Source organism: Ambystoma mexicanum, chromosome 12 (assembly GCF_040938575.1).
Source record: "Ambystoma mexicanum isolate Mex_15411 chromosome 12, UKY_AmexF1_1, whole genome shotgun sequence".
NCBI lineage: Eukaryota > Metazoa > Chordata > Amphibia > Caudata > Ambystomatidae > Ambystoma > Ambystoma mexicanum.
In genome coordinates, this window is record NC_090936.1 from 542,993,299 (window position 1) to 543,065,387 (window position 72,089).

The following is a 72,089-nucleotide window of genomic DNA, read 5'->3' on the forward strand; positions in this document are numbered from 1 at the left end:
ACTCTGCAAATTCAAACAAATCACCTGACCCTGGTTGAAATGCACTGGCTCCCTCTGCATGTCCGTATAATTTTCAAATCCTGCTACATCATGTACAAGGCGGTCACTCTGAAGTCACCAATCTACCTCACTGTGATACTCAGCATCTCGGTGGCCTAACATCTACGATAAGTAAAGACATGTGCAGACTTCATCTCCGCCGGTGCAGGAAGGAAAAAAAACAGATGACAGGCCTTCTATGTCCCAAGAGTCTGGAACCTCTTCCCCATCAATGTCCCACTCACCCCCTCACGTCTACAGTTCAGGAAGGATCTCAAGACCCTTCTCTTCAAGGAATGGCTCCTCCCTAACACCTAGGTCCATACACTGTCCACTCCTCACCTTACCTGATACTGGGTGATTTGACCCCCATTTTTTCCTCCCTGGGTTAATTGCAATTGCATTGCTGACCATTGCCCTCCCTCCCCTATTGTTAGATCCCCACTCCGTTGTTTCTATGCTCCCTAACCTTATCTTTCCCCCTATGATTGTAAAGTGCTCTGCTGCTTCCAGAAGCTAGTTCTGCACTTAATAAATACTCTGATAATAAGAATAAGAATAAGAATAATAAAATGTTTTCTTTAAGAGCTAGCTTTCCTTTTCATAAAACATCAATATATATTGTACAAAATTGGTGTGTGGCTGATATGTTCCCTTCTTTAGTACTCTATGCTGGATAGATTTTCAGAATGCATTAAAATGTGTGTTCTTTCATTGTCCCAATACCGAAAAAAAGTAACATTCACATTCTTGATTCTCACTTTCAATATTTGAGGGCAATTGCCATAAAACACAGTTTCTCACTTTGTCTTTTCTAAACAAACTGGGTCAAATAATTGTCAACATGTTTAAGACTGAAGGAAATGGGCTCCAATACAAATCAAAATAAACCGAATAGAAATTCCGTTGTAGAAAAATGTGCATGACAAAACGCCAAGATACACCTAATTGTGTGTTGTTTTCTGAATTGGTCCATGTATTTTGACAATGCCAATCTGTATATGCTTGCTTTATATCTAGTAGAAATGTTTGCCCTTGGTAGAATTGTGTTCGATATATAGTTTGTGATCTATGTGGATATGCTTCTTTGGTAATGTAAATACAATTATTACGGACTCAAGACACTTTGTTGTCTCACCCAACAGCTTCACGAAGCAAATTGTGAATATATCCACATTTGCAATGTGTCTTTGCAGATAAAGGTAAACACGGCTATTGGTCCAACTCAAATGATTAGTGCCCCAAATATCGAGATGAATATCCACATTGTAATCCATCTGGTGAATCCTAACTTTTGAAATAATTCTCTTCACACACTTTACACACTGGCAACCCAATATCTATTGCCATTGTATTATCCTCATTTCAAAGCTATATGAATGTTTAAGTGAATATAAACTAGTTCTGACCACACACTGTGCCCCCTTGGCTCTGCTAGAAGTAACAGTAATAGTCTGTCCTATGCATATTTAAAAAGAAAACAAAGATCTTTGCTATAATTACCATGAACACAATGCATTTTAAATTATTTTAAAACTGTTGCTTCTATTGAATCGCATGAAATAAAACTGCATGACCCCTTCTCAGCTAACGTGCAAACTATTCCATATACTTGATGAGCAAAAATATGTAGCTGTGCTTTCTGTTGTATCATGCATTCATTCATGTATAAAACCATATACACTTTTAAACTTTTTTTGTAATTTACCAGACCATGTACTTATTAGTTCCTTGTATGATATATGATTGCACACGTGTCATGTTGTATTCATTAAGAGTATTGTTAAAATCTCCAGCTCATTATGACTTTTGCACTCTGTGTCTGCCCTCATGGGTTTATAAACCAGAGAGACTCGGTCCCTAAGGTCATTGCATATGCTATAAACTCGATTGCCAGCACCACACATGCACCTTCAGAGCTATGCACAAAAAGGGAGCCTTGGTCTTCCATCATGCTGATCGTGGAGGCCTTATTGGAAACTGGGATTCCTCTTTTTTTTCCTAAACACTTTAGCTCAATAGGTGAGATGCGTGCGTTATTTCAGTTATGTGAGTAGGCTGTTAGAAGGCCAGATAACACTGGTAATCTACAGTTTTGATTTTAAATGTTTCATTTATAATTTGATAGAGAAAAAAGGAAACATTCTGAGTAACTGTCTGATTTTGCAGATTACATGATAGCAGGAGGTTTCTTTATTGGGAAGCAAAATCAATGTGCATAGTTTCAAGATCAGATAAAAAGTGCCCATTTGTTTTGCTTATGCCGTGTGGATTTCTGTAGACACCACTACACACCACACCTTGAGATAAGTTCTCAGACTCAGAGAGGCAATGACTCTCACACACACAACCCATAATAAGAATATGATCGGCTCTTTACAGGCCGTTTATTACATAGTTATCTTATAAAACATGAATATCCACACTATAAATGCATACAGTTAATATATATATATATATATATATAGGTTGAAAAGCATAGAGTAAACACGTCACCGTTAGTATCAATGAGGAAGGGAGGAAGGGAGCTTCATCTCAGCCACCACAACACTAATCAGTCCTGAGGCAAGTAGGCAGAGAGAACACACACTAACGGAGTCTGGAGCGTAGCGTCCTCCCTCTCATCGAGAATTCTTCCCCTGGGGTTTCCAATCGTCCTTAGTACCTGGATGCCCTCTCTCTTATGGGAAGACAGATCCCTGACTCCCTTCGATTGCTAACCATCACCGGCCGAAGGACGGACACCAAGCATGGGGGCAGAGAGTGGAAAAATCCAGTTAATAGTGGAAAAACGCAGATCGCCTCTTCCGTGCTCGTTCCCAGCGCCCCTTATCACTTGACCTGCATAACTACAACTCCCTTCTCGGCGCGTCCTTAGTCATACAATACACCAATTATCCTCTCTAGTGTGATTCTCAGCTTCCCAATATAAACATTACAACCATGGCAGAAGTCGGATCTGCTAACTAAATTAGAAGAAGCATAGACCTCCATTGTGCACACGATAATGAATGTGTAACATGGCTGCGCAGCGGCGACGTGTTTTTTCTAAGCTCCTTTTCGCACACGCATAACACTCCACCCTTTGGACATTCATTCACCATAACCCAATACATATACATTCTGCTGAAACATGCAGAATACATTTCGGAATACAAGAAATACAACAACAACCGATAACTAAAATCATCAAAATAACAAAAGTCCACACAAAAATATATCGCAACGAAACAGGAATCCAGGAAAATAATTGATCCCACCAGTTCCTGTCCTAGTCTTGCGTAACTTGAGAAACTGATTCCTGCAAACTACCAATATGCTTTTCTATGGATCGGGAGCGATTTTCTAAATTAAAGCAACACATACCTTACATGGCATCACAACCCAGGATACCTTTTAAAAACAGATAGTTAAAAGCAGCCCTATTTTGTTGAATCACTTTTCTCAAGTTTCTATTATACAACAAAAGGTTCAGATCAAGCCTGAGAAGTTTCATTCAGACCCTTCACCACCATGCAAACTAATTTAATCAAAGATGTATAGCTGCCGGCAGCTATCCCAAATATTCCCACCGAAGCAAAAGCCAACAGACAACAATTGAACATTAGGATTACAATTGGGAGACAAGCCAATATGATGAACGGCCCGCGTAGAGCTGAGAATAGCAGGTTGCAAAGGAAACATCATTACCCTTAAATGCCAGGCTATTATGGAAGTCTATGCAAAAAGGACGAGCATACTTGTCCTTGGCACTTATGAGTCAAAGCATAGGGACCACCTGAAATATTAGCTGGAATTTAAGAATAGGTATTGTTACCACAGGAAAAGAACCATCCAACAGGGAGCTTAACATGCCGAATATGGCTTGCTGACAAAACAGTAAAATTACTAAACATGTGCTTAGATACATCAATGCATACAGATGCCAAACCAATACACACACGTTTTTCAAATTCAGTACTCTTTTTCCCATTTGTCAGTTCTAACGGTTTACATTTTCTGATGAGCTGAGGATCACATGTCATCATATGGCATACCTCAGCAGGGGCAATATTGTATGTAACAACACAAGTCATTTTTCTCGGCTTGTGATCAGTGTCAGCACAAAATTGGCAATATTCATAAACAGACAAGTGACTTTGGACATCTGAATCCTTGACAAGAGAGTCGTTTTCCAGCACTACAAAAATGTGCCATAACACAGGGACCAGTGTAGGCACTGCCACAAGGCATGTTGAAATCAAGTTAGTTGCATCGTGCATATCCGTCAGACAAAGGTGTGAGGTATTAAGAACCTGACGAGCCAGGAATATCCACATATTCTCGGGTTGATGCACAATTGAAGTGTAGCTATGCTGAATAAAAGACATGCAATCCACGGAAGGTGGCAAAGTATTGTGCTCGCAGTGTTTCCTCCAAGAATCATGATACCCTACATTGAAATAGGCTACAGAAGGTCTGACGACAATCACGTCATCGTTTGTCGTCCAGATGGTTAAATTCAGCAGCATCAAGGAAACTTGCCACCATTTCTGGCATGTCCCTGGATGCTCCCGAAAGCACTCCACACATCTCTGCACATGCGAGCACCACGATCAGCGTCTAAAAACAAAATATCAGAAAAAGAACAACATATCAGCGTAGTACATCACTCAGGCAAATAACATTTGTCAGCTGGGACATGGCTCCATTTCCGTTTTCCTGCTTCCATTATTAAAACAACATGGTCCTCCCCTGTTGCAATTACATCTCCTGGAACTGGGGACCCACTAGGTTTCCCGACCCAGACCATTGCCTTGGGGACCATAGTGTCAGAAGAGCCAAAGCCCTTATACCCACATGTTGTTATCACAGTGGGAGGCTCCCCTTTTTTCACCATGGACATTTTTACAGATACAATGATTAACTCCGCCACTCTGTCACCTTTATGAATCGGGAGCATACTCTCTCCGCTGTTGATTAAAATCACTTTTATTTCTCCCTGATAATCAGCATCTACAATTCCTGCCAAAATTTGGATTCCCTTTAGGGCTAATCCCGATCTAGGAGCAGTGAGTCTCCAATTCTCGTGTCAATCATACCAATCCCCCTTGGCTCTAATCTCATTTCTTCCCGAGCATGCAAATACATACCTGAAGACTCTGGGGTGGACCAATAAGGAGCGAGTGCTGCATGTGTCATTTCCCAACATGTTAAGGTTTCTGCCACTCTATTTGGTTTCATCTGCAAAACTGGTGTTAACATTGGCATCAATAGGGTTTCTCCACTTGCAACGGGGTGATTATCCGAAACCAAAACAGCATACAAAAGTTGTTCATGCCATCTTTTCAAGCTGCCTTCCCTAGTCTTTCACAACTGTTTCTTCAACAAACCATTCATTCTCTTAGTTAAACCTAAAGCCTCAGGATGGTATGGGATGTGAATAATCCATTCAATCCCCTTCTCTTCACATAATCTTGAATGCGTTTTCCCTTAAAATGTGACCCATTGTCACTTTGAATCTGTAATGGTATTCCATAATACAATGCCACCTGGTCTAAACATTTTATTGTATTGAATTGTGTAGCTCTCTTACATGGCATCACCATTAAATATCCAGAATATGTGTCCACAATAGTACATGCATATTGACATCCACTGCTAATGGCCATAGGACCATAATAATCAATTTGCCAAATGTTTCCTGCTCATTTTCCTCTCTTCAAGGTAGCTTGAATCATATGTGGGATAGATTGCTGTTTCTAGTGTTGGCACACTGGACATTGCAAAATTACAGTTTCACTACCCCCATGGGCAGGCTAATTCCTTGATCTAGTGCCCACCTCATGGTAGCCTTTAGTCCAAAATGCCCACTTTTCTGGTGTGCCCACTTAGCAAGCCCTTCCAAATCGTCTTCCTCATTCCTTGCATCTATGGCTGCAATCGTGGCATGGTTGTCTGCAACAGAATTAAACCAATGTTCTAATCAATTGGTTGTGCAATGGGCATCAACATGTTACACAGTCACAGTACTAAGCATCAGCATCTCAGCAATGTTTTGTCACAACTCTTTCCCACACACATCCTTAGCATGAATCTTCCATCCGTTCTTTTGCCATGTCGGCAATCAAACAGCCAGTCCATTTGCAACTGACCAAGAGTCGGTGTATAATTAACAACAACCAGGCATCTCCTGCTTGAATGCCTGATATGCTGCATATAGTTTAGCAACTTGACCACTCTTACCTTTCCCTGATGTAGTCAAGACTTTTTTTATTTTAGGATTATAGGCAACTGCCTTCCAATGCTGCTCACCTCCTACATATTTGGCCACCCCATCAATGAACCAAGCATGTTTAGTTTGTTCACTCGTCAAATCTCCATATGGCACTCCCCATTGCACAGGGGACTCCTTTGCCTCTTCTTCCCTTGAGTGTTTCATCTAAACTAACGGGACCCTGCTACCTGCTCATGCAATTATGCCACTCCCCCTTTTCCTGGTTTGGCACGATCCTGTATGTACCAATTCCATTTAATAATGCTATCTTCCTGGGCATGTCCAATTCGGTGTGTCTTGGGAGAACTTAATACACATTGCATGATGGGAATCTCTGGTCGGATCAACACATCACAATCTATTGTCATCTGTTCCGTATCGACAAGAGCCCAATAACATGTCAGTAACTGTCTTTTGAAAGGAGAATATCAGTCACCCACCTCAGGTAATTTACTACTCCAAAAACCCAACAGAACATGCTTTTGGTCCTGTTTTTGCCACAAAACCCAGTTTGCTAAATTTTCATCCACTGACACATCATTTAACTCCACTTCCCCTGGCCCCAGCAGCCATAAATCTAATACTCTTTGAATAGTATCCTTTGCTAATTGAAATGCTCTCTCTTGTTCCTCTCTCCACACAAAATTACATTTTTTTCGAGTCACTTTGTAGAGAGGTGCCAGAATGTGCCCCAGATATGGAATAAGCTGCCGCCAGAACCCAAACAAACCTATACATTGCTGGGTTGATTTCTTGTAGAGAACTCAAGAATCTTTTGTTTGGCTTTCGGCACCCTCTCCCGGTGTCCATTATGACATTGAATCCCTAGAAAAATCACTCTCTCAGTCGGACCTTGGGTTTTTGCTTCATTGATTTCCCAACCTTCTATTTTTCAGTCCTTCAATAATGAGTTCTAGGTGCGTCCACACGCTTTGCTTATCTTTCCCTTGTGTCAAAATATCATCAACGTAATGTGAAATTTGCACATCAGGTTTACACAGGATCTTATATAAATGTTCTGCCACCAGCCAGTGACAAATGGTAGGGCTATGCATATATGCCGTTACACTCATACACCAACACACACATACACCCACCGTTGGGTGTGGTAATTGTCCCTGCACCCCTTATCACTGCACCTGCATAACTTCAACTCCCTTCTCGGTGTGTCCTTGGTCATACAATGCACCGACTAGCCTCTGTAGTGTGATTTTCAGCTTCCAAACATAAACATTATTATTTTTTTTTTTAATGGTAATATTCAGTTTATACACACTTTTGTTACAAAAAGCGAGCCTTTCTCATATAGCAAAGCAGAAACATAAACAGGAACAGAAAAGAAAGGAAAAACCTACTAATCGGTAATTAGTATCATGTCCATAAAATCAACAACTGCACATGATAATTTGATGTTATGCCCTGACAACCCCTGGGTCCACCAATCTTTCATATTCCCATTCAATGGGGCAGAGAACCCCAAACAAAAAGTGATCTCTGATTAGTGATAACCAAACATTCTGTTATCAAGTGCATTAGTGTTTCTATTTCTGCCTTGCAATGTCTACATAGATTGTTCTTTGTGTCTTTGTCTTTCCTTAGCCACAGCATCTCCTTTGTCTTTAACGTGTTGAGCCGAAGTTTTAGGAACTGATCTCGATGATACCGAGACGGACATTGTTGCAGGTATTTCGTTTGTTTGTCGAGACCATTTTCCGCGACTCCAACCTTTAGTGCAGATCATAATTTTGCTCTTTTCTCTGTGTTTTGAATCCAGAACCAGTGTTGTAACTTTATTTTAACCAGCCGCGGATGCGTTATGAATGATTTTTTTTTTTGTCTGCTGAACTCAGAATATCATCTGATTTAGTTGTCCAGCATTTCAGCAGACCGTTGTCTTTGGTAGTCGCTCTTGGAACTAATATTTTATAGGATGGCGAAGGAGAACTTAACATCATTTTCCTCAAGACTGCACAAGATTTCCAAACTATTGTGCTATATAAGGAGTTCAATGTGAGTTCATCTCGCAAGAGTGTCATTGAGACATATCTCGGCAGCCTAAGCACTCTTTGCCAAAATTGGCCTTCAAGGATTTGCCAGATTTTTTGATCCAGGTTCCATTCTGTTTCTCCTCCAAAAGTCATTGCAGGAATTATTTTTTTTGTGTAGAACATCAGGATCGGCCAAAATGAGAATTTTCCATACTCTTTATGTAATTTTGTACCTTGTATTGCATCGGTGGTCGTTTGGCTTGTTAGGTCTTGTTGCCAGGGCCATTCGCGGATCGATGTATTCAATATCACTCAGAGATAGCGAATGGCTGTTGTCATTTCAATAAGTTCTCCTGCTACCATCCATTTAAAGTTACTGTTTTTTGCTCCTTCTTGCGGGCCCATTTTCATTATTTTAGTTTTTTTAGTATTTATAGCCAAGTCATTTTCAATTAGATACTCATGTAGTTTGGATAATATTGATGCAGCCCTATTTGAGTGCTGTCTATCAGCACCAAATCGTCGGCGTACGCTACACAGCTGATTTGATATCCATTTACGTTTGGTGGAAAACAGTTTACTTCCTCAAGGCCCAGTGGCAGGTCGGAAATGATTAGCTTAAACAATTGTGCAGCCAACGGGCATCCTTGTTTTACCCCTCCGGCCTCGTAATGGGTATGATTGTAGGCTATGTGGAGAAACCACGCGGGAATCTCTCAAGCATATAATGACTGAATGCACAAGCCTGAACCCAATTAGAAATCAATGTATGAAAGCCTATTGCAACAGTTTTAACTGTGATGATCCCAAACTCCTGTGGAAAATATTTATGGATGGTAATGATGTGAATTTTATCTTTTATATGGTCAGATTTTATAGAAAATGTATTGAAATATTTGAAATTCATGAACCATGAAGAATATGTCTCTTGGCCTTGTATCTAGTTTATTATCAGTACTATCTGAAACCTGACTGTGCATGTCCACTGTAAAATGTTATTCCTCTTATGAATTTTACACTTTTAATTGGATTAATTGTGTTAATGTGCATTTGTGTTTTTGTTTATCTTGTTTTTTTGTTGTATATACAAATCCATTTAGCTGTTTGTATATTAATAAATTGAATTGAATTTACCCCTTTGAACGTTTGTTAATTCACCTGAATTATTTAAGCGAATGCGAATGGTGGTTTCAGCATATAGAGCTTTCACAGGATTGAGTACCTCTGGCGGACACTTCCATCTTATCAGTTTCCGCCAGCTAAGCCCACGGTTTACACTGTCGAAGGCTTGTCACAAGTCCACAAATGCGAGGAACAGCTTCTTTTTTACTTTCAAGGTTTCTAGTATCAATAGATTCAGGAGCACCAGTTTCACCTCTGTGCCTACACCCTTTGTGAAGCCAGTTTGTCGACAGTCTCTGATGTTGGCTTTGCAGGTCCAGTCTGCTAGTTTTTTTTGCAAAAAAGAGTCAAACATTTTTCCAATTGTATCTAATAAGGTTATCGGGCGGTAGTTTGCGGGCTCAGCCTGGTTTCCTTTTTTGTGTATCGGTACCACCACCGCCGTCTGCCATGATAAAGGGATTGTCTTTATGGTGGAAATATTTATAAATAGGGCCTCGATGAACCTTGCCCAGTTTTCCTTATTATTTTTTAGCTTCACAATTGTGATGACGTCAGGGTCGGCAGTTCTGGAGTTTTTCAGAAGTTGAATTGCAGATTTTATGTCAGTGTTTGATTCACACACGTTGCAGGGATTTTCGTTTTCAATATATCTGGGTAGAGGTGTGACTGTTGTACTTTTAAACACCTTGTTGAAATGTTTTTCCCATGCAGCAGCTGATACTTCATTTGACAGAGCTTGGTTACACTTTGTGCTGCCGTTGTTTAGGATCACCCAGATTTCCCGCGATTTGTTTTTCAACATCAGTTCCATCATTGTTTCAGCACGTTCCTGATCTCGAATTATTGCAAAGATTTCACCCAATTTCGGTATCTCTGACACAGTTTTTTAATGGCTACATCCTTTTGCCTGCCTTAGGTTTTCTTTAACTTTTTATATCTCTGTGCATGGTTTTTTTTTCTCGAGATTTATAGCATGACTATAAGAATGTTTGTTCATATGGCCTGCAATTCCTTTCGAGTTGATTTTTATGCAAAATTGCTTCAGTAACGGGGCATCATTTATTTCTTTGTCTGTAGCTGTTACTTGCAGCTTAGCTCTTAGGTCATCTATCTGATGACCATTGATTTGCAGTCTGTTTCCTCCTGCATTTGTAAGCAATGGTTTGTCATAAATCTGGAACAAGTGGGTACTATCTAGAGACCATGTGAGTTTCAACCCATTATGGTCACTCATTGTAGTTGACAACACACTCAAATCTTCAATGTCATCGAATACATTTTCCGAGACCCAAATATAGTCAAGGATCTTTTGGCTTTGATTTCAATCCTAGGTGGCTTTTGCTGGTTGGTCACCATTTACCTTTCTGTTAACCATTTCACAGTTTCAGCTTTTGAGAGCGGACTTCCACCTCTGCCCTTTGTATGAAAGGTTTTCAAATGGAATTGGGATGTTAGTATGGGACTTTTTTTCTTTCATAAACCGCAAGTAATTTAGGTCTCCACATATTATTATTTTCAAGTTTTTTAAGACCCCAATTCTTTCGTCAATTACTGAAATCACAGAATTTAAATACTTCCTTGCACTGATCATTGCTGGGTTCCAGTAGGTGTTAAACAAAGGTAGATGTGTTGGATCGACTTTTTTTGCGTTTCTCCACTCTATGATCGTGCCTTGCAGAAATATGTTTGGATTAAAAGAGTCTATTACTGACATATTTTGTGAAATTTTCACCATTGTTAAAAGACCAGAGAATGCACCTCCCATTTTGTTTTTCCCTGCAGGATTTAAATGGATGGTATATCCGTCTCTTGAAGGTGCATCTCTAAGCTACGTTTCTTGCAAAAAAATTGCAAAATTGTCATCTAAATTGAAAGGGAAGTCATTAAACAGGTGCAGGAAGCCTCTCTTGTTCCACTACAATAGGTTTCCGGAAATGTTGTCTTTTTTTCGTCATAGCTAATGGAAGTGCTGTACATTTGAGGCACATTTTCTACGGTCACTTGATCTACAAAGTGGTGAGACTTCTTTGCTTGTTTTTTTTCCTTTGCTTGACATCTGCTTCCTCAATTCTTCTCTTCTTTGTTTGTTTTTTGTTGTCGATGTTGTGTGGACGTTTAAGTTTTTCTCGTCCTGTGTGTCATCATAAGGTTCGAGAAAGAGGTCAAATCCGAAAAAGAGCAAGTTGTCTTTGGCGTCCAGTGCAGATTTCTGCACTACTTGTGACTTGATATGAAGTAACACTTGGTCTGATGTTTTTTCGGACACATATTCTACTATTTCGATATCATCAGAGGTAACAGTACGTAGAGACGGAATGCACTGGAATAATTTCATCACATTTCCTCAATTTAAGTTTACTTCATTGTCGTCCACGTGAATATTTTGTAGTCTTAGCTTCCACCTGTTTGTTTCCTTTCCCAGATGTCTTTTGGGTGATGTTTTTATGAGATCTTTTGTTTGTTTTAGCACTTGGTTTGAGGTCAGTTTCAGATTTAATTTACAGACCACATCAGGCTTGTAGTCTCCTTTTTGGTCCTCTTTTTCAGGCAATTCTTTTAGGGTCGGTTCTGAGCTTTTTCTATTTGCTTTACTGATCTTTTTGTTTCCTGGTGTATTTGGCTTTAAATCTGACATGGGTGAGCGGTCTGTAGTATATGAGGCCTCTGCAGTGTCAGCGGCTTTGCCTACTGTGTATGTTGATAAATCACATAAATCAATTGAAGAAGTCGAGGAAGAAGACGTATAATGTGCAGAGTCTGTTCTCTGCTGTTTATTTGCGTTTATTTCTTGCACTGCTTTTTTTGCTCCTGAAACTTTGTTAGTTTTATTTGCCGTGTTGTTCCCTGGCACCATTTTTTTGTGGCGTTTGTGTGTTTAAATAAACCAGTCTTCGGTGGTGTAGCTAGGTTTCTTATAAATGTTCTTGAGTTTTGACGACTAACTTTTTTTTATTAAATGGGAGATGGGCTGATGTTTTGGACCCTTTTGGACGGCCTTTGGAGTTGCCATCTTTGCATTTAGCTCTCCTGTTTTGGCTGTTCCTGCAAAAATTCCAAAAGAAGATTTTTTTTTTCTTTTTCTGTGACGTTGTCAACTTTACTTATGTTTATTTCGTTTTTCTTATGATCGACTTGAATTCCATCACTGACGTCCAAGGCTGCTTCTTTTATCGGGCCAGCAAGAGGCACTTGGTAATTTGTTACAGCCCACGGTTGTACCATGACATCTTTTGGCATTTCTGCTCTCTGGTTGGTCTTTAACTCGCAATTTATCTGGGGAACAGGCCTTGTGACGTTTGTTGCAGATGCATGTCAGTCATTTGTAACTAAAATTGTTGGGTATAGGCCTGTTTGTGGCCTTTTTTCCAAAGAGTCCATTGGGTTAATTTGTGTCAAGTGTAGTAACGTGTTATTTTGTTCTGTGGCTGATGGCATTTTACAAGGGCATTGGATAGAGGCTGCTGCCATTGCATCGTTTTGCCGCATCCATTTGACTGATTCTAGTAGAGCCTCCATTAGATCATCTTTTACTGATTGATCTTGGGGGTCATTACGAGTATGGAGGTAGCCATGGTGCTATTAGCGCCATGGCTACCCCCTTACCGCATATCAGGACCAGGTTCCCTGAATGGGAAAATACTGAGCAATTCCAACCTTGGAGCATCCAGTATTTCCCCATTCAGGGAACCCATACCCATTCCCATTCGAGTCCCCATAGGGCTCAATGGGAATGGGAATAGCGGGACCGTTATTAGCTCACTGGTCCTTTAGTGGCTCCCACTAAGGGCGCCTGGTAAAACCAGCCGCCCTTAGTGGGACCCGCTAAAGGACCTCGTAATGCAGCGGTAAGGGGCTAACGGCACCAGCATCCTTACCAGTGCCTTTAACCCCTTACCGCCAACCTCGGAATGAGGTCCGAGGTCAGATTGTCAATGCTGCCATAGCCTTGTTTGTTCTGCTTCGCTGTTTGTCCTTTTTTCTAAAGGTATTACCCAAATTGACCTTTTACAATTGACCTTTTGCACAATCGACCTAATTATAGTGGTCCTAATTGACCTTCTGCACAATTGACCTATATATTATTTTTGTTATTTTATATATGTATTGGGTTGATTTCAGATTATAAACAATATAAGGGGATTGGGTGGGGGGTTGCAGTGGTTTTTGGATTGGGTGGGGGATTTTGTGGGGGTTTCCCCCACATATATTTCCTAATTGACCTTCTACATTAGGTCAATTCTCCTGAGGTCAATTCTCCCAAGTTCAATTGTGAAAAGTTCAATTAGTATGCAACCTATACTAAAGTATCACAGAAAGCTTCTAAGTTTCCTAGCTTGGTCATTACATTGTTTAGTAGTGTTGTTTGATCCTTTATTATGTTGTGGAACAACTCATATAATTTGATGAAAGGAATAAGAGCCATTGAAGAAGTCGCCAGAACGTTGTTATGAATTTGGATGGCAGCAGCCACTGATAGGTTGGACTTTTTTCACCGTTAGAGAGCATGTGGCTGCTCTTGAACTCTCGTTTTCCCCTGATTCACCAGATGGTGCTCTTTCGTTTTTTGCGTCTTCAGTAGAGTCGGATTTATCCATATTGGTAATCGACAGTTATGGAAGAAAGTGTTATGGAAGTGTCCAGTGAGTTTCGTAATTGAAAAAACGGAAGAGGTTTCTGGAAGCTCGCTGAGAGTGGGGTACTCGCTTTTGCCTGCAACGTTTTTAGAGGTTGCGGCATCAGAGCTCCGATTTTCCCATCGTTTTTCATTTGAATGACGTTTTTTGTTTGTATTTTCAAAAAGCTAGCGCTGAGTTTATCTTTAACTGTGTTATAGTCCACTTTGAGCCGTTCGGTCAAACGCGCCTCACAAGCTGCTAAGTCAAATATGGATTTTGGAGAGCTCCTAGTCGAGGAGCACAATCGCGAACCCCAATTGGTACAATGATCGTCCCAGCCAAAATTGTTTTTGGAGCTATTGCAAGCTTCTGTGTAGATTTTGAGCCGACCAGTTTTATAGCGCCTTGGGCAGCAGCAATTTTGCTCACAGCGGGCGATCAGACATACATTTTGTATCTTCCTTGGTAAGTTTGGCAGCGATTTTGTCAAGATCTATGTTTGGACAGCATTGTCCGTTTGTTCGCGCTGCCTCCTTTTTTGACACGAGATGTCCCTCGTCGCCTGTTATTCTTTCGGGCTCCAACTCTGTCTTTGTGGCCTCGAATGCCGAACTGTGTTCCTTTGGTTCACACCTTGGCGAGATAGCTTCCAAAAGTTCGGTGTCGGTCACATCAAAGAGGGGCATAAACAGCGCTGTGTTTATTTCAACTGAGCCCACGTTTGTAGTGGGATCATCTAATTTTACGTCTCGTATCATGTGATGACCAACTGTTGGCACAGATATGGTGAGAAGCTTTATTTTGGGAGATGTTTCCTCCAAGGCTGTAACACTTTGGCGCTATTTAAGAGGCCCGCTGCCGCTGAGGCTGCTGCGGCAAACGTAGACAAAGAAGGTATCGGCACTGATTTGTCAGATAACAAGTCAATTTCAGAAACATTTTCGATGACATTATTGACTTTTAAGTCCGAAGTCGCATTTCTTACCTTCAGCTGGGAGGCGGCAGGTTTTGACAGGGTCCATGGGTTAAGTAACCGCCGTTGCTGCAGAGTTTTTCCTTGAGTGAGGGGACCAGCGTCACATGCCATTTTCTCATGGCGCCTCACGCGACCCACGGCGGACGGCGCTCCGCGCGTTCACCTAGTTTATATAGGTGGAGTTATAAGCTGAGCTAATTAAAGCAACCGCAGGCCAGCAGAGCTCGGTAATCCACAAGTTCCAAATGTTCCAAACAAACAAATGAATCCAGGTCGCTGCAGCTCCTTTGAACAAAGACTGTGGCAGACTGTTAACTCTGCTTGCAACTCCGTAAACATTACAACCATGGCAGAGGTGTATTTTTGCCGTGCAAAGTCTGGGCAATACAAAATGACTTTGCACAGATTTTTCACAGCAAAAATAAAAGTTGCTCAGTTCCATGAATCAGGGTTTGTGTCAGCAGTGCAAAGTCATTTTTCAGCAGTGCAAATTCACTTTGAACCAAGCAAATATTCCATGAATTGGGCCCACTTTGTTATTAAATAATGGGAAAGTGATTTGACAGTCCAGAAACCAAACCAGAAAAGCTGAAGACAAGGAAATAGAATGAGCAGGTGTAAAAGGGTGTGATACAGTTAAATCCCCCAGCCACCTTTGGCTTGCCACACCGCTCTTGCTGCCTAGTGGCTTTACTATGATGCCCAGGGCCTGCAATGGGTTGATGAGTATATTCTGCCCTAAAGCCATTATGTTAGCAAGCCATTTTGGATAACCCCCTAACTACCCACCTGAGGCATCACCAACTATTCTACTCCACCAGGCACTTTGCTTCCCTATGTATATCAGCCATAGTCAGCATTTACCACACTTGTACAAGGTAGCCAACCTGCAACCAGCCTCATTGTGTAAGTTAACCACACTATGCATTGTGCCAATTGTGTTGGCCACCCACAGTTTGCATTCGAGCATGTAGGGATGGGATAGCATTGTGAATTGATTAACATGCGCCACATCCACACAGAATTGTGGAGATAATCTTGCATCAACTCTAGATAGAATTGAGAAGATTAGCATGCCTCACATCTACATGGAGTTGTGAAGATTAGCATGTGTCACATTTAGATAAAATTGTGGAGATTAGCATGTGCCACATCTAGATAGAATTGTGAAGATAATCTTGTGTCACCGCTAGATAGGATTGTGAAGATTAACATTTGTCACACCTAGATAGAACTGTTAGGCAGAATTATGTGGAGTACCCTTTGGGAACACCACACACAATTAAGACTGCAAGTAACAGTACAGATTCACCTTTGGTACAAGACTGTACTACACAGTAAAAGTGGTAGCGATGGCTCAGCAGCCAGACTTATCTCAAGAATAAAGTGAGCAGTGCCAATAGTTACACAAAGGACAGCAGTTACTACGGTTCAAACAAACACGGACTCAAGGCTTCTGAGTAAACGAATATACATTTATTTACACACCAGTTGTAAAACAATTCACCAAAGTAAAGCAGTAGAAAAATCACACTCTTAATACACTACACCACACCCAATAGATTCTGGACAAGTTAAGCTCAAGATGAAGTGTGAGCAAAATGGCACTCCAGCAATTTAAAAGGGAGGGAAATACAAGGTTGCACAAAGTTGAGCAGCACCAACAAGTAAGTAAGCAGGGCAATCTAGAAAAAGTAACTACAGTGAGGAAATCAAATCAAGTGGCCTGGGCCAAAGTCAATGGACCAAAGTCTTTGCAGAGGATCACACAGTTCAGGGTAGTTTGCGGTTAAGTCTTTGCCAATAGTTCAGAATGACGTTGGTCGGACGCAAAGTTACTTTAAAGAAAAGAGAAGGACAAGCACTCGGATTGGTGAAAGGTTTCAGAAACTTTCACCGCGGTCGGACGGAACAAACAACCGGATTTGAACAGTTCCTTAAATGTAGAAGAAGGATGTAGCTGAGGCAGATGTTCCTGGTAGGTCCTGCAGGCTCATGGTTCCTGAAGCGACTGTCAGACTGACACAAAATAGGAAGACTGGGGGGTCCTGCTCTGCCCAGGGAAGAAACCATCAGCAGAGCAAAGCAACAAATAAAAGGTGCACTCCTTAAAACCCAAGTAGGGTCCGGTTCTCCTGGTTATCCGGTTCACTGTAGCTGTGCACAGCAAATTCGACCAGAGGAGGGAGGACTGGCTTGCAGTTTGGCGAACTGGTTGGTCCCACCAGCTGAAGGGGAGAAGATTCCTTGCAGATCTTCCCTGTCATCAAATGTTTGGAGATTCAGACCCACAGCAGGGCTTCCCCAGGAATTCCGGTTGAGGTAGAGGTCCTCTTCTGTCAGCTTCTCTTCGGTTCTCTCGGTCCAGTGGCGACTCTGCCATTTCAGTCCCAGATACCTGCTTTTTATTCAGTTTTCCCCCATTCACACAGCCTGGCTGCCAATCACACAGCAGGGTTTCTGTCCCGGCGGGACAGTCACCACAGCCAATCATACAGAATGCGACATCGATCTCCAAGGAGACCCTGTGCAGGGAGTCTCAAACCCCTCCCTCACATCCTGTCCCCCTCAGACATTCAGGTGCCTAAGGAGGGCTTCTGTGCAGAAGCCCGCCAAAGGATGGTGAACAAAGGAACCAAACCTGGTTTGGCGTGCAGAGTAAAACACGAGAAAGACCTTTACAACAAAAAAATGGCAAATAGACCCAGCTGGAACCAAATAAAAGTAAATGGGGTCCAGCGGGTTTAAGTTTGAGAGTACTAACTTAGCCTAAAACAGTACCAAGGCTATTTAAATAGACTACAGTAGGAAAAATAGGGTAGATACCACTGCCACTACCCAAATCTTAAAGAAAGGGGAACGAAATAACGTTCCATGAGAAACAGACAAAAAGGGATAACTAGTAACCCTTTCCAGAACTCTATGTAAGATAGTTTGTACTGAGTCGGTAAGTTTAAAAAGACTAATAAAGTCAATGGCAACTTTACATGTTCTGGGAGACAGTAGTCAGTGCCAGAAAATGGAGTTTAAAGTGGAAGTCTGAAAAAGACAACCCTGTGTCACTGCACTAAAGGTGCTGTGTAACACACAGCAGAAAGATGATGCCTATGGAATAGGTGAGGCTCCACAGTCTATGTACACAAAAATGTTAAACACACACAGCAAAAACACATGTAACAGTGGGGAAAAAAGGCTCACACTCTTACCAGGTGAAAAAAAAAATCCTAGGAATCCAGCAAAGCTGCTGAGGGACTCAGAAGGTAAAGGAAATTAGCCATTCTGGAGAATTCTCCCTAACAAGAACTGTGGAGATTAGCATGTGCCATATCTAGATAGTGATGCCATAAACCAACCCTACTAAAAATATCATCCCTCTGCATACACCTCTCATACTCAAATCAAACACAACCATACCTCTAAGCACAACAAACTGCACACACTTCACTACACCACAACAATAAAACAAACCACACATAGTTTTGCACATCAGCCATGACGGCAACCAACCGAAAAGCACACTTAAGCTCTGCAAACAGTGTTAACCAAACTGATGCTGCCAACAGTACATCACAGCTCTCTTGGTCTTCTACCGCTCATTCATACTAACTCATCCCACCCTCTTTCCCTTTCAGATCTGCTAGAGCACCCGGTGACCACTCCGGTGATAGTGCGCTGTATTGATATCCTTTAACCTTAACATTAACATTTGGGAGCAGGAAAGCAGAACAATACAATATAATCAGATTACTTTTCTCAAGGCACACCTAGGGTCTTCCATGAACTATAACAACATCTCATCAAATCTATTCAAGTTGTTTTATATATTTTTTTTAAACTTTTCATCTCTAGATTTTCGAGGTTCTCTAAGTCAGTGTGCCAGGTATCACACAGGAACAACTTCAGTGCCTTCCAACATGACCTCACTCATAGCACACTTAATGGATCTTAACACCCAAAATATCTGTGATAATCAAAGTCCTGTTAGAAAAGTGACATCCTAGCAAAATGGATAAAGAAGTCTGAGGCCTAACATCTCCATCCATGGAAAGATTGACTCTATCAATCAGCTCATTCCTGAAGTGCCTATATTTTAGAGTAGGACGACAACAAAAGGGTCTTTCTTGTCCTCTTTTGTTTACAGCTTCAGGGGACTTCTCAATTTATTACAACCAGGGCGGTATGATTTGCACAGATAGCACTAAATTGCATTCACTTTGTTTTTGCTCAATCCAGTTAGTTGTGACACCTCTAGTACAGTGTTTAATCTCATGAAAGATAGTGGGCCTTGTAAAATCTTCAAGACAAGGCTCCAGGTCATCCTCCTAGTTTAGCCCACAATATTTATAAAGAAGGGCAAGGGAAGTGATGTTGCTCCAGAGCATAGGGCATAATGATACAGAGTGGCTGGTTGTCATTTTTATATTGATGTAAGCAGAAAGAGATAGTAATTTGGTGAAAATGGAGGATGATGCACTGTGTCAGAAATCAACATGTATGTGAAAGAGCTGTTCAGCAGAGTCTTTCAGTGGGTGTAGATGAGGTACATACGGAACCGAGAGACAGGTGGTTTAGATATCATGGTGTTCCTGTTTTATACAGCTAATCATTGCAAAGGGAAATACAGATTTAAATAAGCCCCTGGTTGTGGGGAAAAAGAGATGGCAGGATGACAGTGAGATAAATAAATGAAATATGATGGGTGTAATCTATGAGACATAATTGTCATCTGTTTATGCAGAAGCACAGTGAATGTGTACTAGGGACTAAGAGTTTGAACAAACGTGTGTGGGGGCTTGGGTAAATTACAGTAAATCATGGTAGATAAATTAAGAAGAATCTAAAATGTGGCTTCAAAATTAACTAATTAAAAGGGCATGATGCCCAGGGAAGAATGAGGCGTAAGTATGTACTGTAATGTAATGTCATTTGCCATTTGTATAGCACCTATATCCCATAGGTATGGCCTCATAGCACGGTAGGTGAATGCCCTTTGTGGACGTAGTCCAAGGTTTGAAAAATTGATCAGAGGAGTTTAGAATGTGTGTGTGCATTTTTGGCTAAAGTGAAGTTGGGTAGGGGTGGCCATCTCACTACTAGCTACCCATATCAATCTGGCAAGTGGATGGGTGCTTTGACGTTGACAGGAGATTATGCGAGAGAAGAAGAACACAGTATATGTCCAGCTAGATCTAATTATTTGCCATGGGGGATAGCTGTAGTCTGATAGCAATGTTGTTGTGTGATATGTCATTGGTGGTGTATGGTTGCAGATGCACGCGGGTGGGTGGCGGGAGGGTGGCCTTGAATTTGGCTATCTTCCATCCATAAGCATGTAAGTGTGATACTTACCTGTGTGTTCTGGCTGGATTCTTCGTTTCACATGTTTGGCACGGGCTCTCTCCTGTGTTCTGCTGGGGATTGTTAGAATATTCTTACCGCCATTCTGTGATTTAATGGACTTTTTTATGCTGCCCCAGGCTACCTGAAGTGGTTGATTATCTCAAACGAATTTGGCGATGTTCAGAATCAACTGAAAAGTGGGCGTTTTGGTAGAATTAAGCTTTGCCCTAATTAATGTGGGTTCCAGCAATGGCAATTAGTTGGGTTGAGCAAAAACTGTATTAGAGGGGCAAGCATAGTTACATTTCGGGATCCATATTGTAGGCAGCAGCAGAGACAGCAGGGTGATAAAAGATAAAGGAACATGTTTTAGTTGAGAGAGAGGTACAATATTTAAACAGGATTTGGCTGAGGTAAGAGTGGAAAATTAAAATTGGGTTCATTTGATCAAGTTCTCAGTCTCTGTAGCAAAAGGGGAGAGATGCGGATTGCATTTACGAATGGCCCAGAAAAAAAAATACATAGTAAGCAGGAGCACTATTATCCAGAATAAATAACATACAGGGTAGAGGATCAGAATTTTAAGGTTCCTTGTCTAGAGCACCACCAATATCCAGTGAGCCTGAAAATAAAAATGAATAAAGATGATGCTGAGCTAAATTAAGTATTTGAGCCACCTCTTTCCAATGGAAAACAAGGTTTCTTACATGCAAAATGGTGTCAGATGTTCCCGTAGAACCGAACTGACATGGTAATTTAGCAGAAAACTACAGAGTTCCATACATAGGTTACAAAGTCATCCCACCACCCTCATTGGCTATACCCATAGAACATGCAAATCCCCCCTGTAGTCCCGGGACTGATTGGCCACACATTATCTAAACCCATTTCCCTAAACATGTGGCCCACTACATCGTCACTATTAAATCCAGGTACATTTATAGACACATTAATAAATCGTGACCATGACGTGATGTGCATCCCTCTGATCCAGACACGTTCAAAGTAAACTAGTGGGTCCAACTCTGCTTTGATAAGACAATAGGCCTTCTCATTATACCCGATGACACGGCACACAAAGTTTGCACCCCTGACCTTGTACTAAATTTATTGGCATCAATCACCTCTGCTTCTCCTATCCCATATCATGGAACGTTCCAGAAACAGCTCCCTCGTATCTCCTTCAAACCCCCCGGTGACAAGCACTGACGTGAACAGGACACCAGTCTTGACTCTGAATTTCAGGGTTTTATTTGTTTTGGTTTTGTGTCTATGTGTAATTCAAATGGGATGAACACCCCTGGGGTGAGGGCAGCAGTGCTCTAAATCTTTGCCGTGCCTATTGGCGTCACACAACCCATGCCAAAACCTACCGGCCCTCCATACAACTAACATTGAACTCCCATCACCTTCCATTCTTGTAGCTGGATACAATTAGCATTTATCTGTGTACCATGGGCACCTCTGACCTCAGCTTCTCTGCTGAGGATCAGAAAAGGGATTTGGCTTGGGACGCAGTTAAACAGAGCCGCAACTCCACAACAAGGCATGCGTTCTATTCTGTTCATTGTGTACTAGGCCTTAAAATCCAATATGGCGGCACTTCTGGCTGTTAACATGCTGTCTTTGCTTCTACAACAGTACTTTTTTGACTCCATCTTCCACATATTTCAACTTTTTCCTCTTACCTCACTAAAGAACATAACATTGAGTCGACTCACCTGCTCTTATTGGCCATCTTGGGCTTTCCTGTGGTCAGCGAGTGAAGGTACTCCATCTGCTTCCCTCTTACGACCGCTTTCTCTTTGCTCTCCCTTCTATTGCGGGTCCACTTGACAGGTGTGCTTCGCTCCAGGCTCTGGTAAGTGAAGCACTGCTTTCTGTCATCTGTGAATGCCTAGTAGTCTCTCGCTGGCTCATGGCATTCCTGCAGTGTGTCCTGCTCGTGCAGCTGCTTGTTTCTTCTTGGTCGGTGAGCTGCCTGATCCACCAAGCCTGTCTGAGCTTTTTGGTTTCTCGAGCCTCGCAGGGAGGTGCAGCTCTCTCTCACCAATAGCAGCTGCTTTCAACTGACGGCTTCCACTCTTTAAATTTCCCAGGCACAGTTGAAAGCGAGAAACAACTAGAACACTCGCTTGGCTTGTGGACTCTTTCACTCTGCATTGCTCGATCCCTCTTCCTCGTCCCAATATTTTGGTAATTCTGGGAAAAGAATTTAAATGTTGATGATTGGTTTGAAAAACTTGGATAAGCATTTCGATGGTTTTAAATGGCAAATCAGTCCTGGATGATTAATGAGTGGAAAAGGAGAAGGCAGTTTCATAAGTTTCACAAGACAGACCAAATTGGATGGTTGGCCTACGGGTCTGGGGAAAAGGTTTTCCCTATTCTTCATAGGAGGAGGAGGAGAGGTATGACAATAGGCCATGAGGGTTATCTTGAAGGACAAAAGGGGGATACCGTGTCTCAACCGATTAAGCCATGACATCTCCCCGGAGGTTGTCTCACCCCTTGTAATCCTCCCTCATATAGCCACTCAAGGGTCATGGTCAGGATCTGGTAGCCGCTGCCGTCTCTTGGCCACAGGGAGGAGGACACTGCCGGGAAATCAGTGATGAATATATCAGATTCATCACATTACATTTTAAAGACGTACACTTTGAACTGAACATAGCTGCAGAGAGTATTTCCTGTCAACCCCTATCTTCAGACCCAGCGTGTCCTTTTTCATCATTAAGACTGCATATTCTGTGTCTTCTCTTACAGGGGAGGGTGATTTATGTTTTGGTTGAGTGCTTGTATTTTTAGTTTCATGAAAGACTCCTACTTTTTTAGAATCTTGGTTGGACATAGTGTTATTTTGGTGCTACATTACTGTTGTTGTTTTGACGTGTCTTTGCTAGCTGAAACCCCTCCTGAAGAGCACATCCTGCACTCTGCCCACATTACCATAGCTGGCAAAGGTGGTCTACATCTTGCTTGCTCCTGTTTCACCTCTATGCCTGGGATCAAAAATGGAAGGCTCAGCAAGGACAGATTAAAAATGCACATGGCCCTGTAAGGAAGAACAGCTTGATGTGGAGTTGGCACATAGCAAGGTGAGGTGGAGCTGGAAGTAAAAAGAGATTGAGAAAAGGGACACTGCATGTATGGAGGTATTACTGAGAGAGTTGCACTAGTGAGAAACCAAAAGACAGGACGAGGAGGTGATAGGGAGAGACACAAAGAGATGAGTGTCTGGAGGCAGTGGAGCCCAGTGATTGGCATGAATCCATGAGGTTGGAATCTAATTCTGGCAGTAGTTTGTAGAAGTAGTAGGAGACATAGACCAAGAAGGAGGACATGACAGGAGATGAAAGGGAGGTGAGTCGAGGAACAAGCTTGATGTGGAGTGGCAGTGAAGACTGAACGACGTGCACTAGAGAGTCAGCGACCCAAGACCTATGGAGGGAAGTTATGAAAGCACTGAGGAAACTCATGGACAGTCTAACTTGGCCTCCAGTCTTCCTATGCCCCCTGACAATGGGATCTGATCACACCTTGGCAAAGAACCATCCTGAAACATTTAGATTGGTATGACCCTTACAGGTCTGTAAGCACACCCTTTTGTCTGGCCTTTAAGTGTCAATCAATGCCACATGACACATATCAATTTCATTGCTAGTGGTATTAATATCAATTAACATTGCCAAATATATTTATGAATCATACCTTTCTCCACCATGGTTACATTGTGACTTTGAAGATGAAGACACTTACGTTAGAGATGAATGAACTATGCCACCATGTTTCTGAACAAATCAGGTGTTCCTCTGCCACATTTACTAAAAATCACAATAACCTTAAATCCATAAGCAATGGCGTTTATGTCACCTATAGGCAGCAAAAAGACCAAAGTCAATGTGAAAAGTGATCCCTTTCTGATATCTGATTCTATTTTTGATTGCTCAATTAAATTATATTTCCAGATAACATTCAAATATCCTGAATTAAATGAATGCTGTTGTGTATTTTTTGTGCCCCCCAAGCTCATTTGCACTCTGCAGAAATGAAAGAAGACAATCAGACCTCTGTGACAGAATTCTTCCTCCTTGGCCTTACGGATGATGCAAGACTGAAGATCCCACTCTTTTTGCTCTTTCTTTTGATGTTTATTGTCACTCTGGTGGGCAACCTTGGAATCATGACACTGATCAAGATCTCTTCTCGTCTTCAAACGCCAATGTACTTCCTCCTAAGTAATTTGTCCTTTGTTGACCTGTGCTATTCTTCCAATATCATGAAAACACTTCTTGCTAATTTCCTATTCGAAAGAATGTCAGTTTCGCTTGCAGAGTGTGAAATACAGCTCTTTTTATTTTTTTGCATGGGAAGTCTGGATGTTTTTCTCCTGGTGGCCATGGCTTATGACCGGTACATTGCTATCTGCAATCCTCTGCTTTATACAGTCATTATGACTAAACAATGTTGCATTTCCCTTGTACTTGGAGCATATTTAATTGCACTATTAAATGGTATGACACACACCATATTTACCTTCAGGTTGTCTTTCTGTGGCCCAAACAAAATCACACATTTCTACTGTGACATTCTTCCACTTCTAAGCCTCTCCTGTTCTGATACCTCCGTTAATCAGGCACTTCTGTTTTTCTTGGCTGGTAGCCTCTTGGTAGCATCCCTTGTTATGATTCTCATCTCATATACCTACATTATTTCAACCATCCTGATGATCCGTTCCACCGATGGGAGACAGAGGGCCTTCTCTACCTGTTCTTCACACTTCTCCTGTGTCATATTGTTTTATGGGACAAGCATATTTATGTACCTTCGGCCTAGCTCCAACTCATCCTTGCCCCAAGACAGAGTGGCTTCAGTGTTTTACACTGTTGTAATTCCAATGTTAAATCCTATTATCTACAGCTTGAGGAACAAGGAGGTCAAACTAGCACTGAAGAAAACCATAGGATGGCCATTTTGCAAATAACAGATACGTTGAACTCTAGTGGCAAACCAGCTGTCCTTCAACTACACATTCCTAATGCTGACCTCTGCAAAGGACAAAGCAAATTTGGGATTCTGTGCATATTAAATTTTCCGTTTGGGTCTAAAATTTGTACTGTTCAAAAGCAACATTGCATTGCATTTTGTAGTACATTTTTAAATAGAGGACTTTGTCAACATCCTCGTCAACTTCCAACTGGGCACCACAAACCATACAGCTCAATGTAGATCAACCACTCCACAAAATGCTAATGTTGTAATAAATGTTCTTTATGAAGAAGTTAAAAGCACCTTGGTGTTTTTTCCGTGAAATAGTAACTTCCCTAAATAAATGGGAAGAGTTTAGGATGACATAAAAGAGTTGACTGCTAACTGGTTTCCCACCTGGCTGCATGCTATTGGTAAGTGAGAAATGTGTATATTCTGAGAGATGGGTGGGCCAGTTTGATATGTTGCATAGAGCTTTAATTCCATTTCAACATAAGAAAATAGTTAAGGTGCTAAAATGCTTCATATGGACTACTAATAATAATACATTCTGCTGTGTCTCCTCAAATATTATTCCATCACCATTCAGATTTACAGATACACTCTTCTGCCTTGATTGCTTTTCATGTACCTGATCCTTTATTTTTAAAAAAATATATTGTGTGCAAAGCATGAGTTTGTGAATAACATTGGAAACCACAACCTCAATCATATTTGCACAGTGTGGTGAATAGTAACCACAGAACCCAGTAAAGAGAATACCAGAAGACGTGACACTAATCTTCTTGCTTAAATCTGTTCCTGAATCATGGAAGCAATACATATCATCAATACCACCGCATTAAGGAACAGATTTAAGCAAGATTATTAGTGTGAAGGTTGTGGAAATCGTGAAAGTTACACATAAACAGGACTTGGTGAAAATGACTGTTTATGAATTTTTGGGCCTAGTTTTCCAAATTTCTAGCACATTTTGGTATGGTTTGGCATTTAATGGGTATATTACATAGGTCCTGAGTAAGATCCAAGAACCAACTACCTCCTAGGTGAATTAAGGTGCACTCAGTGATGGCTCATAGATCTACCATAACAAGCTAGTATTAGGCAGCAGATGAGTAGTACAATTGTACTTTATTTTTTTCTTGGTTTGGAATTGCCAATATTAAATCCATTTTGTGATTTAATTCTGTGTTTTTCTCTTCAAACCCCTTTTCTATGTCCACATACAATGATGTAGGTGTTGGGCATAGAATATTCGGATAAAACTATAACACCTTCCACTCCAGCCACCCCTTCATGGAAGTCAGGCCCAATTCAGTTCTTAGGGCGACAATGCGGAGCAAAGTTGGAATGTTTACTATGTTTTTCGATATTACATATTCTATTTTGTCCCAATCAAATCTTTTTGAGATATAGAAAATGTCCTGCCCATTAAAACACTGCAGGAATCACTTTGCTCAATTAGGGGATTTCAAATAAAGCAACAGAATCTTGCATTAATCTGCTTCATCTGGGAACCCAGCTGATTTGTCTTATCTTTTAACCTTGATATGTTATCGTACATTTGTATAGAGCCAGTTGAGAGAGTAGTGTAGCATATTGTGTTTGGGTGCATTCGGTATGTGGGCAGCCAGAGTGGTTTTCGCGGGTTAGCTGCATTCTAATGCTAAGTGTGGTGCGGTGGATGTGAGAGATCAGTGTAATGCGCGCAGCAAGGAGGGTGCTCTCTAAGTCTGCATTCTGGCTGCTGTGGGACATGTGTTCGAGATTATCTGCGCTGCTAGGCTGATTTGTTTGTGGGGTATAGCTGTGTTCTATCAGGCTGTTGAGGTATTCTATGAGAGATGTTGTGATGTGTGCAACTAGGCAGAAGTGATTGAGGGGTATAGCTGAGTTCTATTCTTTGTTGGTGTAAAGTGTAGAGTGAGCATATTGGTAGGAATCAGTGTCTGTGGTTGACAGTGAGTGGCCCCTTTACTTGGGGTGTTTTCGAAGCTCAGTGCACCGGCCGTGTCTGCCCTTGTGGTTTGTGGTAGTGGATTTTAGAGAGGAAAACTGGTCGATAGGGTAAAAGTGTTATCTCGGTCGGGCCATCCTTTTCCAGATGCACTGTAGTCAGATTCGGAAGGCCCATTTTCCAGTTCTGTGGGGGAATTTTAAGCTGGGTTGCTGGCTGATTCTTGGGTTATTGTATTTTTCTCTGGAGAGTTTAGCCAAGCATAGTTACTTTTGTGCCACTGGTGCACGGTTGTAGGTTTTTATTCCTAGGTAGGCAGGGTTGCATCTATTCACCATATAAAGTCTTCTCTTGGTGGTATGTCGGGCCGGCTTTGTGCGCTGCTCAGTTGGTGATGCACAGGATTTTGAAAGTGGCTCTTTGTCCAATGGGTAGCCAGTGAAGGGTGCAGAGAGCAGGCAAGATGTGGTATCTTCATCCCAGAGCAAGGAGGAGTTGAGCAGCTGCATTTTTGACTCTTTGGAATTTTTTAAGTTGGTATGCTGGACCACCCATCTACATGGAGTTTGCATAGTCTAGTCTGGACATGACAATTGACATAATAGAAGTAAATCTGTTGGGGAATGAAAGTAAAGAGAAGATGACTCTCAGCAGCCTATGTTGGTAGTGACAGGATTTTGATACATTATTGATCAGGTGGGACAGGGTTAGACCCGAGTCGAATGTTCTGCCAAAGTCTTTGACTATGTTTGAGGTGGTCGGTGGAGTGCAGAGGGAGGAAGGCCATGGGAGTGGTTGCGGGAGTAGAGCTGTGTTGCCACATACCATGATCTCTGTTTTCCCTGGGTTTAGAATGAGGTGGTTTCTGGTCATCCATTGTCCCATATCACTGAGGCAATCTGCTAGGTTAGGAGGATGATCAGAGCTTGTCTTGGGGATTTTCAGGATAACATGGGTGACATCAGCACAATTGTAGCAGGTGAGGTTGTGTGAGCAGATGTCCCCGGCAGTGGGGACATGTAGAGGTTGGAAAAGAACAAGGAGAGGCAAGCACCCTAGGGTACTCTGGTGTTCACTGGGCGAGCTGAGGAGGTAAACGGGGGCAGGATACTGATTTGTTTCCTGTTCTCAAGGAACGAGGCAATCCATTTCAGTGCCATGCCTTGGATTCCAATGGAGTGGATCCAGTCGAGGAGGATTGAGTGGTTGATAGTGTCAAAGGCAGCTGAGAGATCAAGGAGGGCCAGAGTGGCGTATAATCCAGCAAGTATAACAGTATAAGACAGAGTCACATCCAGACTAAATCTGTATGGTCTTTTGTTATTAGATGTGAAGAGTATAACATTGACTTTGCTAGAGTTAACTTGTACTTCATTAATTTGAGCATAACTCTCCATAATACCTATTAGCTATTGCAGTCCATTTGTTTGTGGTCTAAAAGGATCACATTGTCAGCGTATGTCCATAATATGGAAAGATTCAGTATTTTCGGCAATGCGAAGGCTACTGCAGATAGCGCGTCCCCCAAATCCCCCAGGTAAAGACATCCTTTAGTCTCTGTACCTTTTTATCATTAGTTTCTTCTCTAAATACACAGCCCAACAATTCCCATGCTCTCTGTTCCTCTACACATTTGAAATATGAAAAATATCAAAACAAGTTCCCTCTTTCCTCAGGATTTCCAAATTTTGTGAACCACTTATCCATCCATTCTTGTTGTAGTAGTTTTTGTTCTTACGTTATTTGCACTATTTCTTTTTGAGGAGACCAAGGGTCGTCAGAGTGGAAGAACAGGTGTACCACTTGTTTGAGGAGGACAATGTGGTGCAGGTTATGGAGGAGTCAGGTGGGGTTATGTGGGGTTGTGGTTGCAAGCACGGGGTTAATAGGAACAGCAGTAAACATAGGGGGTATGTACAGTAGGTATAGTCAATGCCATTGTGGAATGGCCTGGTTCAGGAGGGAGATGCAGATAAACTGAATTTGGTGTTGACAGAGGCAAAGGCAGAGTCAGCGAGGTAAGGGCATGACAGAAGAGGAGGATGCAAATCCACTAAAAAGATATTGCAAGTGCATAGTGAGGTGGTTGCAGTGCCCCTCATGAATGAAGAGACATATGTTGTGGCAGGGAGACTGCAAGAGGGCTTGCACGTTTGTAGCTACTATGCCAGTACCTGTACCAAACAGAAGATGTACAAGAGTAAATGTTATGCATGATTTGGGTGCAGCTGAGAAAGTGAGAATTCCCATGTGAAGCTGTGTTCTCTGCACAGGTGTCAGTGCCACAGCTAGATGTGGTGCATGTGGAGGAACAATATGAGACTCAGCCAGTGCTTCCTCTTGCAAAAAGGGGTGAGGCAGAACCAGGAATCAATAAGAAAATTCCAGGAGGTATTTGTATTTTGTATTTATTGATATTAATGAATACAATTGATACAAAGTTAGCAAAATTACATGTGGAATAAAGAGAGAATCAGTACAATAAATCCAATTGTTAGGAAGAGCACAGAGGAAATAGAATTCAAGACAGGTAAAAAAAAGTTGGGTAAAAAGTTAGAAGAATTAATGGATAAAGGGAGAGAGTTACAATGCTTGGCACTTTAGAGAGAGAAAGAGTGAAAATGAGAAGAAGCAAAGAGAGGTCTAGAAGCTTAGAGGAACTGAGAGTGAAGATATTGAGAAGGAGAATAACAAATGATGTGTGTAGAGAGATAACAAAGAGTGAGACCATGGATATACTTTTAGACAATGCAGAGGAAATGAAAGAGAAAATGCCAGCATTTTATTACCGGACCGGCTGACACGGAATGAGGCCCAAGGCCAGAAAAAAGAGAACTTTCGTTTAAGTAGGATTAAGATGGAGGACGCAAGAATGCATCCAGGATTGGATAGTAAAACAACAGGTAGATTTGTTGGAATGAAGAGTGTGAGTGAAAGAAAAGAAAGAGAAATGATCTGTGAGTCTGCACAAAAATGGCAAGAGAGATTTAAGGAAGTGATGAGAGTGGAAAGAGGGATAGTATATCATGTAAATAGAAGAAGCTCAAGTAACGAACCCTGGGGTACACCATAGCAGAAGAGATATGCTTAGCCCAGGAGACATAATAATTCATTTACAGAAACAGAGAGATAAAGGGAAGCAAGAGAATAGAGAAAATTAGGGTGATCAACAATGTCAAAAGCTGCAGATATGTCCAGGAGAATAAGTGTAGAAGAATGTTTATCATGTCAAGCAGAGAGTGTAGAAAGGAGGCGAATTGAGAGTAGGCAGACCATTCAAGTAGTTTAGAGAGGAAGGGAAGAAGAGAAATAGGTTGACAATTGTCATGCTGTGTAGGATGCAGTGTAGGAGAAGGTAGAGAGAAGGGGAGAAGAACAAAGCGATGAATGAGAATGGGATGGGGAGGGGGAAGAGAAGGTATGGATAAATGAGGATTCTAATGTGGGAGTTCAGAATACAGCCTAACCTACCACAAACTCCAAATGAAAATGGGTGTGCCATTGCTGCTTTGAACAGTCAACAGAAATGATTGTCCAAGGAGAGGCATGCACTTTGAGGACAGCCTTTGGAAGAAGGACGTTAAGAGGTGACATAGAAGATGCAATTGAACATTGGTCATCACAACCATGCACATCTTTAGTTGCCAGTGACATTAAACATTACAAACTGCATGTTTTGCACAAAAGCATGGATCTCACCACTGATTTCACCAACAACGCATCCTCCAGTGGTGCCAATGAGGTGTGTGCTAAACATTCTTGGATGCAGAAACTCATTGAAAAGTGCCCTTAGAACTCCAGTGCCAGTGCCAACAGTGACTTTGAGCATCAGTAGATTTGTGTTGGTAGCACATCTTTCTGTGGATATTGAGGTGGTGCCTGAACAGAGGTACATTTTGCAAGATTACTTGATGTGTCCTGCATGCACTTAATACATTTGATGTCCACTGCAGGAACAGTTCTGCCCTGTGGCAAAGTCCCAGGAGTAATTTCCTTTTTGGCAAACTGTAAACCTTGAAGCTGTAGCACAGCTCTGTGCTGAATATTTGCAAATTGCAGAGTAGTTCCAAGTTCTGGTGAAGCCTTACAAAGTGCAGCAGATCTGATTTTAAATAATTAACCATTCCAACACTAATTCTGCTCTGTTGTGAATCCTAAAAAAAATGAAGAAATAGAAAATCCTATAGCAACGCCTTACCAAATGCAGGGGTAATTCTGCCCTGTTGCAAAGCCTCAGAAATCTAAGGATTAGTTCAGCCATTTGGAAAAGGGCATATCGGCCCGGGGCAATCATCTGACAACAGCGTGATAGTAAGCCAGCCACTTAGGTGTGTCTGCAACTGCTGGCTGGTATCTGGAATACCAATTGGTATCTGGAAACAATGACATTCGCAGAATGGTAAGATGTAGCTGTGTAGAAAACATAACAGAAATGTGTCCCAATAGACGTTTTCTATTCTAATGTATCCATTTACCCAATAATTCTGCACCGTGTGAAAACTAATGATGTACACAAACCAGAAACAATGGAAACACAGAGGAAACATTGTTGAAAGTTGGAGTCTACGATGTGCTTGAGAGGTTAGTGCAGTGGAGTATGTTTAGCTTACAATAGGATGGGGATGCAGAAGGTGATGGAAGAATTAGAACAACACATAGACAGCATTTTACCAGAATATTAGCAACAAAATTGGCGTTGGTGTAACATAGGGAACCCAGACGTGGACTCCATGATGGACTGCCCATGTGCCCTGGACAAAGACAAATACATACAGGTTGTGTTTGCGTGTCGTCAAAATATGCCCCAACTTACAACCCATTACAATGTAATCCAGCAATTACGATCAGAAAATGAAACCTTGACTCACTCGCCTACAGTAAAACGTACATTGTATTTGGTATTTCCATACTCTTGGCGTAACACAGAGTGTCCGCTCAGATCAACGGTTTTCATAAAATGAAATTACATATTCCTTTCTCCAGTTTTCAAATGGTGAACGTTATCATTGTTGTGGGTATTACAAACCTCCCATCATTCATTCCAAAGCAAATACTCCCTTTCTTCCAAGGACGATCAACAATTGAACCTTCATAGGAGCTTGCATGCTAAGTTTCCTTTTGGTGAAGGAAAGCCACAAATCCAAAACATATTGTGCGGGATGCGTCAGTGTAAACAGGCCACATGCAACATCAAACGCAGTTACCTTCACTCCCATGGGAGCGATTAGCTCAGCCGACTAACGTGGAATTTTAAATACTTTTGAAAAACAAAGGAATTGTTTGCTGGCATCCAATAATGCAGCAGAGCGTAACCGTGAATACTATTTTACTCTTCTACATTGATAGTGATTTAGTTATTTTATGACAACAGTTCCAGTTTGTGTCCTCCCCATTGTCACATCTGTGTGCAGCCTTTTTTCATGGAGGAATGTTCTCTGCGGATACCGTGAGGCACTGACAAGTCATAAATCCACGTGCCCTTCCATCTCCAGTAAACTTCCAGTGCACTAACAAATGTTGGAGGAGAGACAGTATATCCCGCCCCCCTGCACCATTCTTGTACCGTTCAAATGATGTATAAGCTAAGGTGGTAGACATCTCCACCCCTCCTATACCTATCAGCACCACCCATGTTTCATATAAGTGTATTAACACTGGGCTAATGTGAATACTTTGAACTCCATTTGTGCCCTTCCTAATGCCTTCTTTTTCCTCTGCCCCTATGGCGAACTGTTCTTTTATGTACTTCTGTGTTTTCTGGCTTCCTCTCTTCTGGTGTCCTGTTCTCACAGAAATGCAGCTATTCATTTTTGCAAGTAGCGAGTATCGAGCCTGACATACTGTGCTCATCCAAGAATGTGACACCAAGGCCTGCTTCAACCTTAGTGCCCCATCCATCTCTGCTGACTTACTCATCCCATCTCCAACCCATCCCTGCCAGGCCGCGGTCCCCTGAACCCATGATCCCTATTCCCTTTGAATGCATCTGGTCACCAGACCCTACCCCCGCACCACATCAAATTCACCTACCATATACCTAATCTAGAGTGGCCATATATTTTGGTAACACTTACCCCTGTCCCCACTGTGTTTGAAATTGTAAGACGCCAAAGGCCGCAAATCAAAAATCAGCCCTTCTTATAAGGCATCCGAAAGCAAAGACCCCTAACATATGCCCCCATAAAAATATAGGTCGGAATGCATCTTTTTCACACCAATAGCACCCTTTCATGCGGTGTTTTGCTTACAGGCATGCCGATTTTGTTATTTTGCATAGGTCTCATTCATTGGTGGGAGTCATATTTGTTCTATCTATTTGGGAACGTGCATGCTAAGGCAACTGCAGACCCCACGTTTGCTTTCATGTTGATATCCATCTGACCTTCCAGTGCCCTGATCAGTGAAGGTGCCACAAGAGCTGGCCTAAAGCGGGAAGCAGGAATACACAGAGTTACACTGTATGGCATCCCCCAACAGGTATTTTAAGCACATATTGTGGAACACCTCCAAATCACCGGTGTGACAGAATTCTGTGTGTCCCTTCAGGTCTCCTGAAAGAGTTTTATCAAACACAATCTTCTCAAGAGCTTTGTGTGGAGGTGAAGATGGAACCAACCACTTCTTCTTGCGTTCTTGTTCTTCTGATAAAGGTTCATGTGCACATTGATGAAAATATTGGTTTTCTGTCCACGAATGAACGTTGGGACAGTGGTGCATCAATGAGCGCCATATTTCTAGTAGAATTTCCAGAGACCCATCACAAGTTTTGGAGCTCCACCAAAGATGGTTGCTGAAAGACTGGGACCACTATAAAATATTTTCAGAACCCTTTTTTTTTACCTGCAGCTGTGATTTTTTTATTGATTGATTTGGCGACATGGCATACATCAAATTGATGGTGAATGTTTGGAAACTGCTCTCGCATGGCCTTGGCTATCGAAACATGTCTGTCAGTGGCTATCAGGTCTATTTGCATTCCCCTCAATTGAAGATGTTCGACGGATTTTATGAAACCATGTTTCTCCATGGCCACTGAAGATTTAGATTGGGTCACCTGGACGATCTCCGAACTCACAATTCTTTTAGTTTCCATGTCCTGAAAGTGGTATGTGCAGTACTTAGCAAAACATCTGGGGCTGTCACACTGTCCATCTCCAGCTAGCCTGAACCGTTTACCAGAGAATGTCTTTTCGATTGACATTTGTTCAATTTTCCAGGCTTGACTAATAACGAGCAATAAACATTCTCTTTGATATTTGTAGTAATGCGTTTTAGCAAGGAACTGGAGTCCAACAAATTGACAGAAACTGGACAACTTACTAAAAGTAGAGCCACTGAAAAGTAAAGCTGCTGCACTCAGAAGATTTCCAGCTACCATTTTGCCCAGCATCAGTTGAACGGACCATGAAAATGTACCATGGAGCTGCACAGGTGGATTGGATTTTCAGGTTAGTGACTTGTGATACACGAGTTACATTCACCAATGGCTCCCCGCATACTTTCCCCCTCACTGGATGGAAACATTTCAGCATCAGTATAATCTCTACCAGGCAGCTGTCAAATACAATGTACTTGTGCTCCTTTATTAGACTATCTTCCTGCATGAATGTGGATTGTGTCTCAACTGTGGTGGACATATCGGCCAAACTAGACACACTGAAGTTGAGATCTTTGGCAAGTTCCTCTGTTAATTTCGTTGAGGCTTCAGTCTCTGTTATTTCAGCTTACGTTATTTGCACACGAATTGGAGAAACCATCAATGTTGATTATTTATTGGGTGGCCCTTTTATTTGTGGGTGTAGATTGTGTGAAGTGGTCAGTGAGTAATTCAAAAGCATCTTCCTTATATTCAGTTTCATCTACATCTTGTCGAGTTCTCACATTGTAGCAATGGTCCAACAACACTTTGCTTGCTTTGCCGGTCAAATTCAATTCATTTTCTGGCCACTGGGCATAAGCATCTCGAGTCTGCTTATTGACTGGACCACGCTGTGCATAAAATAATAGTTGCTCTATGGTGAAATCTGTTTGGCAAGCAGCATCTTTGGTTTCATTTCCTGTCTGTGTCTTTATGCTTCTTTTCCTTCTGGGCCTCGAGGGGATGGGTTGTAAAAACATGTTCAATGTAAATCCAACATACAGTATAAAGCACTTTAGATAAAAATCATGTTATGAAGACAACACCAGCCCAAAACACTTTTGTTAAACAAAATTGTTTGTTAGTTACCCTTGTTTTCTTGATTTTTCTGTGAAACCGTGTTCTTCACTGTAATGTCCGCACCAGCAAGCTGGTCCACCACCACTGATCCATGTGCCTCCTCTTCTAATTCCCAACCTTGTATACATTCCTTGAATAGAATATTCATTAAAAAAACAAAAGTAAATGATATTTGAAATGAAAGTCTTTCATCGCACACATCAGTTACATACAAACCCTCGCAAACAATGTACGTCATTTAATCAAAATAGACATTTTGAACTTCACCTGATTGATGGCAAGTGTACTCGATCAGAGAACACCATGCAAAATATACTGATTGTTATGTTGCCCTCAAACATTTTGAAATGTGTTCTGCATCAGGGTAGAAATTGTAACGTTAGAAATGACATTATAAAAGATTGAAACACTGCACGTTTATATGAATGTCACTGTCTAATAGTATGCTATGTAGTATTTACTTTCTTTCATTCAAGGGAACTGTCAGTACGCATACATCATACCCTGAACCAGCTCCAACGGATGATGTAATTGTAGTCGAAGTACCAGCCTCCCTGTGTAACAAAGTACTTGTTTTAGTATGGATGAATACAGCGAAATGGAACAGAGACAATAGGATGCAGACAATTGTACATATAAAGAGAAACCCATAAATGACACATAGTGTAAACAACCAACAGGATACATAAACAATTTCATATTATTTTGAATTCCAAGCATAATACATTCTCGTAATTGAAAAGTGAAATAAAATTACCTGATAGGCGCTCAAAGTTGTTGTTCACTCCGGAAAAGAAATGGATGCAGAGTCTTGCTCCATCATTTTCAGTGCATTGTCACAAAGTGGTAAAAGAGAAAATTTGATTTGCATTAGATATGTGGGATGATCCAACTCTCGATAATTTGAACTTCTCTAAGTCTGTAGGGTTCACCATTGGTATACTGGACATGTCGGTGTTGTCGTCACTTGCGAGGGTCTGTTCTTCCATCAGTATGCTCTCCTAAAAAAATGGACATGTCAAGCAACCGATTAGGAAAATATTATGCTTCTTCTGAAGGGCACCAGGGACAGATGTGTAGTAAAATGTGGTATAGTTAAAAAGTAATTCAATCTGGTAAATATGCAAACTTTAGTAAGACACATTTACACCAAAAGCACCAATCCATTCATGTAGTTGCCTGTTCAGTACCCCACCGCCTACAGCTAATTCATCATCCGGGACTCACCTGAGGCAGCGTGTGTATCAATAGAGTTAGATTTGCATTTGGAAGCAATTTACGAGACGTTCTGAGTCAAAGCTTTTTTGTGTACTGCGATTGATCGTACATATCAGTGGTAAAGTGCAGGCTGTAGATGCGGAATCGATTGGCCCTCAAGTCTCCCAAGACAACCTGGGCTCTACTTTCAAGTTCATCCACCGCAAATCCACAATATCGAACCCATTCTCTCATTAATTCAGTATTCCTCGGGAATGCATGCATTGTTGTGCCCTTATATCCAAAGAACACAAAAGTAAAACACACATCAAAATACATGAAAGAGTGGGAAAAAAGGCTCACACTCTTTCCAGGTAAAAATTAAAATCCTAGAAATCAAGCAAAGTTTCTGGGGGTCTCAAAGGGTAAGTGAAATTAGCACATTCTTGAGAATTCTCCCTAATAGATTCACAAACCCAGGCTGGTGCCAAAAGCTCACAGATGCTTGGTTCTAAACTGAAAAGCCTGGTCAAAGCTGTTGAGCCACAAATACAAGAACAATGTACTTTGAATAGGCTCTGTCCCGAAGGACTACTTTTGGGAGCATTATGACTTTTAAGGCCACCATCTCTGTCTCTAAGACGTTCTTGTACATCAACATGGTGCCAATAAAGTGCCTGAACACCAGAGCTCATCTACCCAGTGTGCTATTCTATAACAGGTTGTATTTTATGTGTTCCTTTAAATAGGCTGTTTTTTGCTAGTGTGTTTTGTGAGTTGCCTGTATTTATATTGTATAATTTAAAATATATATGTTTATAGAACATTGGTTGGACATTCATTTATTTTGAAATAATTGTTCTAATTTTGTGTGGACGCCAACGGTTATCAGCTAATGTTATCCGATCACAACCCTCCTCCAGAGTAGAGCCTTGCCTCCGTCCATATTACCACAAAAGCAAAGGAAGTATACCTGTTGGGCTGCCTCTGTTTTCTGTACATGACAGAGGTCCCTGCTGGTTTAGTAGTGATCACTATAAAGGAACATTATCGAGGAAACCCTGATTTTGACTTTTTAACATCAAGGCAGACTTATAGTCACTGAAATCAAGTAGCCTCCCTTCTTTTTAATCTGGTATGCCTGGCTGCAATGGGCGATGAGTGGGTGATCTCCAAGTAGCACCTGCTTTTAGTAAAGATTTTAAACTAGTGATATATATGATACCTTCCTGGAGGTAACAAAATGGCAAATCTTTGGGTTAGAGAGTAATCATTGCCCAGTTTGCCTCCCACTAGAAGCCAAAACCTTTTCTGCATTCAACACTGTAGTGAAGAATTATTTTGCCACGGATATTAGGCATATCATATTGGCAGATGTTGATAAAACCTAATGTCCCCCAGATCTACTCAGTATTCCTTTTACGCATTGAGGATTCCCAGCTCTTGTTTGGGCTTCATTCTGAGTTTGGCAGTGGGGGCAAAAAGTGATAATTTCCTCCATTTTTCCCTCAGTGCCAAATCACAGGTTTTGGCAGAATAACCGCCTGGAGATTTACTGAGTGGTAATTCCACCAATTTTAAATCCTCCACTTTCCTCAAAAATCATCAGAAATACTACTCAGTAATTCTGCCAAAAAACCCCTAAGGCATCCTGCGGACTCCATAAATGGGGACTAACACCAGCCAACCCTCACTTGTAATCCTGTGGTAAACTTGTGGGACCATGTGGCAGTAATGGCAATCAATTTGGTGGTATTTCAGTGGATTTACCACCAAAATAATGCCAAACTCGGAATAAGGCCAAATGTGACTACCTTATAAATCTTTTACCAAATCTTTGTAAAAACCCTCTCCCAATTCTCACTGCATCCACCAGATTGATTAAAGTACTGGTGAGGATGTGGATATACAATAGTGAACAGCAAAAGCAACACTTGTGATTAGGATGAAAACTACTTAAGCGTGTGAGTGAACCTAATCCATACTAAAAGAAGATTGCAGAGATTGATAAACAGGCCTTTTTTTTAAAGTGTCAATGAATAAAGACCACCATAGCATTTGGCATCTCATATAATCTCTATTATCTGTTAGCCCTGTAACCAATAATGAAATGGTATTATGTGGCTAAGTGCATCTCTTGAGTGGGAGGAGTCTAGTGTAGAATTTGGAACTTGAAGGGCTGCGTGTTCCTGGGATGACTATTGGACACACAAAATGGGAGCCCTTATTTGAAGGATGCCTCTGTACTGCTCTCCTGTACAATCTTCCTAACATGCCCTGTAACTGACTCTCTGAACAAAAAATCAGCCTTCACCTGCACTTTCCTGGCTCCAGTGTGTTTCCTGACTTACTACAATTTGGTATCTAGTATAAATCAAAAAGAGAGATAATCATAAACCCTACAGCTATGCAATTTAGTTCATGGAAAAGGCTTGCTATTTCTGAAGCAGAATTGGGGACAGCAGTGAAATCCCAAACATAAGGAAAGGCACCTTGTCTGGACAGATTACCTATTGGCCTTTTCAAAGAGGAGCCTCGGATATGGAGCCTGTTCCTCACTAAATTATTTAATAACCTAAATGCAGCAGATTGCATTCCTGCTTTTTGGCAACAGGCTGAAATAGTCCCAATATACAAAAAGGCTGAACGGAATTATTAACCTATTAGTCATATTCATAGTCTTTCATTAGTCTATGGGAAGATACTTTTAAATCACTTAGCGTGGTGGAGGGAAACACAATATCTGACATCCATGCTGGTTTTAAGATGAAAATTGTTATGGTAGATAAGGCCTTTTGACTTTTCTCAATTATAAGTACATTTGTGACACTGAGGAAAGAACCGCTATATATGCTTTTTTATAGTTTTTAAAATCTGCATTTGATTCTGTTGACCGAGGTACAATGTAGAAAATGTTAGTTGATCCAACAAAACAAAAACAGACATTCTCAGTCTCATTATTAGACTTTACAAAAACAATTCAGCTGTTGTTTGGGCACCACCGAGAGCAAACTAATCCCTTCCTGTCAACTAGAGTGGTGTGTGTCAGGGATGTGTCTTCACCCCTTTGCTCTTTCTTATTTATGTTAATGGTTTGGCCTTAAGAATCTCAAGAGTGGATGGCGACCCTCAGTCTATTGCCATACAATTGTAATATTAGTAAATGCCAACTGTGCAGTGATCATTTCCAAGATAAAGATGGCTTTGGGAAAGCAATTGGAAATTCTATTATAATTCTATAATGAAAGTAAGGTAATAATGAAACACTCAAAAACAATGGTTATGGCCTGCCATCCCACTCGTTAGATTAAGGCAAACATTACTTTAAGTGAATTAATTGCTTCAGGCGGTAAGCTTTTATGATTATATGGAAATAAGGTTCACAAATGGTGAAAAGTAAGTTGCTCAATGTAACAAAAATGAGTTAACACCAAAAAGACAATCGTGTGGTCGTTGTAGATTGAGTTGCTATCTCTGAAATAGACTACCACTGGCAGTTCTAAATGTTTATAAAGCCCAAGCTCTATTCACCGCTGCGTTTGGCAGTGAAATTTTGAGCTTTGAAGGATCGAAAGCTTAAACTGAAGTGGAAAATAAATGTCTTAAACAAATTCTTACCTTGCCTATAAATACTCCCACCATCCCATTGTTTATGAAGCTGGGCTGAAATCAATTAGCTTTGAAGTTTGGCACAACCCTCTCCTCTATTTGTTGCATCTGCACAATATTGAACATCTGAGCCACTATAAAGAGGTGATGTGGGATGCAATATTTCTCCCGGGGTAGCTCCTGGAAATATTAGAAGTACATTAATAATACACTGGCCAAGACATGATTGTCCCATTTACTGAATAAAGATGCAAATATCACTGATGAGATCATCAGGAACAGAAACATCCAGAAGTTAGATATTTTGTATGTAGCGACCATAATATTAGGTTCGATGATTTAGTCAAGGTGTCCAGGTTACATAGCTTTAAGTACCAAGCTATCACTAGAACAGAATCTTCATGAAATTGTTCCAATTCATTGTAGAGCACTGTGCATAACATTTACAGTAAATCTTCTTTCAGTGGCAGAGTATACTTGCAGATGGTCATCGCCTACTCTGAAATGTCCTTTTTTGCCTTCTGTGTCAGAATTTGCAATTCATTTCCTTTTATACTGTCCAAAGTATTTACTGTTGAAGATGAGATGGCTGTTCCCAAATCTTTTCATGTACCAGATCTGTTTGGTTTATGATGCATATGTTTTATGTAAAATGACATGCTATGAAGATGTACTTCCGATTTCAAACTTTCTGAGCAAGACTTGGTGGAGCAGACTCAAAACAAGTTACATATAAACTGCCACAAGCCATTGACAATTTTGTGTATATATTTTGCACATGGTTTTATTGTTTTTAAAATTTTAGCTGTTCTATTACGTGTATGAATATTTGCATTTATGTTTTATAATACCGATTTGTACTATTGTATCTTTTTTGTCCATGAATATTGATGAATTTTATTTAATGGCATACTTTTATGGGATAGGTAGTTGTATGGGAGAATTCTCACCCAAGTGCTAAATTCCCTATACCTGAGAGCCCTCCAGCCCTTTCGGTTTATTTTGGGGCTTTGAACTTTTCATTTTCAATGTGTTTACTGTTGTGTTGTTTTGGTTATGGAGTTTTAAAACAACCCCAGAGGCCTCATCTTTTTCTGTGTGTCACACAGCACCTTCAGTGCAGTGGCAAAGGGATGTCTTTCAGACTTAGGTTTAAACACCTTCCCTGGGACTGACTACCGTGTCCCACAGCATGTAAAGTTAAATTGACTTTACTAGTCTCTTTACATGTACAGACCCAGCACACATATCTTCCTATAGAGTGCTGAAGGGGTTGCCTAGCTTCCCCTGAGTCAAAACACTCATGTAACAGCCAGATGTTACCCTTTCCTACTTTAAATGGCTGGTGGCAGTGGTTTAGATCAAACTACCGTGATTTTTCCCGACAGCTAACAACGGTAGCTAAAAAGCGGGTCAGCTATGTTTTTCAATATGGCGCCCCAGACCTATCTGTAAAAACAGACTCTGGTCGTCTTTTTTCGTCATTTCTTTTGGGAAAGGTCCTTCTTGTGTTTGTCTCTGCACGCCAAACCAGGTTTGGTCCCTTTGTTTGTTGGCCTTTGGTGGGCTTTAGTGCTGAAGCCCTCCTCTGGCACCTGAGTGTCTGGAATGGACAGGATGTGAGGTAGGTGCCCAAAACTCCCTGTGCTTAGTCTCCTTGGAGACCTGAATGCACTCTGGCATGATTGGCCGGCTGGCTGTCCGGCAAGGACAGTCACCCTGCTGTGTAAGTGACAGCCAGGCTGCAATGAATGGGGGCAAACTGTTTAAAAGCAGGTCTCTGGGACTTGGAAAGCAGAGTCGACCACTGGAACGAAAGAACCGAAGACGAGCTGAAGGAAGAGGACTGCTGCAACTCCTGGACGACCAGTGAAGACCTGCTGCAGGTCCGAATTGCCTCTAACTCCATCGACAGAGAAGTCCTTCAAGGTTAACCTCTTCCCTTCGCAAGTCACCTGGACACCGTCCCCACCCTGGTCGAATTTTCTTCAGAGTGCTGTTGAAAACCGGATTGCCAGGGGGAAGGAATCAAGCTTGTGGACTTTAAAGCACTCTCACCTTAAACCGATGTTTTCCTAAGCATTTGGCCTCATCCCTGGGCAGTGCAGGAACCTCCCGACACCCTTCTTCTTGTCCCCACGACTGAAGCTCAGGAGCAGCGAGATCTGCTCAATCTGCCAGGAACAACTGCCTCAGCTACAGCTCTTCTTCACTTTCAAGGTAATGTGCAAACGCAGTCCAGAAATCTTTTCGTCCACGGGGAAAATTTGTGAAACTTTCCCGACTTCGAAGGCTTGTCCTTCTCTAAACATTTGTCTAACTTTTTGACTAGCCAAACTCTTCTAAAAAACGTGGCAAAGACTTAATCGTTTACTACCAGAACTGTGCTCTCCAATACAAAGACTCTGAACCATTGACTTTGGCCCAGGCCTATGAACTAAATTGCCGGTTGTAGTTTACCGAAACCCTTTGCCCTGCCCATGCAAGTATTTGTGCTATTAATTCTTATAACCTTGTCTTTTTACCCATTTTGAACGTATCTGAAGTGCCATTTTGTTCCCACTTCAGGGGAGCTAAACTTGTTCATTTACTTATCGGTTGTGTAATTGTGGTTTATTAGTGTGTGATATTGAGCTGCTCTTACTAGTGTAATCTTTTCAAACTGATTATGTAAAATAAATGCATATACTTTTACCAAGAAACCTTGAGTAAGTGCTTGTTTGAATCACTATATTTGTGGGTCCTTTGTGTAACTTATTCTACTGCTCACTTTGCTCTTGAGATCAGTCTGACTGCTCAGCCATCACCACCACTTTACTGGGTAGTACAGGTTTGTACCAAAGGTGAAATTGTACTTACACTTGTAGTCTTAATTGTGTGTAGTGTTCCCAAAGGGTACTGCATATGATTATGTCTAACACTAGTGTGGTGCTGAGAAAGTTAGTTAACCACCACTCATCCTTGTACTCCTGCAGAGCGGTAGTCATTTTGTCACACTAGTGGGAAGTCTTGGGTTTTGATACACACTGTTTCTAAATCTTAGTCTTGCAATCTGAATGACTTTGCGGTTAATGTTAGAAACATAGACAGGAATGTTTTAATTGCCATACGATGGAGCAGGAAATAAGCTTTTTACAGGGACTGCATTCCAGTTCCCTTTGCAAGCTATGTCAGGAAAGGGTACTCCCCTGCAGCAGTAATGTTAGGAAGGCTGAAAAACTCATTTGTACACAGTGGAAGAGGCACAGGGATCCTATTGTGATATGGATATCCTAACCCATGTACCCAGTCCACTGAGATACAGACATCCAGTGGGATAGCGATTTTGGTAGCTTGTCCCACCATTCTTCCCACCGGGTGGGTATTGTGGTTTCTTGGAGATCCCAGGTTTCCCACCAATTACAAGTCTCATTCAGTTAGGACAAAAGTCTCAGTAAGGTCCCCGGCCATCACGCAATGGATGAACTAGCAGCTAGAAACTTGTTTGTAGAGGAAATGAGGGTGGCCCTACCAGAACAAAACCAGTGGGATCAGAGGCAAAACAAAAGTGAGTGAGTGGATCTAGCAAAACAGAAACAGAAAGATGCATTCATGCTGCAACTAAGCAAGTTAATTTGTGTGGACAAAAGGGATGTACCCAGAACCTCCAGTATTGAGACAAGTGTTTCCAGTGATGGCACCTAAGGGGAGACTTGACTCCACATCCCAAATGACTTAGTCCAATGGTATGGAGGGGAGAAGGATATCTCTCTCTGGTTTCAAGCACTGGAACTAGCTTTCTGCCTCCAGGAGGTGAAGAGGAATTGGGGTGGAACAGCCCTTATAAGCCATCTATTGATGGCTGAAGCTGTTCATTCAGTTGACTCCGAAGGTGAGGCCCTTCTATGACAAAATGAATGCTGAATACCTCTGTAGGTTCTGCAAAGCCACAAAACAATACCTAAGGAGATGTCAGAGAGCTCACCAAAAAGGTGAATCAAACTTTTGAGGCATTTGTGATTCAGTCTTTGAAATATGTGAGTGGGTGGTTCACTGCTACTATAGTTGAAACACTTGAACACATGAAGAATTGTATTGCATGCAAGCATAGTCTTAAAACGTGCTAGGCAGAATTGCAGTAGCCTCTAGTGGAAAATAATATTACTGACCATAGGAGGCTTGCAAGGGCTGCTGACAGGTATTGGAGTACTTGCGTGCACATCAAAATCAGAGGAATAAAGCATCCTTTAAAGGTAAAACAAAAAAGGACAAGGGCAAAGGCTCTCATGCTCCTGCCAAGAATGGTCCCGAAAAGCACAGTGGGAAATCCCAGGATCCTGGCTCATCAGCATCCACAGAGAGAAGGGGTGATGGTTCCTCTAGCACCGGGGCAACTGTGCCCTCTGCACCAAATATTTGCTTTCTGTGTGTAGACATGACTCAATGGAAGTGAGATCCAGCTGCAAGGCTAAACCCAAGCAGACCACAGACAGTGCTGGTCTCATGAATGAGCCCATACTCAGATTGAGCATCTTAGGAGATGAATTCCCGCCAAGCTATGGAGTGGCTGAATGCTCCCTGGTACCTCTGAGTGGGAAGGTACTGGGCCACCTGTGGAGGCCCCTGTTTCATCAAATATTCACATGTTTTTGGAGCACATTTTCATTCATGGGAGCAAAACGTTTCACTGAGTAACACAGCTGTCAGTGTCAATGCTGTTCAGTGACAATGGGTGAAAGATGGTCAGATAATTCCTGGCCTAAACAAGTTAGTATTGGAGTGTGGCAGCCTTGCACAATGCCCATTGGCAATTATGGAGTTTAGCTTGAAAGTGGAGATATCTCAGTGCTGGGTAGCTGTGTAAAATAGACTTCCAGTTGACTGTTAGTGAATGACTTTCATGACTTAGAGATCAATTATGTAGTCACTAGGTTTAGTTCCAAAGAAGTGGCATTGGACACCACTACTTGAGGTCGTGGGGTTAGGGGCTCTTCTAGCTGGAGAGCGAGAGAAAGGCAGTGAGCTAACAATGCCCAGTCCACAGAGGTTTCTGATCCTGACTAGAGGCCAATAAGGTGCCTCTGCAGTGCCACTGGATTCAGGTATCTTATTTTTGTCTATTAACATGGAACCAGAAACTGAGGTGTACAGCACAGTATTTTCAGACCTCTCGTGCCTGGGTGGGTTGTCATTAGCTTGAATCCCAAGTCTTCTGACTTTTGAAAGAGGTTGATAGACTTCACACCTAGCTAATCTGCATGAGCGGGCAGAGAACCAGCATTAGAAGGAAGGTACTATGATGTTCAGGGTGCACTGCGAAAATGCTCTCCTGTATAGTGAGCACAAGAATTCTGAGGCAGAGGCCAACCAGAGTTTGATTGTGTCCCAATCCCTACTGGCATTGGTGCATGACATTTCTTTGGCAGGTCACGACTATTGCAGAATGCAATAAGTCTGCACATTTTTTCTGGGCTCAGATGGGTGTAAAAATAAAGGAATTTGTCCGGGCCTGCGTACTTTCCAAACATCTGTTGAGTCAGGTGGGGCAACAAAGCCCCCCTTAATTTCACTAGACGTGGTTAGGTGGCATTTTGAGAACATAGACATGGACATTGTGGGTCCTTTGTTTCCCCAAACCACCTCTGGAAATCAGTACATATTGGCCGTGGCAGATCACACCAGCTGGTACCTTAAAGCAGTACTCTTGAGGAGCATCAGAGCCCCTGTGGTGGCAAAGGCTCTAATTGGTATATTATCCTGCCACATGAGGTTCCCTAACACAGTCATTTCTGACAGGGGCTTCAACGTCATATCGGCATATATGGAAGCCATGTGGGAGGAGTGTGAAGGAAATTACATGTTCTCAATCATTTTTACCCAAACCGAGGGATTTTTGACAGATTTAACGAGTCCCTGAAGGGCATGATAGGTAGTTTGGAAGAGTATCTCAGCTGGAAATGGGTTATTATCCTATCATGCCTTCTGTTTATCTACCAGGACGTGCGATGGAGTGGAGTAGGGTTCAGCCTTTGTTAGCTTCTGTTCACCTTGTTAGGGGACCCCTGTGACTGGTGGATGAAGGTTGGGAGAGCATCTGCCACAGTCCTTACCACAACATAGTGCATTATGTACTTGGGCTCAGACCCAAAATGGCTATGTAGTGGAAGAAGAGTAGTAGTAGTAGTAGTAAGAGTAGTTTTAGTAGTAGTAGTAGTAGCAGTAGTAGTAGTAGTAGTAGTGGTAGTATTTGTAGTAGTAATAGCAGAAGTAGTAGTAGTTGTAGTAGTAGTGCATCATTTGTATAGCACCTTTCACCATTAGTTTGTTCACAGCACGCTGCAGGTTGAACCCCCTCGGGGGACTGGAGTCCAGGTGTGGGAAAAGGATTGAGGAAGTGCTAATATGAGGTCTGTTCATATTGGTCAGTGCTTAAGATTTGGGGGTGGCCAAGTCCCTGCTGTTAACCCATGTTGAGCTGACATGTGGATGGGTGATGATTGGTGGTCTATAGGGAGTTTGATCAAGCACGGTAGAGGTTATGTGTGCAACTACATATCACATTTTTGTCATGAATGGTAGCTAAATTCTTATGACAGAGGTGTTATGCGATGTGTCTTCAGGTGGTGTATGATGGCAGTTGCATGCAGGTTTGCCTTTGGCTGGTTTCCCTGTACATGGAGAGAAGAGGTTAGGTGCATGATCTATATTCTAAGCAGTAACCAAGATATAGTATGATGGCTAACTCTAATTCTACTAGTTTTAATGGACAGTAGAATTGAACATGCACCTAAGCAAGTAGTGAGGTTACCATTACCATATTTCGAAGTTCAGTATCTGATCAGGTTTATATTCTTCAAGATTCCAGGTTTTGCTAACGTTCTTCATTCGCCAAAGTTCAGTATACAGGATTAATTGTGCAGTTAGATTCTAGCAAGGACTATTCTGCGTACACCTAATTCAGTGCAATAGCTACATTCTAATAAACTGCAAAGTACAAAGGATTAGATTGCTACTTTGCTCAGTTACCTAGGAGCACTTGATGCATTGTTCATCTGGCAGCATTCTGTATTCATAACGTGTCGGTATACTGGGCGCATTGAGACAATCATCTATAAAAGATGTTGTGTATGTATCTAGGTGGTCTCCTTGCAGCATGTAGCTATTGACAAAGAGGGTTGGGCATAGTTTCTTACCTTGTCATTGCTGACTGGTTTAAGTGACTGGTTTAGGTGTCTGGATCGGGCCTCCCAATGTGTTGGAAGGGCAGGCTGAGGATCGGGGTCCCGATAGCCTCCCCTCTCCGTACTGGTTGGCTGGGCAAAAACATCCTGGATGAGCCAACAGCATGTGTGTTCTCTGATCTTGTGAATTGAATGCAGGGATGAAAAGAGGGAAATCAGGTTGCTGGAGGGAAGAGCCTCATTTTAGGGTCTTCCTGAAGGTGAGGTGGTACTCTTGGCGGCATAGGTTGAGAGGGAGGGAGTTCCAGATGGTTCGTGCTTGAACTGAGAAAGATGACCCTCCTAGTCTGGAGTAGTTGAAAAGGGGAATCACCAGGAGGTGAGCAGAGCCAGATATGAGGCATCTATTAGGTTGGTAATGAGAGAGTTTGTGTTGGAGGGATTCAGGGCCTTTCTTGTGGAGGGCATGGTGGGTGATGAACATGGCTTTGAAAGTGGCCCTTTGGCTGATTTGGAGCCAGTCGAGCACCCTGAGTACAGGGGAGATGTGGCAAGGAGGAGAATTGCTGCAGACATTTGTATCTGTTGGAGCTTTCTGAGCTGGGATACAGGGGCACCTATCTAGAGGGAGTTGGCGTACTCGAGTCAGGAGAGTATGATGGGCAGTATTGCAGAGATTCTGTGGGGGTAGGAGAGATACGGAAACATTCACCTGAGAATGTGGAGTTGATGGTGGTAACCTCTGGAAACAGTGTTGATGCAGCGAGAGAGAGTAAGGCCCGAGCTGAGGGTGCACACTAGGGTTTTTAGTGAGGAGGAAGCTGCTAGAGGGGGACCTAAGGAAGGTTGCCAGGGTGTAAATTGCGTCCAGAGTGCTGTCTTGCCGCAAATCAGGATTATGGTTTTACCTGGATTGAGGAGGAGGTGGTTGGTCATCATCCAGTGGTCGATATCCATTAAGCAGGAGGCAAGGTCTGGGTTCAGCTAGCATGGGGAGTTCAGGATCTTGAAGATGATCTGGATGTGGTCGGCATAGTTGTGCAGGTAAGGTTGTGTGAGCGGATGAGTGCTAGGAGGGGGCTTAGGTAGAGCTTGAAGAGCAGGGGACAGATGAATGCTCCTTGGGGGACCGCCTCAGAAACAGGGAGCGAGGGCAAGGAGTAGAGAGGGAGGATGGTGAATTGCAAGCGGTTGGAGAGGAAAGAGCAGGTCCATCTTAAAGCTCGAGACCCTGATGCCCAGGGAGTGGAGTCTCTTTCTGAGGGCGGTGTGGTTGATTGTGTTGAATGCTGCCAAGAGGTCTAGGAAGATAAGGGCAGCACATCCTTTGGATTCAGCTGTTCTTTTCATGTCATCCAAGATGGAGACAAGGGGGGATTTGTTTCCACAGAGAGGTCTGAAACCAGATTGAGCAGGTTCAAGAAGACTGTGGGATTCTGTGAAAAGGGAGAGTTGGGAGAAAGCTGTGTGATCTAATCATTTTGTAATGAAGTGGTTGTTGACAATTGGGTGGTAATTAGATGGGAGAAGGGCGTCTAGATTGAGCTTTTTGAGAAAAGGTTTGACATGAGAGGTTTTGAAAGCTGTGGGAAAATGCCTTATGTTAAAGAGAAGCCAATTATTGATCTAGCAATGCTGCCTGCGCAGGTGGAGGAAAGGATGCTTTTCAGGAGCGAGGGGGGCTGGGGTCTCCAGGGGATCCTGAGGGGCTGCCACTGGAGAGTCATTTGAGAAATCCTGGGTGAGAGATGGGAGAGAAGGAGTGGAATAGGGGGCAAGTGGGCGTGAGCCGGGAGGGGTGACAGATGGAGAGGGTGAGCAGGGAACTGTTGCCAATCAAGAGCTGATGATGAATTTTCTTATGATGGCGGTCTTATAGAGGTTGCCTCAGGATAACATCCGCTGCCAGAAGCACAGTAAAAGCAACACGCTACACTCAAGTGCAAAGGGAAATAAACGTATACCACAGACACAAAAAAGCTTTCAGCCCATTGCCCATCCCCATTCACAGTTACAGCATGGTGCATGCATGAGTTATGCAACATACCATTAGGGTAAATGCATGTGCTTGGATATTCTCAACTTTAGAGACTCTGGGCCTCATTACACGATAGGCGATAAGGGTTTACCGGTACCGGAATTTTACCGGTACCGGTAAACCCTTACCGCCTTACTACAAGGTCCCTTTGCGGGTTGGTACATTAACGCCTGCTTTTAGCAGGCGTTAAAAAACGAACCCGCAAACGGACCAGTGTTCTAATTACGGTAGCGCAATTTGCAGTACCGTAATTAGCGCCTTCCCCATTCCCATTATGCCCTATGGGGCAAAAATGGGAATAGGGAAGGGCAATTGAGGAAGGAGGAATTACCGCCGTCCCAACCTTAGAATAGGGCGGTAATTCTCCTTTCCTCCAAGGCAGTACCGATAAATTACCGGCATGAACCATGGCGCTAACCAGGAGAAGGGGATAGCTCCAAAGGGGAACCGCATTTCATATTTGCCCAGGTTCTCAGGGACCTATGAGTTACATGGAGGGAGGGTCCGATTTCCTCTTTTAAGAGTCTGTTGCCTGAGAACAGGGGGGCCATCTGTCCAGCTGTTTGGAGCCACAAAATAAGGGTTTCCTATGCAGTTACTGCCCCGAAGAAGGTAGTTAGCACAACATCAGCCTGCCAAAACATCCCATGGACCATTCACAAGGCCCTTGAGTAGAGAAATGTGCGACATTCAACTCTTGGCATGGTGCATGTTGGAGATGTGCAATGACATAAAGGGCCTGATTCATGGAATCCTGCGCAAAAAAGGTGCAAGCGTCACGCGCCAAGAAGGAGGGTGCGCCAGCCGTGGCCCAGAGAAATTATTGCGCACCACGCGTATTCATGGATTTCCAGAGGTACCAGTAGCCATGGTGCAAGGAACATCAAGCTGTGCCAGTAACACCCCCAATACGCCCCCACGCGCAGTAAAAAGCAAGTGAAATGCCTAACACGACGCAAGCCCACGTGGCACCCCTGGGCCAGCATACAGCCGCCTAGCGAAATTGTGTCAATCTCCCCAGCCGCACCCCAGCCAAATTGCATGAAAACTCTGCGCATACCCCGTCCCGAACCCCCGCCAAATCGTGTGAAGCTGCACCCCAGCCAAATCGCATGAAAACTCTGCGCGTAACCTGGCCGCACCCCAGCCAAATCGCGTGAAAACTCTGCATGTACCCCGGCTGCACCCCAGCCAAATTGTGTGAAAACTCCACGCGTTCCCCAGCCGCACCCCAGCCAAATAGCATGAAAACTCTGCATGTTCCCTGGCCCCAACCCAGCCAAATTGCGTGAAAACTCCACAGGTACCCCGGCTGCACCCCTGAGTAATCACGCGAAAACACCACACAATCCTTAGCTACCCCCCAGCTAAATTGCGTGAAAACCCAGCGTGTTCCCCGGCCGTACCCCAGCCAAATCACATGAAAACTCTGCATGTACTCTGGCCGCACCCCAGCGTGATCACTCCAAAACACACCCTGATCCGTGGCAGCACCATAGCCAAATAGTGCATCTGCACCTTGGAATCCTCTGGAAGCAGAACCCTCCTGATGGGACACCCACACCTCAGCCCCCATCACACGTGACGCCACCCTGCAGGCAGCCCCCACCACATGAGACAACCCAGCCCCCATCACTTGTGATGCCACCCTGAAGACAGCCCCCACCACATTGGACACCCCAGACCCATCACCCATGACCCCACCCTGCAGGCAGCCCTATCCACTTGGGACACCCCAGCCCCCATCACCTGTGACACCACCCTGCAGGCAGCCCTCTCCACATGGGACACCCCAGCCCCCACCACCCATGACCCCACCCTGCAGGCAGCCCTCTCCACATGAGACACCCCCAACCTCATCACCCGTGACACCACCCTGCAGGCAGCCAACACCACATGGGACACCCCCACCCCTGCCCCCATGACCCGTGGTGCCACCCTGCAGGCAGCCAACACCACATAGAAAACCTGAGCCCCCATCATCCGTGACGCCACCCTGCAGGCATCCCTCTCCACATGGGAGGGACACCCTCAATGCCAACCCCAACCCCATCACCTGTGGCACCACCCTGCAGGCAGCCACCACTACATGGGACACCCCAGCCCCTATCACCCATGATGCCACCCTGAAGGCAGCCCCCACCACATGGGACACCCCAGCCCCCATCACCCGTGACCCCACCCTGCAGGCAACCCTCTCCACATGGGACACCCCAGTCCCCATCACCTGTGATGCCACCCTGCTGCAGGCAGCCCTCTCCACATAGGACATCCCAGCCCCCATCACCCATGGCCCCACTCTGCAGGCAGCACTCTCCACATGGGACACCCCAGACCCCATCACCCATGACCCCACCCCGCGGCAACCTGCACTGCCTCCTGCCCCTGAGTCTGGACTGCACCAATAACACCAACCTCATCACCCCCGCTGGGCCCCATAGACTGGGCTGATTCGGCCTCCTCTTCCTCCTCCACTTCTGCCAACCTGGATGCCTCCCCAGCATCTACCGCAGTGGATTGCCCCTGTGTGAGCTCACCTGTACCCCCCCGCTGAGGTGTCCACCTCCACCTTCAACCTCTTGGACCACCCCTCAGCAGCTGTGGCCGATGGATCAGACACGGCACCAGCCTCCTCGCTCCCCGATGATGAAATGACCAGGGGGCGTGGCTGGGCCTTGCGTCTCTGCGCGGTGACGGCATCCATGCTGCCTTGCTCCAAAGCATCTTCTCTGCTCTCTTCTTCCAACGCCGCTGTGGATAAGGAGACATAGAACACAAACATCAAGAACTGTACCTATGTGTGTTTGGCACAAAACATATGCACATGAAGTACACTGCCAAAGGTCACAACCATCATCACCCTGCACAACACACAGGTAAATGCAATTTACATACATGCACATACATGCCTGTCCTTCACAACAATCACATCCTTGGACATGGCATTGTCACCACCTACATATTGTGAATGCTACATACACGTGTCATGGGGCATACACATGTCATGCACACACATCATGTGACAGACCTGAAGCAGTGCACTGAGTTATCACATCAGAGTCCCCTCAACATCAACCAGGAAAAAAAGAGTAGTGCACACATTGAAATGCACCAGTTACATCCATCCATCCAGGAGTGATGGCCAGTCACATCTCAGTCACATACACATGTACACCATGCCTGTTCATGATGTTGACGACAACACCCATGTGTCACACTTCTCACACAGGCACATCTCACAACACACTTGCTAAAGTAACACCATTGGAATAACGCGTGCTTCATTGAACAAATGAGCAGCACTCTCTGGGTCATTCACACAGGCATCCGTACACGAGGCATACTTGCTGTATGGCCAAGGTGCACACTCCCATCATACATCAACATGCACATGCACAGTGGCGGACAGAAACACATGGACACTCACCTGACGACACCAGATAGTGCTGCAAATCGCTGACCTGGGTGTGCAGCGCTGTGTAAAACCTCTCCAGGACCCGGATGTCGCTGTTGTTCAGCCGGCTTACTTTGGGTCCTGGACTTCAGGTCCTCCCAGTGCTTGCGCACATGGATGTAGTCACGGGGTGCCACCCCTCCACGTTGATGGCACCCACGATCTCGTCCCAAATCAGCTTCCGTCTTTCCTTGCCGACTTGCGTTGGGGCATTGAAGAGGGCATCATGATGCACCAGGACATGCTCCACCAGGATGTGAACTTCTTTGGCACTGAAGCTGATAGCCCTCTGCCTCACTGTTGTGGGGTTGCCACTTGCCTCTGGAGATGTTTGCTCAGACAAGGCAACCCCTGAGGCAGAAGTAGGTGTGCAAGGTGGTCCTGGGGCTGGGCTGTGGAGCGGTGGTGATAAACTGGCACATTGGGAGTCTTCAGAATGAGCTGAGGTGGTCACAGGGCCGAGGACAGGAGCTCTGGCAATGGCTTGACAGCAGGCACTCAAATGACAGGGCAGGTGGCCAGCAGGCACACATAGTGGGCAAGCAGCAGCAGATGGCTCGTAGGAGGCAGCTCAGGGCAGTAGGAGGCAGGTAAAATGGCTCGTAGGCAGGAGCGCGTGGGTCTTCCGTGTTACTCGCGTGGGCAGCTGGAAACAATTACTTTGCAAGTGCGAAATTACTCGTACACGTGAAATCAGAGGAAAGGGCCTTATCGCGCAAGTTACGTGACACGCGCTCGCCTCTGGGCATTGGCGTTCAGATTCTGGATTAAGGAGTGCGTAGGAGAACATCACAAGGCTTGAACGAGTTGGAGCGGACAGACGTGTGGACTTTGAAGATTTTTGGGGTGCCACGCATTTTGTTCACTACTGTGACAGTGTAAATGTCTTATCTTGGTGGGGGATTTGCCTCTGCACACGCGCATGTCTTTTTCATTTTCTGAGACTAACGGTGAGTCACGTATGCATTATTCATACTCTGGTTGCCCCTGTGTATCGCGTGTATCGCGTACCCCTATATGGGCTTCGCGTATGCATTTTTTGTGTTGCTGGTTGCCACAGCGTACAGAGTAACGCTTTTTTCTTTTTACGTGAGCTACCGATGGGTCGCGTACATGCTTTTTTGATATTTGGGGTGCATGTGCATCACGCGTCCCGTTTATTTTTTAACCAGGAATAAAATTGAGCCTTGCTAGACTATACTGGTACGTTGTACATCACGTACCCTGCCCCCTCACTGCTATTGCCTAGTACAATTGCTTGGTGTGCCTCCAATTGTACAACTCCATCTGTACCATGGTTGGGAAGGCCCCAAGAGGGTACGGTGTCAGAGGTGGCCAGGGTCGTGGAGGTGCTGGGAGAGCTGTGCACCACCCCCAACAGGGTCAGGGATATGCAGGTGATGCTGCTGTCCCCAGCACCCTGGGTCAGGGAGCTGCAGGGTCAACTGCTCTCCCCTGCTCCCAGGTTGAGGCACCTGCAGGGATAGCTCCTGTCCCCAACAACCAGGGCAAGGGAGCAACTGCAGTATTTGTTGTTGTCTCCCCCCAGGGACACGGAACCACAGGGACAGCTCATGCCTGTGTGTCCAAGGGGATGGGACAGCAACGCAAAACACCTGACCTCAGCACCCTGGGACTGGAAGATGCAGGGTTATCGCCTCTCCCCTGCTCCCAGGTTGAAGTACCTGCAGGGGCAGCTCCTGTCCCCAACAACCAGGGTCAGGGATCAACTGCAGTACCTGTTGTCATCCCCCCCAGGGACACAGACAGACAGGGGCAGCTGATGCCCATGTGTCCAACGGGAAGGGACGGCAACGCAAACACCTGACCTCAGCACCCTGGGACAGGGAGATGTAGGGTCATCTGCTCTCCCCTGCTGAGAGGTTGAGGCACCTGCAGCGGCAGCTCCTGTCCCCATAACCAGGGTCAGGGAGCAAATGCAGTGCTTGTTGTCCGCCCCGGGACACAGACACACAGGGGCAGCTGATGCCCATGTGTCACAGGTGAAGGGACAGCAACGCAAAACACCTGGACCCAGCTCCCAGGTTGAGGCACCTGCAGGGTCATCTGCTCTCCCCTGCTCACAGGTTGAGGCACCTGCAGGGGCAGCTCCTGTCCACAACATCCAGGGTCAGGGAGCAACTGCAGTTCCTGTTGTCGTCCACCCCCATGGGCATGGACACACAGGGGCAGCTGATGCCTGTGTGTTCAAGGGGAAGGGACGGAAATGGAAAACACCTAGACCCAGCTCCCACCTTGAGCCTCCTGCAGGGTCATCTGCTCTCCCTGCTCCCAGGTTGAAGTAATATCAGGGGCAGCTCCTGTCCCCAACAACCAGAGTCAAGGAGAAACTACAGTACTTGTTGTCACCCCCCCCCCCAGGGACACGGACATACAGGGGCAGCTGATGCTCTTGTGTCCAAGGGGAAGGCACGGCATCGTAAAACACCTGACCTCAGTACCCTGGGTCAGGGACCTGCAGGGCCAGTGAATGACCCAACATCAGCAAGCAACGCCATGGTCCAGGCCACTACTGGCCCAGCCCATAATACTCTGAGTAGTCCCAGCCACACTGGGTCTTCACCACCTTCCAAGAAGCAGAAGCGTGCAGAACAGGGAAAGGCTCAATCCCAGAGCACGGCAAAGGAGACCGCCACGGCGAGGAAGAGGAGCTTCCATGATGATGAACTCAAGCTCCTCATGGACCATGTGCACGACCACCACCGTGACATGTGCACGGAGCCAGGGAGCACCCACACACCTGCTCTGCATATGGTCCACTGGCTGTGAGTAAGGGATCACATCAACTTCTTGGAGAATGATAGGAGCACCACTCGTGAGGTCATGAAGTGGTAGAATGACCTTAGCCGCCGAACCAAAGGGAAGCTGGGTGCCAACCTTGCTTCTGCTATGGTGACTGGAAGTGGGTCACCGCAGGAGGAGGTGCTCACTCCACATGAAGAGGCCATGAGCGAGTTGATTCAGATGGATCAGATCCAAGGTATGGGAGGCCTGACAGAATACGAGGAAATGTCTGGTGAATGAAGAAGCGTGTGCATCCAGAATATGTGTATTTAGATTGAATGAATTTGTATGAATGTGTGGCACTTCTGACTGCATTTGTATGATTGCCATGGGTGAACCATGTAATGGTCTACTGGCTCGAGTTTAGTGTACTGCAGAGTGCATAGAACACATGTGATGCACATCGGTTGAACATAGCTTTGTGACAGTAGTCATCCACAACTGTCAGATACTAATACATATTTCTAGCATGCATAAACAACGTGGCATTTGGCTATGTACATCAGTGATGTTAGTGACTCAGCTATGCCAGTCAAGTGCTTGTGTCTGAGGCACGTGATATTCATCATGCACTGCATGTAGTAGTGGTTCCATCAACACATGTCCATAGGTGGCTTCATGCTACACGCTACACATACCTTTCATGCACACTGTCAGCGTGTGGGAGCATTTAGCTACACCGTGTAAAACCCTGCCACAGCTATGGCATTGAGCCCCTTGTAAGAAATCAGTCTGGAGTCATCCATGTTCAGCTACCACACTGGACACCACCCCTCCGCCTCCAATGGGTGCATGACCATGTCCCTCTTGTGTGTCACTGTCCCCTCGTCCTATCTCCAAGCACATGTCATCACTCTCTCCACATCACACACCTGGGACACCACACATGTCGGTTGGGGATGACTGCAGTGCTTACCTGGTCAGGGACATGGGATGTGGTGGCAAGTGTGGAGACGCTATGATTTCAGGGATTTTTTTTACATAGTGTATGAATGCAAATTATGGCATGTTGACATGCATGTGAATGTGTAGCTGGACAGCATTGTGATGACAATTAACATGATTCTTCATGTCTGTATGTGTCCATGTGCAGGGGATGAGCCACCAGATTCAGGGGAGGAGGTAGAGGAGGAACAGGAGGCTGTGCTCCAACAGAGCACCAGTGGAGGACGTGTTGTGGCAGTCCATAAGAATCCACTGGTGCTACAGTCCATCCGGGGCATGACTCAGTATGAGTCCACCTCCGATTATACCAGTGGCTCTTGTGGTGAGCCTGGCGTCCATACCGGTATGCTGTCGGAGGTGAGTGCATCAATGGATGGTGCTGATGTAGCCTGTGCGTCTGCAGGGGGTAATGTCCCCTCACAGGGCCAGTCAGTGTTGCCACGTGCATCTGTGGTGGTTGGTGCTGCAAGGCCCCCCTTTCACTGTATTGGATTCCGGTCCTGGGACGAATGACCAAGGGAGCTATGCAGTCCAGCAGTCACAGACAGCGGCTTCACATCAAGGGCCAAGCTCCCTTGCGTCCAGCAGCCGTAGGGCACGCAGATCTGGCAGATGTGTCGTGGCTGGGGATAATGTGTAGGAGCAGTCAATGTTGCGTGCTGCACAGCAACAGGCCACATACTTTGAGTTGTTGGCTAGGGGGACTGATAGGGTGGCCAATTCCACCTTCTAATGAGAAACACAGGAAGCACGCCAGCTGCAGGCATTGTGGTCCACATGCCGCTGACACAGGCTGCACATGGTGACCAGCAACAGGAGCCGACGGGCCGACCTGAGGTCTATGCGGGCATGCCTGGTTGCAGAGGGTTGGGCCCATAGGGCAGCCCCGAGACGAGAGTTACTGGCCCTCAGAGTTTCAATAGAAGTGCGAGAGGCAGCCTGCAGTGCACAGTGCCAACAGCAGATGGAACTGTTGACTCATACCATCTCGGAGGAACTCTGTGCATCCCGTGAGGTGTTGCATGCAGACCTCCGAGGCTTCATGTGCCAGATGCATTCATTTGGGTCCTGCCTGGCTGCTGCCATGGAGGACCAGGCCAGGGCCTTACGTGGTCAACCTCCCTTACCACCAGCATCTTCGCATTCTACACAGGACGGTGGCGACAGCCCTTCCAATCCATGATAGCCATGTGGTCCATGTACCCATGGGGGGAATCGTTTTTTCAACTTCCACACATGTGGGTGTTGACGTGCACTCTGCCCCCCCCCCCTCCTGGGTGGATCCCCCGGTCCAAGATGGATATTTTTTTACTTTTATCCACCCCCCTGATGAGATGTTGGCATGTCATATTTTGTTTTGCTCTTTCCTGGTTGTGGTCTTAGTTATTTTTTGCATTTATTGCCCTTGAGGTGTGCCATTCATACCTCAGGTACTATACATGTGCAGTGGTGTACGTGCATGCATGCCTGGTGAACTAATCTAGCATGTTTGCATGGGGTGCACCAGGTGGAATGTGCAGGTAATCATAGCTATGTTTTTCCATGGCACGTGTGTGCTGTGTCAATTGTACTGCACAATGTCTGTTTTGATTTGTTCGCCCATGTTGTTCCAGTAATCCGTAATGTGGCGATGACTGCTTTCCCGAGTGAGACATCCTGCACCATTCGAAGTCCACACTCCTCATGCCCTCCACCAGACAATGTTGTTCATTTATCAATTTAAGGCACGCACTAACTGGTGAAGGTCATGTAGGATTTGCAGCATTCAGACGTCGTTATTTGGTAAGCATTTGCACTGTCTTGCATGTTGTGCAGACTTCATTGTTGGTCATCTTTGATGCATGTGTCTTTTCTCTTATGTGTCCTTTGTATGCTCACATGGGGTTGTGGTAATTTCATTGGAGCTCATGTCACTGTGTTACCTACCTATGTGGAAATGTGAATGGGCACACCGACTGTGCTGTGCAGCATGTCATTGTACATTGGTGAACCGGTCCAGTACTCCTTGATCTGTAATTTCCTTGTTATTCATTCTCTGTGCCCCTCTCTCTCTCTGTCTCTCCCACTCTCTCTCTCTGGTGTGATAGACTGTACTCCTGTACATATCTATGCCAATTGACATTCACCGGCTGAAGCATGTTTGAAGATGCTTGAGGTCTCGTGCAGAAGGGATGTGACCTAGCAGTTCAGGCTGGACTGCCCCTTTTGGGGTGGGACCAAGTCTGATTTGCATATGGTCTTTTCCCTTCTGTAATGGCTTGGCAGGCAAAGAACGATGGTCTGGAGGGTTGACCAGAGCAATGCCAGTGGTTAAGATGAATTCTAAACCTTCCAGCCATCACCTCTTTGTTTATGCTTTGTCACCCTGAGTGGGACGGGTATGCCCAGATGTGGGTCCCGTGCCTGCTGGGCCTAGAGACCCAAGCTACTCCGCACTGATGAGGCCCAACAAGGCCGAAACATGTTTGGGGAGGCTTGTGGTCTCGTTCAGAAGAGATGTGACCTAGCAGTTCGGGCTGGACTGCCCCTTTTGGGGTGGGACCAAGTCTGATTTGCATGTGGTCTTTTCCCTTCTGTAATGGCTTGGCAGGCAAAGAACGATGGTCTGGAGGGTTGCCCGCAGCAATGCCAGTGGTTAAGATTAATTCTAAACCTTCCAGCCATCACCTCTTTGTTTAAGCTTTCGCTTGGCATACATGTTTCCCGATTAGCGCATCTTTTTCTGCGCTACGGAGAACCCTGTTCAATTCCATGAATACGGGTTTTTAGCCAGCATATAGGCGTTGTGAGGATTTTACTTTGGTACATCCCTCGTTGTGCCCATATTTTCATTTGTCGTTCCCCATTCCATGTGTTCCACCCCCTTTTTAGGTAACTGAACAGAACCCAACGCCACTTCGCTACGAGTCTCGCGCAAGGCGTTCATGGTGTCGTACTGATGTGTTGGACGGGCGTGGATTCCTCACAAGTCCCTGGTAAACCCACACATTGTGTTCCATGAATACACAAAGAGGCTCTTGCACGCGAATTTGCGCCCATGACCCCTATCCTCCACGCAAATCATTTCATGAATTAGGGCCTTAGTGGACATAGACAATATATTATTAGGACATTATTTTATACACCTTGTACTAACTTTATTTTGATTTATTTTATTTGGGTTTTTTGTATTTATTTACAGTAAGTAATAAACAATTATTTTAAATGAATTAGTTAGTGTGGTAATGCCATCCCCATAAATAGAAATGCAGGTACGTCGTGACTCCTTAACCATAAATGACAGGTCCAAGTTCAAGTTCAATTTCATGCCAGGGGCAGCTATGGAGGTGATTTTATAGAGGTAGTATGCTTTTTTGGGGAAAAAAGGGGGCTCAATTCTGTTACCAAGACAGATGTTCACCATTGTTTTGCTTTTACAAAGTGCCCAGATACTTTAAACAGAACTCTCAGCTGCTTTCTCCCCAGTGCACTGAATGAAAAACTTGGACGCTGGGGAGCAATTATTCACACAGACAGCCAATTGCACTGTTAAATGTACTGCTAAATGGCTCTTTATGGACTCTTTATTCATACCATCGACAAAAACAATTAATGAATGGATAAATGCAGCCAAAGTAGTAAATGGGTAAATGAATGCTATACAAGAATAAAAGAAGTCTAAATAAAATACATCACCATTGAATTGACACAGCAGCAGAAAACATCCTCTTCTTACCTGAAGTCACTGAAAAGCCCTGAAACACTCAAGGAGAGAGATCTCGGCAATAAAGGACCTGGAGCGATGCATCCTTCCTCAAAGTGAAGCTTTCTACCTGACCGCCTTTGCGCCCCTCATTTTCAGCCCTTGGCAATCACATTGTGGCACCTTCTAGAACCTTCTGGTTCTCAAAGTTTCTACCTATTGGCAGCTCTCATGAGACCCCAGCCGTAGTGACCCATGGTAACCTCCAAGGAGCAGAACTCTTCCCTCTATCAAGAATGCATGAAAAAAATGTGCTACCTCACATTCAGTTTTGACAATGCTAATGCTAACGTTATCAGGTACCAGCCGGCACCTGCTTATCTTAGCCTCTTCATGCAATGTGTCCCTGGATGAGCAGTCCAAACTAACATATGCAATGAATAAGGTTGAAAACATGTTTACCAGTGAAATAGTAGAGCAATGCTGAAAATATGTTTTGTTTATCCACTGAGTAGTTCACATCAAGTGCAGATTCTACTGATGCCTGGAGCAAAAGTCCACCATGGCTTTGAGTGCAACAGAATGCACTGTGCACAAGTGCCATGTTTTAGTCTAAAGCATTACAACCTTATATGTCAGACAGATGAGCGGATGGACATATTGGGCACTGCCAATTATATTACTTCCTTTAGCCACACGGCCAGGCACAAAGTGAAGGAGAATACTAAAAATCAGAAGGTTGGCCAGGAGATCATGAATCACTGGCATGATCAGAAGTCCACTGAGAGAGAGCATAATCTAGGACAGATGATCTGCATTATGCAACCTGTCAACCCCAGTGCCCCTTGGGATAACTGTACTAATATTCATTGTGTGTGTCTGAATACAAGTTCATAATCTAAAATTAAAGCAATGAAGGCATCTGCAAAACCTCTGATGTGTAGTACCTTATCCAGAATTGTGAAAATCGCATACTACCAATCTCTATGAGCTGACCGTGAACAAGATAAACATTTTTTTAAGAAAAGTCCTACAAAGGGAAGATAAGTATAAAATAAGGGATTGTTATTGTTCCTAAATGAGCAAGAGTATGGCATCGAGGAGGGTGGTAGTCATGTGAGCAGTACCTGTGACTCAGGTGCTCTGCTGTCTGTTTTTGCACCTTCAGCCAGCTGCTTAAGGACTCCAGGTGAGCTCCAGGCAGACAGCATTGAGGAAGCTGCTGTTAATGTGCCCTAAACCCCACCCACCTGATTTATCCTACCCATTACTTTCCTTTATTAACTCTTAGATCAAGGCAGCTTCTTATCCGGGTGTCCGAAGTGAACAGCAAATGAAGAAAAGGGAAATTCCTGCTTGGACGTGAAGGACCAGGAGGACCCAGGACCAGAACCTCTGCTCTTCTAATATCAGCTAAGCTAACTCAAGTTTGTGTTTCACCCCGCTCTCCCAACAGCCCATTCCTAAAATCACTGCTCGTTGCCAACTATGCCGATCAGCAGCAACGTAATGGACACCACATCGCAGCAATCTCACTCAAGTCACCATGGACACCATCAGGACTCAATTTTTCCTTTAATTTCATGAGATTTAGAATACAATTTTCGTCAAAAGCGCTAAACAAAATTAACAAAAAAGCAGTACAATGTACATGATAGTACAATGTCAGTTAAAACAGAAGCAGGAAGAAAAAGCAGTATTAAGTGGAAAGAGAAGACAATAGATGAGCTTTCAAATGAGATAAAAAAAATGCAAAGAGGAGAACTGCCTAGCATGTCAGTGCTGAACTGCCCTTGTGGGAGGGACAAAGACTGATATGTAAATGGGTATTTCTCCTCTGTGAAGAGGGCAGTGAGCTCAAACATGGATGTAGAACCTCCTGAGTGGAAGACATTTCATAGAACAGGGTATTTGACCTATGTTAATTCTTAGTAGAGGGGCTCCCACACTCCTTTTCAATTATGTGGAAGAGTGGACAGGGAGAAAAATGGAATTCCAGAATTTAGGGGCTAGAAGAGAAAAAGAACAGAAATGAGATGAAGCGCGTGGGGGTTTAGGGAAAGTAGAGTGGCACTAATGAAGAAAGATATGGGGGAGCCAGACCTTGAGTACATTTAAAAACAATTGAGATGAAATGATAAAGGAGACGTGATTCAAAAGGAAGCAATGAAATGGAGAGTAAGGAGGAAGTAATGGAGTAACAAGAGAGTAAAGAAAAAAAGAGACAAACTGAGGAATTATAAACACAGTAAAGAAGAACAAGATGTAAGGCAGGGAGACCAAGCAGAAGAGATGAACAGTAGTTAATGCAAGAAAAAAACAGGGAAAGGTGAAGAAGTTTACTAGCATAGAAAGCGAGGTAAGTATGAGTACGATAAATGTTGAAAAGCACATAGCGACATAAATGGGCAATTGAAGAGATATGGAATGCGAAAGAGAGCAAAGGATCAACACTAATGCCCAAGTTACGCCCAGTTGAGGAAACAGGCAAAGAAGATGGAGGGAAGAATAGAACTGCAGTCATAGAAGGGTTGAGGTGAAGCAAATGAGAAGATAGTCAGTTTTGAATGGCAGAAAGACATTTCCACACAGTAGATTGAAGTGCAGGATTAAAAGAAAAAAAGGAGAAAGCAATGTGCGTGTCATCTGCATTCAGATGAAAGGATAGATTAAATGAGGAAATGAGAGCTGAGGGGGCAGTATAAACAGAAAAAAGGAGAGGACTGAATACAGAGTCTTTAGGGACACCATAGAGGATAGGAAATGGAGAAGACGTATGTCCAGCCTAGGTAACAGAAGAAGGCCACTGAGAAAGATCAGAGCGAAACCATTCAAAAACAGAATCAGAGATGTCCAAAGTGGAAAGAGAAGAGATACCATCATCCACAACTAGAAGAAGACTTATGCTTGCAAAGTCTGCTCGCAAATCAAATATGCAGCTGTCATAACCAAACTCATCACCACACATGACTTAGAGACCATGTTCATTACCGAGACCTAGATGTCCTCATTCCTAATGGCTACAGAATTCTACAACAAGACCATCCAAAGAAGGTTGGTGGAGGCCTTGCCATAATTTACAAGGCTTCATGGTTATGCACCCAGCTGAATGTCATTAATATTGGCTGAGTCAATTGTCTTTTCTGCCACTTCCCACTCTCCCCAATGGACAATGTCACTTTTCACATCATCTATACATGACCCAAGCTGAACACCTCCTCAACGAACACTTCATGGACTTGGTCACCATCATGTCTCTCACACATGCCAACAACATTTTCCCCTGTGACTTCAACATCCCTGGCAATCCAGCAACCAACTCAATGAAAGATTCTCTCCACTGCCTACTCAACACTGTGAACCTCATGCAGCAGACAAAAGACCCAACTCAGAGTAAAGGTAATATCCTTGACCTCATCATCACTGCTGTGCCCACCCTCCATCACAGCTCTCCAATCCAGCTCAACTGGTCAGACAATCTGGCAATCCCCTTTGACATTAGTCATACCACACGAGTCCAGCAAACCCATTGAAAGAAGGTAAACAAGCCTACTGATCATTCAAGTACTTCCCAGTGGAGGCTCTCTCGAAACACCTCTGACTAACCAGGAATGTGACTCCCTCCTCCAAGAACTCAACACCACCCTCACAACCAACATCAACCATGAAACACAACACTGTGAAGCCTAATCCTTCTGTACCCTGGTACACTGAACGGCTCAACTTCAACAAACAAACCATCAGACACCAAGAGAAGACATGGCTAAAATCCTGTAGTGCATTCAAACTGCCCTGGTAATGGAACTCTGTGGTACACTGAGTAGATTATTTGACTGATCATCATTGCCAAGGTCAACTATTAGAAAACACCAAAGCCAAGGCCAACAATGAAAGCAGAGAGCCCTCTTCAAAGCCAGCAAGCACTGCATCAACCCTTTGCCTGACCCACCCATACCACACTCCATCGAGAAAGCCACCACCATTAACTCTTTCTTCATCAATAAGGTCAGCATAATCCACAAAACATAGACACCAATGCTACAATTGACAAGACACTATGCATCCTATCCCACAAAACTACAGCCAAATGGCCAACTTTCAAGATACTCACTATGAAGGACCTTTCTGCCACAACATATGCAGACAACATCCTCCCTGCCTCCGTACTCAAGCTACTTCTGATTGAAACATTTCTTCCTTACCTGACAATCATCAACATCTCCCTAACTCAAGGGAATTTCCTCTTGACCCCCAAGGCTTGACAAATCCTCCTGCTTCTCAAGAAACAAACACCGAACCCTGAAGGCCTCAGCATCTACAGCCCCATCACCAATCTTCCCTTCCTAGGAAAGATACTTGAGAAAGCAGTAGCACCATAACTCCTCCAACACATCAAAGCCAACAACCTTCTTAAGTACTACTAATCTGGCTTTAGACCCAGATGCTGCACACAAACAGCTATCATCAAGGTGATTGACGATGCTCAGTAAAATTTTTGATTATGGCCATCTTTGCCTCCTGGTTCCCCTTGACCTCTCAGCAACATTTGACACAGTAGACCAACAGGCACCCACCGATAATCTACATCGTTGCACGGGGATCTGACAGATCAAACTCAGCCAGTTAAATTTGTACCTTGTTAATTGCCACCGGTTTGTACAAATGGATTACTTCAGATCACCAACCCTACCCATCTCCTGCGGAGTATTGCAAGGATCCATCCTCTCCCACTTGATATTCAATCTTTACATGGTACTGGGTGGAACCCTCCATGCTCTATGCAACATCCACATCCATCAATACACAGATGACACACAGCTCTATTTTAAGATATTCTCCACCGAAGACCTCCATAGGCTCAATGTCTGTCTCTCATTGATCCAGTCATGGATGTCCAGTGTTTACCCGAAGCTTAACACATCCAAGACTGTATTACTGCTGGTGATAAACAACAGTGTGACCCCTGGACATTGAGACCTGGCTGCCTGCTATGAACCTTGAGGGTTTCACAGTCCAGCAGGCCATCTGCGCCAAGTCCCTTGGGTTTGACATCAACAGGCACGAAACAGCACATAGCAAGGAAAATGCAAACACCTTGGTACCAACTTTCGATCTTTCCAAAAATCAAGCCTTTCATCTCAGAATACAACTATAGATCTGCTGTCTTCCCAGCCTTGGACCTATCCCACCTGGATGGTGGCAATGCCCTTTTGGAGGCCTTCTACCAACTATCCTAGCTCCCTTGAGACATGTCCTGCATGCTGCAGCACAACCATCAAAGGACTCTGCAAATGCGACCACATCACCTGACCCTCATTGAACTGCACTGGCTCCCGATCAAGCCCGTATCATTTTCAAATCCTGTTGCATCAAATACACGGCTGTCGCTCTGAAGTTCTTAATCTACCTCACTGAGAAACTCTACATTTCCAGATGCCTGCAATCGACCAGTAGTAAAGACTTGTGTAGACCTGCACCACCGGTGCAGGAAGGAAAAAGCCAGAAGACATGCCTTTTCTGTCTATGCCCAAGACTCTGGAATCTCCCCCTCATCAACACCTGACTTGCCACCTTGTTTAAACAGCTCAATACCCTTTTCTTCAAGGAATGTCTCCTCCCGAACACCTTGGACCATACACTATACACTCCTCACCTTACCTGAGACTAGGTGATCTGATCCCCAATGTTCCCTCCCCTGTTGTTAGATGCCCACTCCATTGTTTCCATGCTCCCTGACCTTATTCTTCCACCATGATTGTAAAGCGCTCTGTTGCTTCTCGAACCAAGGTCTGTGATTAATAAATACAATTAATAATAATAATAATAATAATAATAATAATAATAATAATAATAATAATAATAATAATAATAAAAATAATATGTTTTCTTTAAGAGCCAGTATTTTATTTCCATAAAACATCAATATTTATTGTAGAAAATTGGTGTGTGGCTAATATGTTCTATTCCTTGATATCTAGGTTGGATTAATTTTAGAATGTATTTAAATATTTGTCCTTTCATTGTCCTAATACCAAAAATAAATACGTTCACATTCCTGATTCTCACTTTCAAGATTTCAGGGCAAATTGCCATATGTCAAAGTTTCTCACTTTGGGCAGGATTCATAGAATTTTTTGCACGGTTCAAAGTGACTTTGCACTGCTGAAAAGTGAATTTGCACTGCTGACACAAACCTTCATTCATGGAACTGTGCAAAGTGTGTTTGTGTAGTGCAATGTCAGTGCAAAGTCAAGGTGTAAGTCATTTTTGCACTACTAAATGACTTTGCAATGCAAAAATACACTTTTGCACAGTTCCATGAATCAGGGTTTGTGTCGGCAGTGCAAAGTCACTTTTCAGCAGTGAAAAGTCACTTTGCACCATGCAAAAAATTCCATGAATCAGTCTTTTCGAATGAAACTCAGTGAAATTAGTGTGAACATTTTTAAGACTGAAGGATCTGGGCTCCAATATAATTCAAAATAAGGCGAGTATGAATTCCATTCTAGAAACATTTATATGGCAAACCACCAAGAAACACTGTGCTAACCTATGCCATACACTTGATGAGCACCAATATGTAGCAATGCTTTCTGTTATATCATTCATTCACTTATAAAACTGTATCCACTTTTTTGTAATCTAACAGACTTTGTACACATTAGTTCCTTGTATGGTAAATGATTGTAGACGTGTCATGTAGGATTCGGTAAGAATGTTGTTAAAATCTCCAGGTCATTATGACTGTTGCACTCTCTGCCCTCCAGGGTTCATAAACCACGGAGATTAGGTCCCTAAGGTCATTGCATATGCTATAAACCCTGTTGCCAGCACCACACATGCACCTTCAGAGCTATGCACAAAAAGAGAGCCTCTGTCTTCCACCATGCTGAATGTGGAGGCCTTATTGAAAACAGTGAGTCCTTTTTTTGTTTCATCTAAACACATTAGCTCAATAGGTGAGTTGCATGAATTATTGAGTTATGTGAGAAGACTGTTGGAAAGCTAGATAGCACTGGTAATATACACTTTTAATTTTACATTTTTCATGTTTAATTTGATAGCGATATAGGGAAAAATGCGGATGGGTTGTGTGATTTTGCTGATTACATGTGGGCAGAGGCTACTTTATTGCGAAGAAAAATCAACATGCATAGTTTCAAGATCAGATAAAAAATGCCCATCATAACAAAACGTGCCCAAAAATATGAACTATCATCTAATGAAAGTAAGTGAAGTTTTGGCATCAAGTTCAGTTAAAAATATAGACCATGTTTTTTTATGAATTATGAGTTGGGTGGTATTCCATTGGTAAATCTTCCGGAATACCTCCCAATGGAATTACTGTTACCGCCACTTGATCCATTGGATTTACCGTCAGATTACAAGTGGTGGTAGTGCTGCTAGTCCCCATTAATTTGGAGTCCATAGGACTCCATTGGAGATTTCGTCAGAAGTACCACTAGTGGTAATTCTGCTGTTTTGCTGTTTTTTCAGCAGAAAGTGGGAAGATATACTTTCAGCATGATGCTGAGGTAAATCCCCCACTCCAGGGCCAAACTCGTAGTATGGCGGTGCGGGAAAAGTGGCGGTAATTCCATTACGGCCACTTTTTCCCTGCACCCCAATACTTGTAATGAGCCACTGGGGGGTCATTATAAGTTTGGTGGTATTTCACCACGAAACTGACTTAGCATTACTGGCACTCGGGTCTGTCAGAATTTCCAAAAGATTCTGAGTGCCAGTAAGGTAAGTAATTCGCCATTGTATTGAGTCCCATAGGACTCTATGGAGGGGATTGCCAGAAATGCCAGCACAGAATAATCAGCGCCAGTAATTCGGGCATTCTTTGCCAGTGGGAGCAATATTTACCTCCTGCTCTTGGCTGGATGCAAATCAGTGCCCCCGTAAGCAAACTTGTGTTTTGCCAGAGCAGTAAATGTGCTGGTCCCAGAATTACTGGCAGTTTTCCGGGCACTTTTAAAACACCGGCAAAAGTGTAACGACGTTCTTATGTGATGTGCTCTTAAATAATGGGAAAGTGGGCTGGAAGACAAGAAACCGAACCAGAGAAACAAAAGACAAGGAAATCGAATGGGCAGGTGTTAAAGTGTGTGATTCAGTTATATCATTTGGGAGCCTGAAAGCAGAATAATAAAATATAATTAGATTGCTTTTCTCAAGACATGCCTGGGGTCTTCCATGAACTGTAACAATATGGGCCTCATTACAAGTATGGCGGTAAGGCTACAACGGTGCTGGTATTGCTACCGGCACCGTTGCTATCGTACCGCCATACTAGGAGTTCTGCTCGCGGGTGTCCTTGCAGCCACCAGGTGTGACCTGGTGGCCGTACTGACACCCACAAGCAGAACATGATGGTAGCACCGGTACCGTTATTAACGGTACTGGTGCTACCACCCTCCCCATTCCCATTGAGCCCTATGGGGCTCAATGGGAATGGGGATTTACCGGGCCCGGTACCCGCAAAAGGGCAATTACCGGGTCCGGCTGGGCCGGAATAGCCTGGTAATTGCCCATTCGTGGGTGCCGGACCCAGATGCGAGTTTGGAGGTAGCCTTGCCGGGAAAACCGGCAAGGCTACCGCCAACCTCGTAATGAGACCCAATCTCATCAAATCTATCCAAGTTGTTTTACATTCAAGGAAAAAACTCTCATCTCTATATTTTCGAGGTACTCCAATTCATTGGGCTATTTATCACAAAGGGACAACTTCAGTGCCTTTCAACATCACCTGACTCATTGTACAACTAATGGGTCTTAACACCCAAAACGTCTGTGATCATCAACGTCGGGTTAGACAAGTGGCATCAATCCCAGGCTTTACCTCTCCATTCATGGACAGATTCACTCTAGCAATCACCTAATTCTCAAAGTGCCTATATTTTAGAGCGGGATGACAACAAAACGTTCTGCCTTGTCCTCTCTTGTTTACAGCTTCACAAGACTTCTCAATGTATTACAACCAGGGCTGTATGATTTGCACAGATAAGACTAAATTGCATACACTTTGTTTTTGCTCAATCAGTAAATTGTGTGACATCTAGTAGTTTTTAATATCATTAAAGATAGTGCATCTTTTGTTCTCTTCAAGACATGGCTCCAGGGCATCCTCCTTGCTTACCCTACAATATTTTTGAGGAAGGGCCCAAGTATTTCCTGATTAAAGGGCAAGGGCAGTGATGTTGCTCCAGAGCATAGGGCGTAATGATGCAGAGTGATGGGATGTCATTTTCTTATTGATGTAAGCAGAAAGAGATAGTCATTTGGTGAAAATGGAGGATGATTCATGGTATCAGAAAACAACATGCATGTGAAAGAGCTTTATCTGCAGAGTGTTTGGGGTGGAGATAAAGTGCATAGAAACTAAAAACACGAGAGACAGGTGGATTTGATATCATGGTATTCCAGTTTCTTAGAGGTAAACACTGAAAAGGGAAATAAGGATTTAAATAGGCTCCCAGTTGTGTGAAAGAGAGATGGCAGGATGACAGTGAGATACATACAGGAAATATCTTGGCTGGAATGTATGAGACATAATTGTAATCTGTTTAAGCAGGGTTCTATGTGATATTATTCATGTTCTCTGTATATGGAGCAGAAGGGGCCAGGAGTAACAACTCACTGCATACAAGGGCATTATTATCCAGAATAAACAACACACAGGAGAGAGGATCAGGATGGTGAAGGGTCCTGATCTCCAGCAACACCAACATCCAGGGAGCCTGAGGATAAAGATGAATAAAGATGATGATGAGCTATTTTTATTTTTTTATTAAAAAGTGTCCTTCAATTAAACATGACTTTCCACACTAAACATACAATCATATAAAATGTATACCACATAAAACATGCAATAAATTCCTAACACTATACATATCTTATCAGCATCTGCGATTATAACCACATTACCAGGGTGGTTCCTACATGACAGTACTACCATGCCTATTCCAACACAATTTCTTTAGCATTTAGAACCTTCACTATACTTAACTAGAGCCTCGGTAATGACAACGTCAACAAGAGGCTAGAGCATTCCAGGCAGCAAGCATCACAGTGTGCTATAAAACTAGCCAAATGTAGCTCACACAACTTTAGAAATTCAACTGCATAAGCATTACTGTCCTTCGATGTACGGGTGAAGGATAGATGACGAAATGCCTAGCGGAGTCAGACATTTCATGTATGATCCCACAAATTCATGATAGCTCTTTAAACTCGATCCATATTCCTTCACTTCATCCAGTCCCAATCCCAGGCCTTATTTTTAAATGCCCACCCTACCACTCCATAACCATTCTCCCAATTCGGACACTATCCAATCTCAAGCGGTTTCTGAAACTGTCTATAACACTGCTGAGTTTTTCTTTCATAGCATCACCTAGAAGTTGCAATAGAGAACAAGTTGTTGCCGTCATTATCTGTATTTATAAATATAACATTTCCCCTTTTAACCAGAACCGATGTATGAATGGAGGTCAGCCCCATCTCTATGCGAATGGCTTCAACAGGTATCCCTTGCAGAAATCCTAACATCCTTCTCCATATTAAACCGTCAAGTTTTTTAGCCAAGCGCCATGACTTGCATAGCTGAACTCCAGACCATACGATAATATAGTGGTAAAGCACTGTTTATAAGCCAAATTGACCCCTGCTAAACTGTAACCAGATGATTTCTGAGCAAGTCTTTTTATCGCAAGCATCAGGGTCATAGCTCTTGATTAATTACTCACAATTAATTTGGAACAGTTACCCTTATCCTTGACTGCATGACCTAAATACATGGTCAAATACAAGCACATCACCATAACATGCTAGCTAATTTATTTGAGATTTCCCAATTTGGGTGGGAAGTTCTTAGCTCCTTCAAGATAGTCATCCATGTCAGCCAGATATAGATTGAAGAGTGCAGGTGCAGTAGGCCCCCCTGCTTCACTTCACCTTTCATTACTTCATCCTTAGACAACCTCCCATGACTGTTAATTGTCACCCTTATTCTGGTATCTGAGTGTTATTGATTCAGAAAATGCAATAGTTGCATTGGAATACCTCTAGCCTTAAGCCTATTCCACAATTTGTCCCTGTTTACCAGATGAAATGCTGCCCGGAAATCAATGAATAGGGCATACAGAGCAGGCGTGTACGTCATTCTAGACTCCTCTATTAACATATTCAAGGCTAATATATTATGCACCGTAGAGCAACCGTCCGGAAACCAGTCTGAAACTTGCTGAGCAAATCTGGGCCCTTAACCCATTCAGCAAGTTCTCTCAATGAGCATGCATTAAATGAACATCTAAAAGTACCAACAATCTATATATCTTGAGTCATTTCTGCAGCCCGTTCGAATGCTGTAACCACAGTAGCCCTCTTCCAGGACTCCGGAAAGATACCCGTCCTGATTACTGTCTTGAATAATGTATTTAGTATCTCTGGACAAAACTCTGGATTACTTTTGATAACTACTAGCTAGGCCATCTTGGCCAGGTGCTCTTGACTTATTCAACCTATGAATATGTTCCAAAATATCATTCTTTGTAATACACATATCCTTCTTGTACTTCATATTACAAACCTCCATTGCACGGTATTCGGTACCATATTTAGTCCACAAAAATCTCGACCAGATATCCTCACTTATAGGGTTAACAAGAGTGTTGGCACTGTCAGCCTT

General features: G+C 43.6%; 1 protein-coding gene across 1 annotated transcript; it reads left to right on the plus strand.

Annotated features, from left to right (window-relative positions):
- Positions 1-24,388: 24,388 nt before the first annotated feature.
- On the plus strand, positions 24,389-25,324 carry LOC138513003 (olfactory receptor 8U9-like). The gene has a single exon (XM_069627719.1). It carries the CDS (start codon positions 24,389-24,391, stop codon positions 25,322-25,324), a length of 936 nt encoding a protein of 311 aa, XP_069483820.1.
- The last annotated feature ends 46,765 nt before the right edge of the window (positions 25,325-72,089 follow it).

Bases quoted from the DNA above. Each gene is read 5' to 3' on its own strand.
- LOC138513003 (XM_069627719.1), top strand. From the start codon at position 24,389: ATGAAAGAAGACAATCAGACCTCTGTGACAGAATTCTTCCTCCTTGGC.